This window comes from Raphanus sativus, chromosome 4 (assembly GCF_000801105.2).
Source record: "Raphanus sativus cultivar WK10039 chromosome 4, ASM80110v3, whole genome shotgun sequence".
NCBI classification, from domain to species: domain Eukaryota; kingdom Viridiplantae; phylum Streptophyta; class Magnoliopsida; order Brassicales; family Brassicaceae; genus Raphanus; species Raphanus sativus.
The window spans coordinates 28,340,088-28,412,176 of record NC_079514.1 but is presented as its reverse complement, the minus strand read 5'-3'; the positions used below and the strand labels follow the sequence as shown (position 1 = coordinate 28,412,176).

The following is a 72,089-nucleotide window of genomic DNA, read 5'->3' as shown; positions in this document are numbered from 1 at the left end:
ACCCCAAGTTTCACAACAGCTTGCAAACCCAAGCTCCAATCATCGACTCAGTCTTGATAAGGAACAAGCAACACCTTCTCTGCTTTCTCCACAACCATCCCTCCACAGTTGTATATGAACCTCTCGTACATTGGAGGCAAGTCCGCGAAGACGTGCAAAGCCTTTAGAGGGTCGTGACACGATACCTCGTAGATACATTCGCTGAGCTCGTCCGATCCGCCGTTGAGTATCATAACGTCGTAAGCGATGAAAGAAACGATCCGCCTGAAGATTCTGATATCGGGTTCTTGCATCCTCAAGCAAGAAATCACAAGAGGTTTGATTTCGTTGAGAGCAACGAGAGATAGTTCGAACCTGCGGTTCTTGTAGTGGTGGAGGGTTTCGACGAGGAGATTCATCAAGTGATATCTGTGGAGGCCGATGGAAGAGGATAGGTACATGATTAGAAGGTTTAGGGTTAAGCAGTTGGCGAAGTTACGGATGAGGAAGTTGAAGAGAGCATTCGCCGTTTGATATTCGGCGGTTTCTTGATCTATAAAGAGATGGCTGACGACGCTCTCTAAACCTTGGTGGCTTGGAGTCGCAAGAACGTCTCTCGCTTTCAAAAACATGAGAATTGGTGGTGGTGGTTCCGCCATTACACGCCCCATCGCACCTTGCGCGGATTCTCTAGTTTTCTCGAGAAAATGGTTTGCCTCCTTCTCCGGTGATCTACGTTACGTCCACTAGCATATATACTCTAGGGGAATAAAGTCAGCTTAAAGCATGCAACCATAAAATACTTTTTTGATATTCTTAAAAAAAAAAATATAAGTTGTTCTTCTATTTCACTTGGTATTAGACTATTAGTTATTTTATGGTTAAAAATTTTAGAAAATTTCAAGTAATTTAGAGATTATACAATGATTTTACCTAAATTTGGATATTTTAGTGAATTACAAATGAAAACTAAATAGGTTTTGATAAACTTTAATTTAAAATTAACTTTATAAATTGTTAGGTAGAAATTAATTTACGAGTAATCTTGATGGATTAGAGTAGGACTAGCGTCCGAATCTCCATCATCTGACAGCTGAATCAAATTTTTTTTAATCTCTAGCTTTGATTTTAAATTAAGGCTAGCATTAATTATGAAAAGCTTTGAGCAATATAAAATTTTGCGAGTCAAGTGAAAACACTTTTCAGAATTTTTCTTTATCTTTTTACTGTTTAACCGAAGGTAATAAATCGTTTTATTCTCTCACTGTGTTAGAAGAGAAAATAAGTTATGATTACATTCTTTTTTTGCTATTTTATTTATTTTATCATTTTTCTCTAGAGGATTTTCCAAATATGACTTACAACTTGAGTTTAAATGCAAAACTATACAGTATACTTAAAGAGAGATTCATAAGTCTTATTCATGTAAGTGATACATCTTCATCAACTTTGAAATCTGCTATTGATTCTTTGTTTGCTAAGCATGGATTAAGCATTACAAAAGTGAGAGGACAACGTTATGATGGGGCAAGTAACATGAAGGATGAATTCAATGGGTTAAGGTCACTAATCTCAAAGGAAAGCTCATCAGAATATCATGTCCATTGCTTTGCTCATCAGCTTCAATTGGTTGTTGTGGCAGTTTCAAAAACATTTTGATGTTGGAGACTTTTTTGATATGATTTCTCTATTGCTAAATGTGGTGGGAGCTTCATGCAAAAGGAAAGATTTGCTCCGAGAAAGTCACAAAGAAACGATTGAGAAAGAAGTTGATAATGGTGAACGTAAGACCGGAAAAGGGTTAAACCAAGATGTTTCTGTTCAGAGACCAGGGAGGACTCGTTGGGGTTCTCACTATAGAACTTTACTGCACGTGGTTGAGTGTTTCTCTTCAATCGTAAAGGTGCTTGAATGTGTTCAAAATGATGGTCAAGATGACTCAAAAAGGCGTCAAACATATGATCTCCTAAGATACGTCAACAAATTTGATTTTGTGTTCTATTTGCAAGTAATGGTGCACCTTTTAGGAGTCACAAATAGCTTGTCCTTGTCCCTGCAAAACAGAGATCAAGATATCTTGAATGCAATGTCATTGGTGAAATCAACTAGAAAACAGTTGCAGAAATTTAGATATGATGGATGAAGTTCTCTTATGATTAAGGTTTCTTCTTTCTGTAAGAAACATATCATTGAAGAGTTTGAAATGGAGGATGTTTTCATTGACTCAAAGAATCCAAGGAGAAAAACAGGAGTCACACATGTACATCACTACAAGGCCAATTGCTTATATTGCAATTTTGGATCTGCAACTTCAAGAATTTAATGATCGTTTTAACGAGATTAACACTGAACTGCTTATTTGTGCTGCTTCTTTGTCTCCCATTGATTCGTTCTCTCAGTTTAACAATTCAAGATTGATGAGGTTAGCGACGTTCTATCCATATGACTTTAGCCATGGAGAATGCATATCTCTTGAACAACAGTTAGATACCTATACTAATAACATTCGAAGTGACGACATATTTATTCATTTAGAAGTTCTTAGAGAACTTGCTCGTACTTTGGTGGAAACTCGAAAGCATATTTCATTTCTTCTGGTTTATAGACTGCTGAAGTTGATATTGATTTTGCCTGTTGCTACTGCAACTGTGGAGAGAATTTTTTCGGCCATGAAGATCGTGAAGACGGGATCGACGAAATCGGATTGGAAATCAGTTTTTAAATGATTGTTTGATTTGTTTTATCGAAAAGGATGTATTCGAAAAAATCACAATTAGGTTTTGATAAACTTTAATTTACAATTAACTTTATGAATTTTTAGGTATATATTAATTTATGAGTAATCTTGTGGATTAGAGTAGGACTGGTGTCCGAATCTCCATCTTCTGATAGCTGAATCAAAAGTTTTTTTTATCTATAGGTTTGATTTTAAATTAGGGCTAGCATTAATAGCAAAAAACTTTAAGAAATATAAAAATTTACTCTCAGCTAACCGAAAGTTTGCGAGTCTGGTGAAATCACTTTTCACAGTTTTTTAAATCTTTTCTTACAGTTTAATTAAAGGTAATATATCATTTTATTCTCTCACTGTGTTAGGAGAGAAAAATAAGTTATGATTATATTTTTTTGCTATTTTATTTATTTAATCTTTTTTTTCTTAACTATCCTTTTTAATTTATTCTTATTTACTCTGGTTAATGACAACTCCTCCATGGCTCCATGATTCACCAAACATATTTTTGAACCTACCAAAATTTGACTAGCATAAACGTTTTTGCAGTTTCTTTGCCATTTTTGCTGCTCCTCAATTACATGCACCCCCTGGTTGGAATTGGAGAACAGAGGTAGTAGCTGCAAATAATGAAGGACGCTGAGAACTTGACTTCTTGAATGGCATCAACCTTATTTCTCAAGTTATGATTTCCAACTCCTTTCTTAATTCTAACGTAATTTTTTCCTCTTTAATTTGAGATATACCATGCTGAGTGGCAGTTGTTGAAAAGTAAACTTAATTTGGGTCAAATGTTATTGGGCTAATCATGTATTGATCCAAAACATAACTCAAGTTCTAGAGAAATATTCCACCTCCTTAACATAAAAATCTAGATAACTAAGATAAAATAATATAAGATATTATGCTAGAATTCTCAAGATTCATGATTAAAATATAAGAGTTATTTTGTATTTTGGAGGCTATAAATACCTCTCATCTCTTCTCATTTTCATCATTAAAAAACAATCCAAGTTTGTAACAATTATCCAAGTAATAAAAATTCTCTTCTAAGTTATAAAAGGCTTTCTTCTTCACAAAGTTTCTTTCTCTTCAGACACTTATAACACTTTCTCAATTTCTATGAAGTTTTTCATTCCAACAAAGTGGTATCAGAGCTACAAGTTCCTTTTGAAAATAGCAAATAATGGTATTCCCTTCCAAGCTCCATTGCTCACTAAGAGCAACTATGAAAATTGGAGTCTTAGGATGATGGCTATCTTAGGAGCACATAATGTATGTGAGATAGTTGAGAAAGGCTTCAATGAACCGGAAAATGATGGTGGTTTATCTCAAACTCAAAAGGATAGTTTGAGAGATTCAAGGAAGAGAGACAAGAAGGTTCTCTGTCTAATCTATCAAGGATTAGATGAAGATACATTTGAGAAGATTGCTGGTTTAAGGACGTCAAAAGAAGCATGCGAGAAGCTTCAGAATTCTTACAAGGGAGCAGGACAAGTTAAGAAAGTACGACTTCAAACTCTAAGAGGAGAATTTAAAACATTACAAATAAAGGAAAGATAACTCATCTCAGATTACTTCTCAAGAGTCTTGACGGTTACTAATAACCTAAAAAGAAATGGTGAGAAGTTAATGAGGTGAGAATCATGGATAAAGTTCTCAGATCGTTGGATTCAAAACTCGAGTACATTGTTACCGTGATTGAAGAGACGAAAGACTTGGAGACTATGATGGTGGAGCAACTTCTTGGATCACTACAAGCTTATGAAAAAAAGAAGAAGAAGAAAGAAGATATTTTGGAGCAAGTTCTTAATATGAGAATTGATCAAAAGGAAGAAGCTTGTCGAAATCATCTGAGACGTGTGGTGATCAATTCCGAGGACGAGGTGGTGGTGTAAATGGACGAGGTTGGAGACCATATGTAGAGAACTTCAAACAATGAGGAGAGAACTCAACAAGAGATCGTGGAAGAGGAAATCCAAAATCAAAGTATGATAAATCAAGCATCAAATGCTATAGTTGCGGAGGGTTTGGACGTTATGCTTCTAAATGAAAAACTCCAAACAACAATAGATTTAAAGAAAAGTCCAACTATGTTGAAGAAAGGAGTAAATAAGAAGATATGTTATTGATGGCTTACAAGAACGATGAACCAAACGAGGTTCACAAGTGGTACTTTGATAGTGGTGCAAGCAACCACATGTGTGGGAATAAAAGCATGTTTGTGGAGCTTGATGAATCGGTGAAAACCATTGTGACTTTGGGAGATGAATCGAAGATGGAGGTACAAGGTAAATGAAATATTCTCATACGCTTGAAGAATGAAGATCATTAGTTCATTTTCAATGTTTACTACATTCCAAGCATCACTACAAAAAATAGTAGTTTAACATCATTTATTTTATATTTTTGCATTACTTATAACTGATGTAAAATAGTTTTACATCACTTAATTAAATGACTCTGAAAGTGGTGATGCAAATAATTTGTATCAATTCTTTAAAAAAATGATGTGAAAATGTTAAATGTTTACATCAATTATGATAAGTGATGTCAATATGTATCAGTTGCAATAAAATGATGTCAACATTTACATCAGTTTTTAAATGATATTAGTTTGGTATCAATTTAAATAACCGATTCTAGTTATTTATATCATTTCCTAATAACTGAAGCCAAATTAATATTAATTTATAAAATTTATTTTAATAATGATTTAATTTACAATCATCGAAAATATCTTTTTATCATTTGTGAATTTGATATTAAATTAATTTCAGTAGGTAAATTACTTGAAATGTTTTCCTTAAAACTGTTTTTTTCCATTATCGAAAATTGAAGACAAGAAAAATAAAAAATATACATAGACTCTACAAAAAAAAAGAAACACAGAAATAAAAAGATGAATTCACATAGGAAAAATTGTTAAACAATTAGAAAAGACATCTTCTTCTTCTTCATTTTCATCTTCGACCTCCATTAGCATGAAGGTGAATCAGTCCACTACTTAAACTATCATTTAAGAATTTTCCATCTTCTGCTTTTCCCAAAGACTTGACTTCTTTAGTTTACAAGAGATTCTTCATCTGCCAAAGAAAAGAATGAATTGCACCCATTTTTTTTTAAAACATAAACAGAAGGAAATAGACTAGAAGAAGAACAACAAAAGAAAAATAATACCTTTTCAGAACTTTTCTATCTGATTCGTCCAATTAGCAGACCCTATTTTCTTTCAAATCATGTATAAGAAAAATTGTTTGACCACTTGAGAAGTAATTCATCGCAGGTAAGATATGTAGATGCTATCTCTTTCCTTCCTTCCTTACATCACTATATTGAATTCTCACTGTATTATCTGATTTTCGTTGATTTTTATTTGTAAATCAATCAGCCCAGAAAATTTTGGAACTGATAAAAAGGTTAAGGAAATTGAGAGGAAGAGAAATCGATGAGTGGGGATATAGAATGCTTTTCGAGATCATTAAGAAGTTATAGAAGATTATGGGTCAATTAAACTAAAACCACAATAAAAATAAGAGAAAATTGAAAAATAAAGACACTTTTCTTGGAGGTTTGTCCAAATAAGATTTGTTGAAGAATTTTTAGGTAAGTAGGATTTATCTTTTCTTTAATACCATATTGCCCTTAAATTTTCGATTTTCTACTTTTTTACTGAGTTAAAAAAATAAAAACAATAAAACATAAAAAAACAAAACAGTTAAAACAGAAAGTAAAAAAAAAAAAAAAAAAAAGAAACAAAAACTCGATTAGGGTAAAGAGAGTAAATCGACCTTTACTCTCCTCCTCTTCTCCGCCGAAATGAAAAGCTCTCCCATGGCGATTTCAATGGCGATTTCTGGTAAGAACAAAGCCAAATCGTTTCTTCACTCTTTCACTTTTATTTTTCGTCTTTAATCTCGTAATTGTGTTCTTTGTCTTTGTTATCAGTTACAGATTGAAGAATTGGAGATTTGTTCTTACTCAACGAAAACCTCGGTGGCTCTTCTTCCTCTTCTACCATCAATTTCATCACCATCTCACGTTTCTAAACACTAGGTTTGTGATTACTTGTTCTGATTCTCTTAAACTTTGATTTTTGGTTGTGGGTTTGTCTTACCAGATTTCGTAGTTGTTGTTTTGGTTGTCGATGTTTGATGAAGAGACCACAATAATTTCCACAGCATTATTCTTTGGGTCTTTTTGATTTTACTTAATTTCTTTTGAAATGTGAGATGTTTTTGTAAGATCAATAACATCGATTTTACTCTTTGATAGACATTCTAACTTGTCGTATATGGTGATGAAATTGTTCTTTGTTTGCTTGTGCTCTGATTACAATTGTTTCTTTGATTGTAGGTATGTCTCAAGAGTTACCAAAACGCCTTTTTAAGCCGGGTGAGGAGACTCAAGTCAGTCAGATCAATAACAACTGTAGGATGGTACTGTATCTCAAAAGGTTGGAGGAATGGCTGCCAAAGGAGTTGAACGAAGTGAAGAAAGATCGGGTTTTTGCTCCGATTTTCAAGTTGCACGAGAATGGTTTGGGTTACTCGGCGAGGGTGATACACAGTTTCTTGTGTAGGGAGCTCGTGACTTACAAAACGCATGAGCTTTGGTTTGTCTTTGCGAGGAGAGCACTCCGGTTTTCGTTGATGGAGTACCATGCAGTTACCGGGCTTGAGTGTGATGCTAGTCTCTCCCTTAAGGAGCCGGTTGACTGGGAAGATGATGGTGGTTTCTGGAGCTTAGTCATTAAGAGTAATAAGGGAATTTCTATGTTGGAGCTGTGGAAGAAACACAGGTTAGCTGTTAAGAAGTGGAGTAATGCTGATCGAATTAGGCTGGTGTATCTTTGCATCATTGTGTGTATGGTTTGCGCGAGAGATCAGAAGGCAAATATCCCCATCAAGTACATCAAGTTGGTCATGGATCTTGAGAAGGTCCGAAAGTACCCTTGGGGAGTTGCTTCTTTCGACCTTCTATGCGAGTCAATAGGTAAAACACGTGACAACCTGAAGGAGAAGACTACGAGTTACGTGTTAGATGGCTTCTCCTACGCTCTTCAGATTTGGGCAATGGAAGCAATTCCAAAAATTGGAAAGCTCTGTGGAAGAAAACTGAACAAAAGTTTTAAGAACGGTCCTAGATGCGTAAACTGGATGGGAGCTGGAAAGATTTCATACCAGGAGCTCATTCAGTTGGAGAACATCTTCACACCCATGGTAATTATGTTTTTTTTTTACTTCATCCGGTTTGACTCTCATTATTGTTAATTCAATCTTCTTTACCTTTCTTGTGTAGGATGAGCTCTATCCATACATCTCGTGGACAGGCAATTGTGATGAAGTTGATAGTATAACTTTTCTGAGAGAAGATGAGGTGGAGGATGATAGAATCAAGGTTCTCAAGAGGATGATAATGGCTAACCATGACTTCAGTGATCATACTTGGGAGTATGAAGAGACAATAGTCTTTTCATTTGGGCTTGATGACAAGGAAGGTGGGAATGATGAAGTACCCAAGATTGATGGAGAAGTTGGGAGCGATGAAGCAGGTGGGAGCGATGATGGTGAAGCTGGGAGCGATGAATCAGGTGGGAGCGATGATGACTTTCGAACTCCAAAAGGATCAGCAAACATAGGCTCCAGAGCTACAAAGGGAAAGAAGAGGCTTCCGGATCGTGGAATGGAAAAAAGGAAGCAGAAGGTTCTACATACTAGAGCACAACAGGCTCCATTTGATGAAGATATGAAGGAGTTTGTGGCAAACTTGTTTCAGCAGAATTTTGCTGCGATGGAGCAGAGGCTAGAGAAACAGATGGGTGAAAGGTTTGAGGAAATAAAGTCTGAGCTTAAAGTTCTACGTAGGGATTCAAGCGTGGAAGTTGAGCCATCTACGAGCAAGCCATCGCCTAGCAACCCATCGCCTAGCAAACCAGCGTCTAGCAACCCACAGCCTAGCAAGCCAGCGTCTAGCAACCCACCGAGGAGGTCCAACCGCTTGGTAAAGAACCACTAGCCTCCATAACTCTCTCAAATGTCTCTTAACTTGTTTTATTGTTATTTTTTCTGTTTTTCGGCCTTGTGATGTGTTTTGCATTGTCTCGTTTTGAAAGTGTGTTTGGTTTGTAAGTGTTAATTATGTATCGGCATTATGATGTGTATTTTGTTATGTGAACTGTGTGTGAGATAATTATGATGTGTATTTGAATCATGTTTTTTATGAATAGCTTGTGTATATAGAATCTGTTTTCCTTATTAATTGGTTGTTCATTGCTTGAATTAACAGGATGAGAATTTCAGTCAAGCGGATGATATGGACGAACCAATAGGTACGCAAGGCCTTGATGGGCTTTCTCAAGCCTCGTTCGTACCCGATATTGATCCATCACAGACCAATAACGACAAGGATGCAAGTGATTGGTGGACTCCAATGACTACTGTCCGGAAACTACCAAAAGGGGGATCAAAGCAAGAAAATGCAGCTCCAACATCGGTAAAGTGGGATAGATGGTGTAGAGAACCAAGCAGGAAGCTTCAGCTTAGTGACTCACCAATGGCAGATGATGGTTCTCCACAGGCGTCACTTTATTATTTCACCGAAGAATCGTGGGATCGATTCACCCAATGGTCTATGAACCCAACAGCTTTGAGGATTGGTCCCTTTGTCTTTAATTTGACCGTCGCTCAGAGAATAGTTTGTGCTGGCAAATGGCTTGGAAACGAGGTATTATTTTGTTATACATGTTGGAATGGTTGTATATTTGTAACATATATTTGATTGTGCATTGGTTAATTGTCCTTATGCATTGGTTAATTGTCTAGGAAATGGATGCGATGATGTATATATGGCGAGAGAAGACATCTTTGAGGCGCTGGAATATAGACCGGGTTGCTTTCATGAACGCCATGTTCTGCCTCCAGGTCGAGAATGAATACCAGAAGTGTAGAGACGACAAAAGAGGCTACGTAGTACCCAATCTTCTTCTTGCTTACGGGAGAGGAGAGCTTCCATCTCATGGGCGGACTAATAAAGTCTGGGGTGTCGATGTCGATCGTCTCTACTTTCCTCTGTTTGTAAATGGTAATTATCCATGTTTCCTCTACACGTCTCAGTTATGCAAGGATTTTTTTAACATAATAAGTTCTGTGCGTTGCAGGTAATCATTGGGTCTCTGTATGCGTCAACATGATTGAGAAGAAAGTGGAAGTCTATGATTGCGGTCAGGGAAGGAATAGGCAATACGTAGAGAAGTTTGCTACTATGATTCCTAGAATTGTGAAGGCCGTGGGTCCATCTAAGAGCAAGCTACTCCTGTCATCATATTCGATTGTAGATATGCCTATGCAGACAAGGTTGAACAAGTCTTGTGCTGATTGCGGGGCATACGCACTCAAACACTTGGAGTGCATCCTTCTTGGTCTCGACATCAGTTTAGTGGAGGACGGAATAATGCCTGGTTGCCGACAGAAGATTGCTTATGATATATGGGAGGCTGCCTATGATCCCATTTTAATCCGGCTTATGGCACAACATATTCCTTCGGAGTTTGAGACTTCTGCTTCTTATGACCTTGAAGAAGACTGATTATGTGTGTTTGTTTTGGTTTTACTAGGAATGTTGTGACATAACTCTATTTTAGAGTTTTCTAGGAATTATGTGACATGAAACTATTTAAGTTGGCTATTTATTTCTGACAATACTCTATTTTAGGGTTTTCTAGGAATTATGTTGAGAGTTCTCCAAATACCCTAAACCACTAAAGTCTATTATAGTACATACTAAACCTCAAATCTTTACCCTAAACCCTAAACAAACCCTAAACCACGAAACTTATAAACGAACCCCTAAACCGTAAACATATTAGCTTTTAGTCTAAACTCTTATAATTTGTGTTGAGAATGACATGTATTTGTTTGATAATTCCATTTGTAGTTCTTATAGCCACTAATAAAATATTATTTTAATTCAGGTATAAACACTGCTTTAGTGGATATATGGTGAAAGTACATACCCTAACTAATCCCTAAACGAACCCCTAAATCGTTTTTCATGATATTTAATAGATCTGCCTCAGGTATAAAACATGTATTCTACCTATTAAAACGATGTCGTTTTTTATTATTTTTTGACCTAATCCCTTTTCTTCCTCATTCTTTCACGACAGAAAGAAACCAAGGGGAGAAAACTTGGGCGATCAACTCAATCATGTCTTCGGTCGGTTCTTCTTTGAATTCAAGCAATCGACAAACCAACCAAAGAGGAATTCCGAGAAGATGCAATTGCGGCAAGGCAGTGGATCATTTCACTTCAAACACTGTCAAAAATCCGGGAAGATTGTTCCATTGTTGTCCGATGGGATCTGAGAAGGTTAGTCTCTATTCATATAACCGTGTCCTTGCTCCAATCTTACTGTTTGTTGTTGTTAATCATGAAGGACAAAACAACTTGTTCAAATGGACTGATATATCAGTTGTTGAAGAAATTGAAGATTTTCGGGATCTGTTTGACGTGCTGCTCGTGGACAATTCCGAGTTTCATAAATCAATGACAGCTTCTGAGACCATCCTGAAACGCCATACGAGTAGAGTTGAAGAAATGGAAGAAGCAATTGCTCGTTGTGAAGAAAAGTCCATGGAATGCATTAGAGAGTTAAGGGTCATCAAAGCTGTGTTTGTGTGTTGTTTTGTTATGGTCTTCATGTACCTTACATTTGCATGATGCTCAGTTTGTTAATCTGTTTTTCCAAATAAATGTAAAACTATGTTCTTTGGTGTTTCTTGGTGATTTGCATTTTTTCTTACAAAAAAAGTTGCAAATATCAAACTGTCAATAGGAAGATCGATTTGTCTCAACAATGTTTTAAAACAAAACTAGATTAGGACCCGCCCTAAAGGGCGGAAATTGATTTGTCAAATTTCAATTAATAATATATGGTATATATAATATGTGTATATAATATTATATATATTTTGTGTAACATTTATATAATATATATATATATATATATATACATATTAGACATATATATAATATTTTATTAAATATATATAGAATTTAATAGTGTTATAATTTATGTTGTATTTGTTATTAGTTTGTATTTAATCTTTTTCATTTTTGGTATAATAATTTGCCTTGTCACACCTTTTACTTTTTAACTTATACACAGATTTATGCCCTTTTCAAAAAAAAACTTATACAAAAGTCTCGTAAAATGTAATATATAAAAAAACATATTTAATAAATTTACAGACCATATGCCACCATTATTTGGTTATTTGAACAAAAAAAAATCATGTTCTTGCATAACTGTGTATATGTTGTGATATGATGTAGATGAAGAGTAAATATATGGAAGTAAAGTTAGTGATACGAACATGAGCCTATGTTGGTCTATGCCACAATTATTTGGTTTTTGAAAGATCAATGAGCATAAGCATACACGGTCTTTGTATGCTTACGTTGTAAATGAGTCGGATATTTTTTCTCTTATGTCTGGAATGATATAGAACTCGTTGATTTAAGAGTGGTTCAGTTTTATATGATCTAATTATATTAAGAGATTAACCAAAAATATTATAAAAGTGTTACTGGTTAGGTTTAACTAATCTATGTTGGTTAAGATTTGGTTTAATTTAAGTTGGTAGGTTGCATTGTATAGGAGACATGATATATTCTAGCAACAATTATGAAAGAGTCCAAAATTTAAATGAGAACTTCAAATAGTAGATAATCCCTAAATTAATATATTAGAAGCAAATAACAGAGAACTCTTTCTTGTTCCTCAGAACTTCTCGGAAATTTTAAAATCACATGTTCCTCTCTTGTGTCCTTCCATACCACACCGGCTGCACTTATGCTTTTTCTTCTTTGTCGATCCTTGAGAAGATCTAATCTTGTCTTCTACAGTTTCATACCTTCTCTTTACTGGTCTACCAGAACTCTTTCTTGTGTCTGGTGGTAAGATCTTCGCAAGTTTAACCACATCAGGGACATTCCATTCAGCCTCTGGAACTGGTATGGGATTAATGGATTCCGCATAGGCATCTTGTAAGACCCGAACCCGGCCGGCTAGGCCGCGGTCGATGCCTCACGTCGCTCAGTCCATACCCTGACCGAACCACTCAATTTTTTTTTGCGCTTTATATATACTTTCGCCTAAAGGCGAAGTCTATCTTGGACCTTAGCTTAAGACTACCTTAGTCATTCCCTAGCTTAGATCCTTTCAACTTATGCACAGCGGAATATTCTCTACTTATCCATTAGTCTAAAACCAATCTAACACTGGTCAGATCGAATCACCTTAGCCATGGTCAGTATACACAACTACTACCAGCTCCAAGGTTGATCCTGAACCTAATCCAGGTCATACAATAACTGAGGTTCCATTCCCCTAACCATTCTATCTAGATCTATGCAGTATTGCTAGATCATACCTTTGCCACATCCACGGAGCTTGATAGCTCTTTGTCTCAGCTGCCTTAGCTGTCTAGCTAGCTCATCCAGCTAGCTGAACTGAACCACTTCACTTGAGGTTCCCAACTCTCTTCCAGCTGATTGAGCTGCGAGGTAGCTTTGCCTAGCTCCCCGTCCACTCGTCCAACTCCCTATTATACCTGTATAAACTCTCCCCTTAGGTACTTAGTCATTCAACCAACCATCCCCACAGACCAAGTACCTTTGGGAAGTCTTCAGCTGCAAAACCAACCACAAGCAAACATGCTCCAAAAACTAATTAAAATTCATGATAATTCATAACTAAGAGAATAGTCAAATTAGATTTCTCAGAACCGGTCTCGATCATACTGATCTCGCCCATGAACAGCCCATATGGCCATAACTGACCACCTCTAAATCAATGAGATAAAACTAATCTTTCACCATGATAATTCATGATAAATACCCATTAAGAGATATTTGAAGTCGGATCCTGACAATTCCTTCAGGAACTATCAGATCTCCACTTACCTGCCCAACCAAGGCCATGGAGAGATTTCTCTGAACTGGCCACTCCATGGTTCAGTACCTCCACGTCTGATCAACATAGAATAGGATTAATAATTCCCACCAGTTCCTGAGTCAATCAACCAACCACCCCATATGACTCAGAACTGATGAGTCTTCACACATACCTAACCGGCCATGGAACCATGTCCCAATGAACCTGGTTACTCTTGCTCTTCTTCATGGCTCTCAGCCAATCCTGTACCAACCCAAGGTTGATACCTATCATACCATATGATTCCATTACCTCATTGCTACGGCCTGAAGCCATTGGTAATGCAAAACCATAGATCAGGTTCACTCATGAACCACCATGAATAACTAGTTGCTGTATAGCATCTAATTACCATCCCATATAGATGAATTAGTTCAACTATGATTCGCCCCTTTCTCCAGGGTCCTGTATCCCTACAATACATCACAATATATGGTCTCCAAGGGCGTGCCTCACTTGGCCTCATATGCACCTCAAGAGACACCAACATAAACCACAAAGTAATCATATGTACATGTTACCTTAGACTTGATCTTACTAGATCTTGTGCTTCCTGTATCATGTCTGGCCATGCTCCTCCATTGCACGCCTCTATCAAGTCTTATCATACACTTCCAGTATTGATAAGAACCAATCATGGGTCGCACCCATCATCCATTCCATGGAACTTCCATGAAAACAGTTTCTGCACTGCATCCACCTTCAAGGCTGTACATGCCTTTGGGAGTGGAGTCCGGCCTTCTCCATTCTCTTCTGGCCATTTGCGTGTGTTACCATGATGTAGAGGAAGCCTAGGGTGTGTTCATCCATGATCAAACACCACCCAAGGGTCGTGCATCACTTCCCACTTCAGTACCCATGAAACTGCCTTTCTACACACCACTGCCTTTAAGGCTGCTCTTGGACTTTGAGAGTGAATCCGGTCATCTCCCTTCTTCCCTGGCTATTTGGATGTGTAGTAAGGATGTAGAGGAAGCCTGGGACGTGTTCATCAATGGTGAAAACCCATCACAGGGTCGTTCATAACTTCCCACTTGATTGCCCACAAAACTGCCTCTTTGCTGCCTTCATCCCACTCTTGGGGTTGGATGTTGCCATCCGACTTTCTCTCTGTTTTTCTCTGTTTTTCTTTGTGTTTCAGGAAGAAGAATGAAGCCCTGACGTGCCTGCAAAGGCACGGACTTGCCTGATATATATAGAAGAATGGGCAGTTACCTTTCTAAAGGTTGCACCTTTTCGGTATTAATTCTGTCCATTGATTTAATCAATGGTACAGATTGCACCCATTCGCCTATGGCAGTTACCAGACGTCCTTGACATGTCTAACTGCTCCTAGACATGTCACACACAAGCCTTGGCTGGTTGCCCAAGCCCCTGGTTCAACCACAAGTGCCCACCGGCTCACCGGCACACCCGGGTGGTCCACATGGTCCGACCACTGTCCGGACCTGGCCCAACTGCCCAAGACTTGAACACTCAGTCTAGCTGAGTTGAGCTGATCCCCAGCTGACCCAGCTGAGTGAGCTAGTTCATCCAGCTCAGGGAGCTGACACACTCTTCAGTGAGCTACACTGAGCTGCACTACACTTCATCTAGCTGGTCGAGCTTGCTCACTGCATCGCCCAGCTGCCATAACTTTGTACAGCTCCTTTATACTTGTCTCCTTCTTGGTTTAGCTATATCTTAGCTTCCTGATGCCCTTAACCTTACTTCCAGGCCATGATACCCTTGTGTTTAGGTCACATGAGCTGACTGGTGCGTCTCCTTGCACCATGGTCGATCCTAAGGATCATATCCAGGATCAGGGACATGACAAGTCTCCCCCACTTAGAATGGATTCGTCCTCGAATCCAGTGGTGCTGTCATCTTGCTTGATGCCAAAGGTTCCACCGAACTCTTTTGCATCATCATCCTTGTTCCTTTTCACTGATCACCTTTTTGATCAATGTATGAACAAGTCTCCCCCACTTGGACGGAACTCACTTGATTCCGAACAAAGTGGTCTTCTCCTTTTTCATATCACACCATAACATACTTGTGTCACTGAACTCAACTTTCCAAGTTGCAGTCTAGTATACACCAAGTCAATTATTCTCTGAGCCTAGTCCATGACTAGATCATTTTCAGTCCTTAAGAACTTACTGCATACTCGAGTCTTAGTAGATTTACCCAATCTCCAAGACACTCGATGTATCAGTCAAGTCTTTAAAGAACTCGATCACATTCTGGTCCTGTCCACTCCGGGACTCCACCGTCTCAATCCAACCATAGGTCAATCTCCGACTTGGTTGTGCTGCGACCCTCGTCCCTCACTGGACTTAGTCGACCTCATCTCAGCCATCTCGGCTGGTGCCAAACGATACGGACTTTTGGACATTGGGACCGTTCCCGGTTCTAGTTCGATCATGCTCGGGTCAGCCCCTGCAGGAGGCACACCCTGCAGCGCCCGAAACACATCCTTGAACTCTTGAACCAACCGAATCCTCGTCCGGGCTACCACCCCCTACAACCTCCTTAGTGTTAATGGTCGCCAACCAGGCCTCATGACCACCTCTCAGCATATTTTCCACCTGGACCGCTGAGATCACTAAGCATCCAGAGGTTGGTCGGATCCTTGGAATCTGATCGGGGGTCCACACCCACTCTCAAACAGCACCCTTCCCCGGTGACAGTCTAAGGTGGCCCGATTCTTTCCAAGACCAATCCATCCCTAAGATCACTTTATGATTCTTAAGGCTAACCACAATCAGATCCACGGGCATCGCCCTTCCTTGGATCATCACTGGGATGTCCCTAACAAGGCCTAGTGAATGCATCCTTTGGCCTCCGGCCGCACTCACAATCCCGGGATCATCCCCTATACCAATACAAACAACCCCTTTCCGATCATATCTGGACTCACAAACGGTGTGTAGCTCCAGTATCGAAAGGTATGTTGTTTCCACACCCCGATCATTAAGTACCTAGATGAGTAAGATATCGGTTTGATCACACATTTGGAAAACGTCCCATACCATTCTCCAAAGTGTCACACTTCTGTGAATGTCCCATACCATTCACAAGAGTGTTTATAATATACCTCAATCCCCATCATACTAAGCCACTTAACATCGTATTCCCAATCCATTCAAATTGATCTAAGGAATCCTACCTTGCCTTATACCGAGTCCCAGCTGATCCATCTGATCCCAAGCCACTCGTATACTAGCCATGTAGTGTCTCCCTTAAACCAACTTGAACCTCGCAAATGCTCACTTGTTTTGAATGGCCACCAAGGATAACACTTACCCCCAAAGAGTGCTGCACGTTTCTTTCAACCTAAGCCACTCTCAGGTTCATGTTACTTCTCTGGTCCAGGTCATCCATAAAAGATCTTGCATTGCATAGATCCGTCCAATCCGTCTATTATTTCCAGATAACTAGATCAACCAACCTTCTGTTTCAGGATCTTGCCCTTGGAGAATGCATCTTGGCCAAGCCGGTTCACCTTGGAACTTTCCCGTTCACAAGCATGATACCCTATCTTGCCTCAGCTCCCTTTTGGCTCACCTAGTAAGGTTCCATGGTCGTCTCAGTTTCCAGAAATAATTTTGGTTTGGAACATTCTACCTTTGAGCAGTGAGTTGAGCTGAAGTTACAACCCAATCAGAACCTCCACTCATCTGCCTCAAAGGATCCACACTACCTGAGAAATACTTAGTTCTCATCTGAGCTATGTGCTCCAGCAACCTCAGGTAGTCCACTAACCAAGCTGCCCTAGCTGGTGGATCAATCTAGACCACCTCAGCTACTGGCCCAGCTTGATCATTAGCTGCCAAAACAGCTGCCCAATCAACCGGTTAGTCCTCTCATTGTTTGCAACAATTGTTTGGATCAGCCCGGTTCACATCACAAGAGGATTCAACTTCCCCTTCCAGCTGCAGCTCAGCTCTCCCCCACTAGAACCTCAGTAGGGTTGAGCTGACTTACAGTCAATCCAGCTTCATTGTTAACTTCCTCCAGCTGAGTCAACAATAAAACTGGTGGATTAATCACATCAGCATCCACTTGTCTGGATGTGTGGGTGACAACCACAACCCAACAATCCTAGAATCAAGCATGCTCTGATACCAACTTGTAAGACCCGAACCCGGCCGGCTAGGCCGCGGTCGATGCCTCACGTCGCTCAGTCCATACCCTGACCGAACCACTCAATTTTTTTTGCGCTTTATATATACTTTCGCCTAAAGGCGAAGTCTATCTTGGACCTTAGCTTAAGACTACCTTAGTCATTCCCTAGCTTAGATCCTTTCAACTTATGCACAGCGGAATATTCTCTACTTATCCATTAGTCTAAAACCAATCTAACACTGGTCAGATCGAATCACCTTAGCCATGGTCAGTATACACAACTACTACTAGCTCCAAGGTTGATCCTGAACCTAATCCAGGTCATACAATAACTGAGGTTCCATTCCCCTAACCATTCTATCTAGATCTATGCAGTATTGCTAGATCATACCTTTGCCACATCCACGGAGCTTGATAGCTCTTTGTCTCAGCTGCCTTAGCTGTCTAGCTAGCTCATCCAGCTAGCTGAACTGAACCACTTCACTTGAGGTTCCCAACTCTCTTCCAGCTGATTGAGCTGCGAGGTAGCTTTGCCTAGCTCCCCGTCCACTCGTCCAACTCCCCATTATACCTGTATAAACTCTCCCCTTAGGTACTTAGTCATTCAACCAACCATCCCCACAGACCAAGTACCTTTGGGAAGTCTTCAGCTGCAAAACCAACCACAAGCAAACATGCTCCAAAAACTAATTAAAATTCATGATAATTCATAACTAAGAGAATAGTCAAATTAGATTTCTCAGAACCGGTCTCGATCATACTGATCTCGCCCATGAACAGCCCATATGGCCATAACTGACCACCTCTAAATCAATGAGATAAAACTAATCTTTCACCATGATAATTCATGATAAATACCCATTAAAAGATATTTGAAGTCGGATCCTGACAATTCCTTCAGGAACTATCAGATCTCCACTTACCTGCCCAACCAAGGCCATGGAGAGATTTCTCTGAACCGGCCACTCCATGGTTCAGTACCTCCACGTCTGATCAACATAGAATAGGATTAATAATTCCCACCAGTTCCTGAGTCAATCAACCAACCACCCCACATGACTCAGAACTGATGAGTCTTCACACATACCTAACCGGCCATGGAACCATGTCCCAATGAACCTGGTTACTCTTGCTCTTCTTCATGGCTCTCAGCCAATCCTGTACCAACCCAAGGTTGATACCTATCATACCATATGATTCCATTACCTCATTGCCACGGCCTGAAGCCATTGGTAATGCAAAACCATAGATCAGGTTCACTCATGAACCACCATGAATAACTAGTTGCTGTATAGCATCTAATTACCATCCCATATAGATGAATTAGTTCAACTATGATCCGCCCCTTTCTCCAGGGTCCTGTATCCCTACAATACATCACAATATATGGTCTCCAAGGGCGTGCCTCACTTGGCCTCATATGCACCTCAAGAGACACCAACATAAACCACAAAGTAATCATATGTACATGTTACCTTAGACTTGATCTTACTAGATCTTGTGCTTCCTGTATCATGTCTGGCCATGCTCCTCCATTGCACGCCTCTATCAAGTCTTATCATACACTTCCAGTATTGATAAGAACCAATCATGGGTCGCACCCATCATCCATTCCATGGAACTTCCATGAAAACAGTTTCTGCACTGCATCCACCTTCAAGGCTGTACATGCCTTTGGGAGTGGAGTCCGGCCTTCTCCATTCTCTTCTGGCCATTTGCGTGTGTTACCATGATGTAGAGGAAGCCTAGGGTGTGTTCATCCATGATCAAACACCACCCAAGGGTCGTGCGTCACTTCCCACTTCAGTACCCATGAAACTGCCTTTCTACACACCACTGCCTTTAAGGCTGCTCTTGGACTTTGAGAGTGAATCCGGTCATCTCCCTTCTTCCTTGGCTATTTGGATGTGTAGTAAGGATGTAGAGGAAGCCTGGGACGTGTTCATCAATGGTGAAAACCCATCACAGGGTCGTTCATAACTTCCCACTTGATTGCCCACAAAACTGCCTCTTTGCTGCCTTCATCCCACTCTTGGGGTTGGATGTTGCCATCCGACTTTCTCTCTGTTTTTCTCTGTTTTTCTTTGTGTTTCAGGAAGAAGAATGAAGCCCTGACGTGCCTGCAAAGGCACGGACTTGCCTGATATATATAGAAGAATGGGCAGTTACCTTTCTAAAGGTTGCACCTTTTCGGTATTAATTCTGTCCATTGATTTAATCAATGGTACAGATTGCACCCATTCGCCTATGGCAGTTACCAGACGTCCTTGACATGTCTAACTGCTCCTAGACATGTCACACACAAGCCTTGGCTGGTTGCCCAAGCCCCTGGTTCAACCACAAGTGCCCACCGGCTCACCGGCACACCCGGGTGGTCCACATGGTCCGACCACTGTCCGGACCTGGCCCAACTGCCCAAGACTTGAACACTCAGTCTAGCTGAGTTGAGCTGATCCCCAGCTGACCCAGCTGAGTGAGCTAGTTCATCCAGCTCAGGGAGCTGACACACTCTTCAGTGAGCTACACTGAGCTGCACTACACTTCATCTAGCTGGTCGAGCTTGCTCACTGCATCGCCCAGCTGCCATAAACTTTGTACAGCTCCTTTATACTTGTCTCCTTCTTGGTTTAGCTATATCTTAGCTTCCTGATGCCCTTAACCTTACTTCCAGGCCATGATACCCTTGTGTTTAGGTCACATGAGCTGACTGGTGCATCTCCTTGCACCATGGTCGATCCTAAGGATCATATCCAGGATCAGGGACATGACACATCTCTCCACGTTGCAGTGCTATAGACGCTATCAGTAAACCGGTGTACTTCCATACCTGTGTCAAAAAAGAGACCGAGCAATGTCTAAATGCAGCAAAATACCAGAAATTTATAGGCTTAATTATAATGTTTATATACTTCCATACCTCGAGAATATATTGCAGGAATGGCGTGTCTGCATGGAATTTTTCCTATATCAAACTTCCCACATGTGCATGTTCTGGCTTCCAGATCAACATGACAATCATATATGTCTCCTTTAACAAGTGATCTGAAGTTGTCAACCTTGAGAACCTGAAACCCTCGAGCCTTGACAATTCTCCTATCAATCTTTTTCTCCACCTTAACGGTTAAAGGATCAATATGTTTGGAGCTTAACATGCGATGCTCGTAGAACCATCGGGTCAACAATTCTCTTATACTATCTAGCAAAGGAATTACTGGAAATTGTCTAGGTGATCTCAGAACTGAATTAATCGACTCGGCAGGGTTATTGGTCCTGATGTCATACCTGGATCCAGGGAAAAAAGAACGAGCTCATTTTCTCACATCAGCCTCCTGTAGATATCTTCCAAGCGCCGGACTGATATCAACAATTTCGGTGAAACGTTCCTGAAATTCACAATGCCTATACGCCTTTGATGCCTTTTCGACCAAGGCAGTGAACCCCTTTGTACTGAAGAATTTAACCACATTGGTCAGCAAGTGATGAATGCAAATTCCGTGTTTTGATCGTGGGTAGACAGTTCCAATCGATTTAGCAATTGACGCATTTCTATCTGACACAAAAGCTAAGTCTTTACTATCAGCAATAACCACATTCAACTGTCGGAAGAACCACTCCCAGGATTCGTTATTCTCTGAATCAACAACTCCAAATGCAACTGGATACAAGTTGGAGTTACCATCTACAGCTGTAGCAACAAGTAGAACTCCTTTGTATTTATTTTTCAGAAAAGTTCCATCAACAACAATCACCTTGCGCATTGAACTCTGAAATCCTCTAACCGATTGCCCAAACGAGATAAATAGATACATGAATCTACCATCCTTTTTAGTTTCATAGTCAGTGTGTGTACCAGGATTAGCTTCTTTAATCATATGCAAATATGATGGTATCTTTGCATAGCTTTCGTCTGGTATACCTCTAACAGCTGCAATTGCATACTCACGAGCTTCCCAAGCGTGCCAATAAGTAATCTCGCAGCTGTGCTCCATCCTCATAAACTGCATGATGTCCTTTGCTTTGGGGCCATCACTAGCATCATCAAATCGATGTTGTATCAGCTTCCCAATTGTTCTTGCCGACGCCATTTTTCTGAATTTGCTTTTCTTTGAAGGAGCACATGAGTGTATACCCACACATTTATTGATCATGAAATATGTAGAACCATCAACACATTCCGCACGCACAGTCCAGTTGCACGTGTTATCCTTACATCGTATAGACCACCATTTTTTCGTTGATTTGGTAACAATGAAATCATAATTATTCTTCATCGCCCAAATTTCCATTGTTGCCTTTAGAACACGTTTACTTCGGAAAAGTTGATCTTTCTTCACGAAATCTGGGTTCCCAGCTTCGGATTTCTCCTTCTTTTCACTATCTCCATAGTTTTCACTCTTTAAACCAGCATCGCCGGAACCATCTACACCGACATGATTCTTCCTTTTATCACGACACTCTCTTGATGCTTCTGCAAAATCTCCCAGATTTATGTCAGGAACTTCACCTTCCTCAACATTACTTGAATCACACAGCTCCTTATTCAAATCGATATTGACTCGTTCCTTTTCCTTTACACCAGTACCAGTACCAGAGAACGTGACACACAAGGTTGTAGAGGAATCCTTCTTTGCGTAGCCCACAAAGTTACTCACTTGTCGATCATTGCTCATACTAATGGGCGGATTTCCTCTTTGATTCACCATCTCATAACTGAACTCGACAGTAACCAAATTAGGGTCAACCCCATAATCTTCACACACCATGATCTTGAGTTCCTCCAATGAAGTAGTTGTTTCTAATGTCACCGTTCGACCACGCCTTTGCTTGTCTGGCAAGAAACTCCACTCGTCACTCAAATTTGACATCCATACACCAGATTTTACATAGATTAGAACCATCTTGTGTTGGTTGATAGAAGAGATGTTTCTCGATGAAGATGAGAGAGGAACGAGAGAGATAGAGATCGTGTGAAGAGAGGAGAAAATCGTGGGGAGAATATACTTAGAGATATTTAGGATAGATTTAGGAAACATATGACCACGAAATTTGGAAGTTTCCATTTTTACTATATTTGGCTAGAATAGACATCCTACCTAAGGCAGAAAGGTGTAGAGAGAGTGGAAACTACATTATGCCTTAGGCTATTATAAAGTAAAAGGCATAACAAGGTATGACGTGAAAAAAACAAAAGGTATTTCACTGAGTCATGGGTAGAACTTGTAAAAAAGCCGTCTGTAGATTGAAGACATCTAGCTAGAATAATACGACACAAAATCTATCTTGGGTAGATTATTAAAGAAACTATAGTTTATATTTTCTATCCGAGGTAAACCTATGTATAATACTTTGTATTCGATTTGTACACTACGTAGATGGCTAGAATAAGTATTCTATCCTAGCTTTGACATTAAATAAAACATAGTTCCATATTTTTTAAAAAAAATATTTAAACAGAAATGTATGTATATTTTGGTTTCTAATGATTTCTATATTTTTTATATTTTTTAACTTTAGTTTACTATTTTTTCACAATACAAGGGCAAAAACTGTCCAAAATGACCAAAAGTTTCAAAAATCTTATTTGGACAAACAAACAGGAAAAGTGTCTTGTTTTTCCAATTCCTAAAAATAATGACTAAAACCACATGAATCGCAGTGTTAGTTACACAGGCTGATTTTGTAAAATATCTTTATACTAGAAAAATATTTTAAATAATGCAAATTAAAATTAGTACTAAAAATAAAGTGCGTAATTTTGTTTGAATCAATTTATTATTGATGTTAAGGGTGTGATTGGTAGTGGCTGTGGGTGCTTTCCGCAGCCCCATTTATTTCTAAAGCACCAAAATCAAAATAATCAAGCTTTAATTTATTTTTTTAAACTACACTTCTTTAAATAATTTACATCTGTAGAAGTGCTATTCAGAGCCAAATATCTAAAGCAATTTTTAGTGCTTTCCATAAAATTCTACAGCAATAAAATCTAAAGGTACAGCAAAAAGTCTATAAATTTTTTTCTACAGCAATAATTTCGATGATACACCCGTTACCGATCGGACCCTAAGTTTTGTAACATTTTAACAAGTGATGTTAAAAATAGATAAATGTATCAATTATCTAAGCGATATATTTTTTTTTTAAAATAGTATCACTTTTGTTAAAATGATACAAATTAATAGATCTTATATCATTTTACAGAATTGATGTTAAATTGGTTCTTAATAACATCAGTTGTTATAATTGATTTTAAATAATGTATATTTGCTTCATTTGTAGATAAGTAATTTAAAATAGTAATTTAATTGATACAATTTAAGTGATACAACTTGCACTTTTTTGTAGTGCATGAAGACCAACATCTTGAGCGTAAGACAATTCTTAGAGAAAGGTTATGACATTCGTCTAAAGGATAATAGCCTTTTTTAAGAGATAAAGAAAATAATCTCATCACAAAAGTACCCTATTTCAAGAAATGGAATGTTTTTCCTAAACATTCAAAATGACATTGCACAATGTCTCACAAGGAGGAATCTTGGCTTTGGTATCTTCGATTTGGGCATCTCAAATTTGGAGGGTTAGAGATATTTTCCAAGAAGGCTTTCCCACAGTAGTAGAGAAAAATTGTAGTTCAGCTTATTGTCCAGAACATGAAAATCTACTGGAACTAGGGCATTACCAATCTGCACTTCAAGGTTTATGATGATTCCTCCTGAGTTTCTCCTGGAACAATCCACAAAAGTGAACGAATCCTCTGAAGCCTCTATCTTCAGACCTAACTTGTCTGTCATCACCTTTGGTAGAATGCTGACGGAAGAACTTGTGTCGCAGAGCGCACATGGAAATTCAATGCCTTTTAACAAGCATGGTACTACTAATTTACCTGGATCACTGTTCTTCTTCAGTGTAATCCTCTTGTTCATCGTCTCTCTGACCTGATGGAACATTCTCTTATGTCCTGTCCAGTCTCTTTTGTTTCTCCGAAGAACATCCACATTATGTTGGTAAAGTAAGCCTCCTCATGGCTTATCCATTGTGATCCTGAGAACCCTTTTAGTGAAGATATCCATCTCCTTAACATTAGCTCCTCTCTTAAGATTTTTATGAACCTTTTCCTTTCGTTTCCTCAAAGATATGGTTTCAGTAGCCTGATCAACTTGCATTTTCTCTGGTACATCTTCAGATTGCTGACTGTGTTTTGTCTGCTGGTGGTTCTTAAGGTTGATATGGGTATCTAAGTGCATCCAATCTATCTACGTCAATTTTAGGTAGACACAATCGGTACATGAGAGGTGGTCGTCAAACGATGCTAGGTGCTCCTATCGATCGTTGTTTCTCTGTGTATGTCGATCGATGTCTGGATCATTATATCGATTGATGTTTCTCCTTAAGAATTTATGGGGTTTAGGTGGATATGGGTGTCCTGCTGCGAATTCCTCGTGAGTTTTAATCCTTACAACCTCTCATGATGCAACTGATTTCGTCAATCAATGCTGTTCTGTGTTTATCGGTCGATGTTCCTCTTACTCTATCGGTCGATGTTCATAACTTGGCGTCGGTTGACACCAGTGTGAACTGCCAAAGCTCATGCAGCTCTCAACTTCAAAATCTCCCTCCTGAAGCTTTTCTTCCTTGATTATTTTCCATAAATCTTCTATGATGGCATTCACGTGATGCTTCAGTGATTCATCTCCTTTACCCTTGATGAAGGTCTCTTTCATTTTAACAGCTTCTCCTGTCTGAACTACTTGAACCTTTACTTTCTTCAATCGTACATTCATAGGTTCAAGTTTCGAGTTTAGGTTGTTGTTGTATACAACATCTATCTTACCATTAAAATCCAGTGTCAGCTTGAGCTGTCCTTCCATAATTCTATCAACCATTGCTTCGATCCTCCTCTCCTATGTTGGCAATGGTGGTTTTTGGTAAGATGAATTGCTGAATGTTCCGATGCAATTTACATGGTTCCTATTGTATGTGGGAACCGGTATTCATACCGTCAAGATTTCGTATAATTTAGGAAACTAGGAAAACCCTAATTTTCCAGAGGTCCCGGATATCTGAGAAACCACACGCCAAGCAATCAGAACACGAAAATAACAAGAATTAAAATAAGAAATCGTAAAGAAAGTGCGAAAGAAGGATTTATTCCGAATCTGCGTATGAGCGTTACAACAAGGTAAGAGCACTTCGGCTACGAGGGCTGTCGGCGAGATCCCTAGTCTAATACCCAAAGGCGTCTAAACCCTAATTGAGTCGCAGCTCGAGATAACAAAAAACAGAAAAATTCCTAAAATCGCTCTAAGTGCTAGTTTTCTCTAAAAAACGTCTCTCTATGCCTCTCGCTCTTGAACTCCTTATATACTCTCTACTAGGTCGGTTTATGCTTCCCTCTTTTGCTCTTAAGCCGTCATAGTCCGAAAAATGGAAATAATCCATTTTCCGATCTTCATGATTATCTGCGGAAAGTTTCCATTTATCCGCGGATACTGATGTTTATCCTCCAAGCATAAACCGTCATAAGATTTATGGGATTTAAAGAAATCGTAAGTGGGCCTCGAATCAAGTTTAGGACCCTTTGGGCCGTCTTTTGATTTGGGATGTTTGTTACGATTTCTCCGATAAAATTAAGTTTCTGTGGTTTCATCATAAACCGAACGGACGATCCCATTTGATCGAGAGATCAAGAAATGGTTAGCCGCGGCTTGCGGAGGATTGTTATATGGATAGTCGAGAGTGCATAGTTTTACGTCGTATCGTCGTTTTGGAAGACTTTGGACGTTTCGGAAAATGATCGATGTACGAATGCTCGTGGCTCGGTCGCTATAGCGACTAGCGACCGAACGTGATTCCGTGATCCGATCGCTATAGCAATCGAGCTCTTGTTCGTGACCCGATCGCCATCGCGACCGGGTTTGTGCCGTGGACTGAAATCTATTGTCCAAGCGTCTGAAACCATTGCGATGTTACGATGCTTTTAGGATGTTTGTTTGCGGATTTTTGGACCCTCGATAATATCGTATCGTTGATTTCTTAAATCGTTGATTTCTTAAGTCGTTGATTAAGAAATCGTTGATTTCCTAAGTCGTTGATTAAGAAATCGTTGATTTCCTAAGTTGTTAATTAAGAAATCGTTGTTTTAAGAAATCGTTGTCTTAAACAAGATTTTCCCGCGAGTTTTTTCGTATAAGTTTTTCGTATAAGTTTTTTTTTCTCGAAAACGTAGAAATTTTTAAGTTAATAATTTTTTTACGGATATTTGGATGCCAACTTTGCCTTGTCCGATTCCGACCCCAACATTGTATTTGTTTCCTTTGGCATCTGCAATCTCCAAGTCCTCTGAGAGGTTCACCTGATTTTAACATCATCTATTTGTTCTTTCCAAAGGGTAGCAGCATAGTCTCTCCTCCCAAAATCAGATTATTTGGTGCTTGTGTAGGATTCTAGGTTTTAAATAATTCTAGCAGACTCTTTTAGATTCCTAGTGTTGAAGTTTCCTTCATTATATTTGTCGAGAGCAATATGATATGTCAGTGTGATGCCTCTAAAGAAAGTGTTGAACAACTGCACTTCATTAAATCCATAGTGTGGATGATCTCTTTTATAGGACTTGAATTTGTTCCATGCGCTTCTGAATAATTCTGTGGGTTGCTGAGTGAATGTAGCAATCTTACTCCTTAAGTTCTCGGCGCGTGCCTCATCAAAGAAGTTACGCAGGAATTCGTTCTTGATGTCGGCCCAATATGTAAGAGATCATGGTGGCAGCTGCTTAAGCCAATGCGAAGCTTCTCCAGCAAGTGAGTACTTGAAGAACTTATAGAATAGATAGTCCTCAGGGACTCCATCGGTTTAATGGCAGTAACTAGATCCTCGAATCTTTCCATATGGTCCATTGGATTCTCGTGTGTTAATCCATAGTAGGGTGTCTATCCCACGAGTGTAAAGTATTGGAGATTTAGCTCGAAATCATTCCTCAGAAAAGCTACAGGACGAATAACAGATATGTTGGTGTGGTATTGATATGGATGGTTGTAATCAGCCAAAGTTCTGGGTCCAGCACCCCCGTCTAGAGCTTCAGCAGCAGCTGCAGCGATGCTATCATCAGGATCATGTGGTGGAAGCCTCAATTTTCAAGTTTCTTTAATCTGACAAGAAGCCAGTGGAAAATGAGTATTATGTCAATGATCCAAAAGGATATAAAATGCAAGAAACAGTAAACTCCATAATTATTTGGAATGCTAGAAGCAGTAAGTGCTAGTTTTCGATAATATTACCGCGTAAGTATATTGAGCATATGAAGAAAATAATTATTGGTCATGAAGTACCATGATATTAGAAATTTACTAAGCTCTTTCATGATTGAAAAATGTTATTTTGTATGATAAGAAAAATGGTCATACTAGTAAATTTTATATGAAAAGGAATAAGTCGTATGTAATTGAAGGCTTAGAAGATTGTCTATAAAAGAAAATTCGGATATGGAGTCCTAATAGACTAAGATATGAACTTTTGTGTGAAAGGGATGATATGGACTATATGCCTAATGGTCTAAGAGATTATCTAACAATCAAACGATTTTATCACTAAGGATATGCTTATACCAATTCTTAAAAGAAAAATATATATGAAGACAATACATCTCCCAAAGATGATGTTTTCAGGGGGAGAAATATGATAATGCTCGTAGTTGTACTCTTTTTTATTATCATGGGTTTTGTCCCATTGGGTTTTTCTATGTCAAGGTTTTAACGAAACAACAAAAAACACGCAAATTATAGATACCTAAAGAGGAATGTTATCACTTAAGTTTGGAAGATCTACCACTTTTCCAATGCATTTTGACATTGAGAGAAGCAGAATACAATGATCAAGATCAATCATATTTGAAGAAAAAGGATGAAAGTTTGCCAATCGAAAAAGACCTTCTAGATGGAATTGGCATCCAGAGAAAGAGCTTTGAGTCTACTTTCATCTCAAATTTGAATCAAGTCATTCTAGATTATAGAATTCGAGATGTGGCTGTTTTCGTGGGACATGTAAAAGTTATCTCAAAAGACCAATTTTTTACCAATATCCCAAACACCGCTCGATATTCCCATCTTACCATAGTTAGACTGGTGCCTAAATACATGGATGTTAGCTTTTATTTCTAAGTTGTTTGAAGTCATTTAGTCCTACGGTCATCAAGTTGTTCAAGTTTTAGTGAAGAGTGTCAAATCTGTCAAGAGAATTGAACCGGTCCAAACCAAGACTGAAGAGTTAATTCATCACATTAGATTGTAATGTTCTCATCAGGGGGAATAAATACACGCTGCATTCTTCTTCCCTTAACCATGGTTTTTCCCACTGTGATTTTCTGGTAAGCTTTTTAATGAGGCAGCATCTTATGCGATTTAGGAATATTTATGTATAATAAACATCTAAGCGGGAGTGTTATGAATAATTGTATGGATGTCCATCATAGACCCAAACGTCAATGTTATAGAAAGTTTTATACCCTAGATTGGTGTACCTATATGTATGTATTGTTTTCTATGGAATAAGAATATGAACAATACAACCAATTCACTATTTCTCTTAATTCACTACAACTTTTACTTATTTCTTAAGTTTTTTTAATTATGTTATAAGAATCTGTTTTGTATTCTAACCTGGCGAACTTGATTATAACTAATTATTGAACATTATTGATGAATATCCCAAAAAATGAAGATAAATACATAAAATGTTGAGAGTAATTTTATTTATTATTAATTTTTAGTTATTTTATTTTATTAATACTTTAGAAAATAATTTTAAAAATATTTATTTAATTTTCTAAAATTTTAATTTTTTTTTTAATTTTTTAATTTTTGTAAATTTTATTAAATGTTTCGATTTTTATTTATTTTTGGATTTTTATTTATTTATTTTGTTTATTTTATTAATTAAATAATTATTTTTGAAAAATTACCTGCTGAACCGGTCAACTTTTTGATTTGGAGGTTTTTTATGATACAAATGTCACTTTGAAGGTTAAAAGTGTTAGTGAAAAAACTTCAGGGTTTAAGTGTTTAAAGTGCTAGTAAGTGACACTTTGAGGGTTTTTATGCGATTTTCCCATTTTTATTATATGTAATACCGAATAATTTTTTTTAATTTGTGATTTTTTAAGATTTGGATGAAGATTTCACAATGCCTACCTCAAGAAAATGAATTGAACAATGATAGGGAGAATAAAAATTAGTTGATATGATTTAGTAAGAGTTAGGAACTTTGGATATCAATTATAATTCAAACTAACCAAAATATAATTACTATCCAAAAATATTTGATGTTAATTAAATTTAATAATTATTTTATATAACTTAATATAATAATATATACTATTAAAACAAAATGCCTTTTTGAGGTTCATTCTGTTTTACAAGTATTTACAGAGATATGACATTGCCATATTTAAAACCTATACTTTTAATTATCTTTATTATTCTAAGAAATATTTTATTCCAACAAACTTTCATTATCTAATTATCTTTAACTCTTAACAACATTAGAACTATCGAATCATTTATATGTTTTCAGAATTATAATTAATGAAATTTTAACAAAAAAATGTCATTGCATTATAGTAAACGTTGACTTTTCATATTATTGGTATTCTACAAAGTGAAATAAACCCAACTGATTTTCATTGCTTATAAACTATATGACATTGTTTTTTATATATATTTTCTCAAACGCCATCAGAATCCATCAACATTTGAGAAACAATAGATGCACCAGAAGTTTTAAATAATTACCAATTGTGACATTGAACATACTCGAAAAACAAAGTTCATGAAAGAAAAAGATTACATGATGATCCACGTTGCACATACTATTACATCAGTACAAGTATTAATATATTTTACATGCGGCGCTAATCTAAATTCCAAAATTCTAACATATATGAAGATAATATTAATTTTAATTTGAAGCTTTACATATTTAGATGTATCATATGAAAGAGATCATATTATTAATGTATGAAAAACTATTACATCACTATAGTTTTTCATGAGCGGTCATCTATACTATTATAGCACAAAATCATTATCATAAATCAATAAAATCTGCATTTTATATATTAAAAATAACTTTTAAATGTCAGTGATGTATTCCATTTGATGCAGCCACGATCCTTTTCTCGAGTATGTCATTAAGTGTATCAAATATTTGAAACCAAGAAGCAAAGATAAGAGAGCAAAAATCATCGACGAAAGAATTGGGATACCATTTTTTTTTTTATGTCTAACAGAGATAAACTTTATACACTCGATTTTGTTGTGGTATCTTAAAATCTTTATGATAGTCGATTAATTTTTTTGCTGAACGAAGTTTTGGAGAAAAGAACTGTTTTGGCAGAGATTTTTATCATTTTAATTATCCTTTCTGATTTTTTTAACAATATTGAACGATCAGTTTTTTTTGGAATCATTTTATTAGAACACAAGGAAGATATTTAAGATTCTTTTGGACCAGTTAATAAAAAGAGAATATTCCTTTGGACCATATAATAGCCTCGAGCATGGCATGAAGCGTATCAAACGTTTGAGATCAAGAAGCAAAAGATAAGAGAGTAAAAATCATTGAAGATGGAATTGAGATACTTATTTCTTTTTATGTCTAACAGAAATTGACATTTTTACGAATTGCAAAGAAGTTTATATAATAACAGTATTGATAAATAAAATCCATTATTAAAAGTAAGTTTATATCAATTATTAATTAAATACAACACAAATTTCACAAACAGATTTAAGTCTTGTTCCTTATTTTTATTTATACATTAAGAAAAAGTTGACATTTCATAGCATTGCAGAAATCACACAGGAGTTTTATCCTCCAAACAATCATATTTGCAATGACAATAATTATTGACTTTTATGTCGCAAAATACTCCTGAATCTGGTTCAGGAATATGATCACAATTTGGATATTGAAAGCATGGTCCAAGCAATAGGTCGCACATTTTGGATCCATATTCTGTTCACCTATATAAGAAAAATTATATTATATTTAGATAACAAAAAACTTAATAATACTTATGAAACTACAATATATGTTATATGAGGCAATGAATAGTGGGCTGAATCTAAAAATTATATCTAGAAAATAATAGATAATTTTTAATAATATTAGTATGGATCAGTTATAAATTGTAGATAAATGAATACAGAAGGCTATATGTGTTACAATGAAGTATACTGAAGACTACAAACATAATCAACAATAAAATATGGGGTATATACTTATGAAGAGAACCAGCACTATAAAGTAATTGTATTGTGAAAATGGTATGGAGTACAACTTTCATAAATAAATCTTAACAAAATATGTACCTAAGGAAAACAAAACAAGGAAAATTATGAGGATAGCAAGTGAAGAAGCTGCCTTGGCCATTTTGTTTTTGATATTTGTGTATATTGATTGTAGATAGATCAAACAAAATTGGAAACTAGTAAAAGCTTTATATACTATTACGAGGTGATAAATTATAGAAAAACAATCACTACTTTTTGAAGTATTTGACTACATCTGCTTGAACATTCATTTATAACTATACTGGTGCAGTATTTAAAGATGTCTTATCTTTTTAAAATATATAAAGTTTATCATTTTATGTAAATAAAGAAATTTTATCATCTATTGAAGATAGATTTTAATAAACTTTAATCTATTTTTTTTACAATTTAAAACACCTATATCTAAAACCAGGGTTCTAAAAATCCCCTTTAACCGAAACAATTTTCTTGAAATCTGATTTATATGAATCAAATCAGTTAAAGCTATTTAAATCAGTTCAAATCATTTTAAAATGGATTAATCGGTTTAAATCGGTCTAAACTAGTATAAATCTGTTAAATTAAGTACTAATGTAAGTAAAATTCAAAAAAACAATTATTGATAATTCATCAAAATAATTCTATTACTAAGCCCAAAAAAATCTTATATAAATATAAAATGCATATAAAATAATTAATGATTCTTAGTGCAAATGCCCCGCCTAGGTTCCGAAAAACTCGCCTCTGCGCTAGACTTCAGTCGAACGCCTAATATCCGCCTAGCGATTTCGTGAACACTTTTCTGATGTGCAAAATATTCTATACATATTTGCTAATAGTCTCTCTTTGTGATTTCGTGGAATAAAAAATCATCTTTCATATCTTTTTAAATTTAATATAAAAACTTAGTTTAATTTTTATTTGTTAATTTATTATTAGATTAACTCTCATTTTATTTTACTACTTAGTTTAAGATTCTTTTGGACCATATAATAGCCTCGAGCATGTCATTAAGCGTATCAAACGTATGAGATCAAAAAGCAAAAGATAAGAGAGTAAAAATCATCGAAGATGGAATTGGGATACTTATTTCTTTTTATGTCTAACAGAAATTAACATTTTACGAATTCGCAAAGAAGTTAATATAATAACAGTATTGATATATAAAATCTATTATTAAAAATAAGTTTATATCAATTATTTATCAAATACAACACAAATTGCACAAACATAATTAAGTCTTATTCCTTATTTTTACTTATACATTAAAAAAACAGTTGACATTTCATAGCATTGCAGAAATCACACAGGAGTTTTATCCTTCAAACAATCATATTTGCAATGACAATAATTAACGACTTTTTTGTCGCAAAAGCCTGTTGAACCTGGTCCAAGTTTATCTCTGCAAATATTATTACAATCTGGATATTGAAAGCATGGTCCAAGCAATAGGTCGCACCTTTTGGATCCCATATTCTGTTCACCTATATAAGAAAAACTATATTATATCTAGATAACAAAAAACTTAATAATACTTACGAAACTACAATATATGTTATACAAGGAAATGAATAGTGGGCTGAATCTAAAAATTATAGAAAATAATAGATAATTTTTTATAACATTAGTATGGATCAGTTATAAATTGTAGATAAATGAATATAGAAGGCTATATGTGTTACAATAAAGTATACTGAAGGCTACAAACACAATCAACAATAAAATATGTGGTATATACTTATGAAGATAACCAGCACTAAAAAGTAATTGTATTGTGAAAATGTTATGGAATACAACTTTCATGAATAAATTTTAACAAAATCTGTACCTAAGGAAAACAAAATAAGGAAGATTATGGGGATAGCAAGTGTAGAAGCTGCCTTGGCCATTTTGTTTTTGATATCTGTGTATATTGACTGTAGATAGATCTATCAAAATTAGAGACTTGTAAAAGCTTTATATACTATTATGAGGTGATAAATTATAGAAAAAAAATCACTACTTTTTGAAGTATTTGACTACATCTGCTTGACCATATATTTACAACTATACTGGTGCAGTATTTAAAGATATCTTACCTTTTTAAAATATATAAAATTTATCATTTTATGTAAATAGAGAAATTTTATATAGATTTTGATATACTTTAATCTAATTTTTTTACAATTTAAAACACCTATAACTAAAACCAGGGTTCTAAAAATCCCCTTTAACTGAAACAATTTTCTTGAAATCTGATTTATATGAATCAAATCAGTTAAAGCTATTTTAAATCAGTTCAAATCATTTTAAAATGGATTAATTGGTTTAAATTGATATAAAGTAGTATAAATCTGTTAAACTAAGTACTAATGTTAGTAAAAGTTTAAAAAATAAATAAATATTGACAATTCTTCAAAATAATGCTATAACTAAGCCCAACAAAAAAATCTTATATAAATGTAAAATGTATATAAAATAAATTAATGATTCATTAGTGCATATGCCCTGCCTAGGCTCCGAATAACTCGCCTATGCGGTAGTCTTCAGTCGAACGCCTAATAGCCGCCTAGCAATTTGTTGAACACTTTTTTGATGTGCAAAATATTCTATACATGTTTGTTAATAGTCTCTGTTTGTGGTTTCGTGGACAAACCTCATCTTTCATATCCTATTAAATTTAATAGAAGAACCTATTTTAATTTTTATTTGTTAATTTATTATTAGATTAACTCTAACTTATTTCACTACTAGTTATATTTTTAAACCTATTTTTAAAAATTCATTTGTGATAAAAAGAATAATTACTATATTTTTATTAAAAAATAAAATCACTAATATTTTTCCATTAAAAATATTTTATTAATATTCTATGTATTCATAAAGTTATTTGAGAAATTGCCAAAAATACCATTTTCATAGTACCACTTTTCATGTTTACACTAACCATTTTTACCACTACTTTTAATGAAGGGTTTAGAATTGAAGGTTTAGGATTTAGGGTTTAGATTTAATGTTTTAGGGTTTAAAGTATATAGTTTAGGGTTTAGAGTTGAGGATTTAGGGTTTAGAGTTGAGGATTTAGGGTTTATAGTTTAGACTTTAGGGCTTAGGGTTTAGGATATTGAATTTAGGGTATATAGTTTAGGGTTTAGGGTTTAGAGTTGAAGATTTTGGGTTTAGAGTTTAGAATTGGAGGTTTAGTATTTAGAATTTGGGATTAGAATTTTGAAAAGCATATAAATACAAAGATATAAGAGTTTTTACCATTTTAATAAATAATGTATTTTTGAAAATGTGTCTTTAGTGGTGGTAAAGATGAATAATGGTACCTTGAAAATGGTATTTTTGAAAATTCCCCAAGTTATTTTGACATATTTATGTATGTTCAGTCATAAATCTACTTAAACTGGAAAATTTTATTTATTATTTTTTATTTCGATTTCTAACCTTATATTTATTCAGTTTTGATACAGAAATTTATTTTTCTCTTGTTACAGATTATTTAATATGACAGATTTAATTAAAATTTAACAAATTTAATTATTAATTTAAAACATATTTAAAAAATTGTGACAGATTTAATCAAAATTGGTTTTTTATTTATTTTAGTCGCATATTTAGTTATGTTTTTTTTTTTGGTTTAGTTTTTATCACATACTTACTAAGTGACCCCAAACAAAAAAAAGTTATAGAAAACCGTAATAAAATGGATTTTTAATGCTAAAACCCCTCAATTATGTTTCATTCGGATATAAATCTCTCAATTATTTATTCAACATATAAACCCATTAAGTCACTTATCTTAATGTAATAGCTCTCCGTTAGTTGTACCGTTTAAAAAAAATATTGTACTTTGATTATTTTGTAAACTACATGATTTCTTAATAAAAACAACACAGCATTTGTTTAAAACATCATGTAGTTGTGCTAGGAAACAACCGTCCTTCGTTGTGCACATGAATGCATAGTTACCAGTTTGCTTTACAGAGTCTACATGAGTCTGTACTAGTCGATGACAAAGAAAAAACATCATGTAGTTTAAGCTTATGACTTATGATTTATGCTTTCTCTAATCCCTGACCGTTTCTCAAATTATCGAGAGAAAGATGACGACTCTTATTTTTTCAAATTCTGGGGTTTTCGAATTTCAGTTGTTTTTGTAGTTGAGTTTTTCATTTAATTTGGCCATTTTCTTTAAAATAAAATTAAAGTAAGAAAAAGGTTGCACCCAAAAAGAACATATTTATCAAATTCATAATATACATGTTTAAAATATCAATCAAGTATAAATAAGTTTAACAAATATATGCAAATTGTTTTATAAAATCATTATAAAATGTACTAATACAAAAAGCGTTAAAATATTTACTGCATTTCAATTTGATAAGATTTTAATTATAAATTAATATAATACATTTTAAATTTAGACAATTTACTAAAATTAAAATGTTAGAATTTTTTTTCAAATCTTACGTCTTAAAACTTGTTAGAATATGAAAATAATCAATAAAGCTTAGCAGTATATGCTCCAAATATTTTTCAAAAACAGTAATTATATTATACATCAGAAAATAAATTTTCACCAGCTATTTACAAATTAGAATCGAAAACTAATACATATTTATAAAAAATGAATACTATAATTTTAATATTTTTTTTTCATCTAAATTTCAATTATTTTAATTGCACACTTTAAAAACAAATAAAGCTAATAACTTCACAAAATACATAAATTACATTTGGAATTATAATTTTCATTTGGAAAATTTTCAAACAAAAAATAATCCCGCGTTTTCAAAGCGCGGATCAAAATCTAATAACTAATTAATGCGTGAGGATAGTCTTTTGATCACTTAACACATTTTCTGATTTTTCAATGTTTATAGTGGAATTTGTGAAATCAAAAAGCTGTTGCAATCTATTCCCTATATGTTTTCTTTATTGACTATTCTCTTTGTTTCATAAAGAACTAGGGTAGGCCCATCCTACGGGCGGCTAAACAAATAAACAAATAATATAAATTACTTAAAATGTTTAACTTATTCTTAACTGAAATAAAAATTAATTTTTATGCTTTTTATTAAAAAAATTTATCTATTTATTTTAAATATCATAATCATAATAATATTAAAAGTTTTATAGGAGATTGGTATTTTGTTTTCTTTTAATGTTTGTTTTAGTTTAACTATAGTAGTAGTTAGAATTGTTTTTTAAAAATTGTTCGAAGAGTTTAATGAGGTTATAACTTATAAGTAATAAGTAGTGCGGAGTTTGATCCACTAGGGGCGGAGCGCCGCGCAAGCACGGGGACCTTAAAGATAGATGTTCGTTATATGTGAAAATGTTGCAGGAGGTGGAATAAGTGTTTGGTTAGTATACTTGTAGTGATTATCAGAACAGATGTATAAGAAGAAGAGTAGAGATGTGTAAATTCATAGTTATGCACATGTATAATGTTGGAAGTTCTATTTATCAAAGAGTAAAACTCTTTTGTTCTTGAATTGGTGTTGTTGCGTTCCACATTTTTTCATTCGTATAGTGTTATAGGTGGAGGCATCAGCTGATAGGTGCAGTGGAGGCATCAGCTGATAGGTGCAGTGGTGAATAGGTAAAGTAGTTTTGGAGGCGTTGTTAAAAGACGACCAGTGCACTTAGAGCATCTCCATTGGTGAACCCCCTCTTGGGGTTCATCTTTTCAATTTTTAAATATTAAATTTTTTTATTTATTAAATTTTTTTATTTTTCTTTTTGATTTCTTTTTCTTAAAAAAAAAAAATAGACCAATCGTCGGCCGCCACGACATGTGGGACCCACGCTACAGTGATGAACCTCAGGAGAGAGGGATTCACCGGGAAGAACTTTGCAAGTGAGAAGTTCACAAGATTTGTTTATTTTAATATATTTTTTTTTGGGAAATGTGTGAACCTCCTTAAGAGTTCTCGATGGAGATGCTCTTAGGAAAAAGTAACTTACTCCCCCACGGAGGAATATACAGTATTATATGTTTTTGCGTCAATGTTTATGGAGATTTTATTTGTTGTAATTAGCATGTAGTTTACCTTTGTTATAAACTACCTTTGTTATTGGGTGGTATTAAATTGTATGTTATTAATAAACGGTCTAATGGGCCACAAGAGCCTGCAGAATGTACTTCGAAAAGAATAATGCAGAACTAAAATTTGAAATGGCAGATATGGGATTGCATTGGGTCATAAACCCGGTTCGGAGGAGACTGTACTGTAACGGTTTCAGCCATTGGTTCCATTAATAAATACTTCGGCCTAATGTTACTTTCCAAGTAAAACATAGCATTCCTATTTTAGAAAAAGACACGGACAACAGTATGAGATTCTAGCTTTCTTAGTTGTATGAAGTCCATGCATGTCCATTGACGTACTATCTCAACCTATCCATGCTTTGAGCTACAACAGACAATTGTTTGCAAAGACTTAAGTAGCCAGCTTCCCTTTAGTAAAATCGAAATAACACTGCCCCTAGTTGGAGTTTGTTTGCAGAAAATTTTAAAAAGCCAAAACATGTAAAACGAAAAACAGAGGAAATTGATATGGCTTAAAGTTTCTAACGAAAGAAATCTCAAGTGGGAATGACGGCTCGCTACGCCTCCAACTTTCTATTTGTCTCCGATACTGGGTGGTGTTGGTTGATCCACAACCATCACTTTTGTAGCCATATCCTCTGGGTTGCTGCCAGAACAGGTGGTTGCTCATTTTGGCCTACAGCTTGTGGAGCTGTTCTGCTGCATTCACCTTAAAAGTAATAGAACTAAGTGTTATTTCAGATCACCCCGTCGAGATTGTTAACCGAGCAAAGCTTAGCTTATTCTCTGTTAGTCTTCACAACCACATATTCAATAATTACAAACAGTGAAGGTGCGGTGGTTGGGAGTGAAATTGTAGGTGTCACCTGAATCTGAAAGAGGCATCGCTTGCCAACAAGTTCTTCTAGACAGTATGGGAGCTGCGAGACTCCACCGTTAGTAGCCTGTTATACATGTACTTATATTTTGTTAAAAAAAATATCGATAATACTCACAAAAACGCAAGATGAATGGAATGTATGTGTGTGGAAGCAGACCTCCTCGAGACAGTGAGGCTGCATCTTTTTTTGGTCAGTTCCATTATCTCCGTGTCAAAAACAAAAAAATGTTGCACCGTCCTTGAGATCTTCGACAGCTAGCTCAACACAGTACCTGAAAAGAAGTGCGATGCGTTGGAGCTCAACTTGGATATGGTTATAGCTGAGATTAAGTACAAAATTTTCTCCGTCTAGAATCATGCTAGCATGTGTCAACTTCTATTGTTACGACAAAAGGATATACTAATTCTAAAATTTAAATTAAGAAAAAAATACAAAGCTTTTACCTCTTGGAGAATCATATATATAATGAGGAAAATACAAAATATCAGAATTTCATAACTCTTCATAACATAAGAAAGAGAGATTTATGTATATACCTGATGCAGAAAACAATACCTGTTTTCTCATCTTTCAACTTGAGTTCATTGTGCTTCCACTGACCGTGAACACTGGCGTACTTAAACTTTTACGTCTACAACACAACAAACATATTCAATTAAACTAAGTAACACACAATCAAACACATCAATGCGGATCGAAGTAAAGAAACTCTAACCATGTACTCGGTGGTGATGAAGGGATCGTCAACAGCGACGAGCTCAGCATCATTACGCTGAAGGATCATTCTAGCCACCATTCTTCCGAAACCTTAACCAAATACCATAAACACTCAGATTCCACAGATTATTAGCTAAACAAAGTTTATGAAAGAAACGGTTCAAAATAGAAACACTCACCGTTGATTCCAATCTTAATCTTCTTGTCAGCTACACACAAAAAAAAACACGATCAGATTAGAAACCATAACAAAAAAAAAGCATCAACGACGAAGATAGAGATCGAAGAAACGTAGATCAAAAACGAAGAATCTCACCCATCTTTGAGATGACGATAAAATATTAAAAGAGATACAGTTTCTTTCAACGCAGGAACCTTTGCAACCAAAAAAAAAGCAGGAACCTAGACCCCCTGGTTCTGAAGATCCATCCTAATCTCAACCCGCTCATATTTATAGATTTGAGATGAAGGAAACAGAGTCGTCGACATTGTGAATGGGTTTAATGTGAATAATAATTATTCACGAATTAAAAAGAATACATTGAACAAAAGGGGAAGTGAAGAGAAACGAAAGAGGAGGTGAAGAGATGAGAAGAGATAATTATTTTTGCAGATCATGAAAAGCGAAACCGGGCGGATTGAGTTTTGTAAGGAAGGAAGACAACGATGAAACCCTAATCGAATGAAGAAATCACATTACACAACGTTTTACAGATTTAGGAAACCTAACGCGAGAGACACAAAATCCTATTCCTACACACTAAACCGAACCAAACTACTAACCTATACGACCAAATTAAACCAGACACTAAATGGGTCCCACAGCCATTAAAATAATCTGACGTGGCTGCTCTTAGAAGAGAGAAAACTCAGGCATTATATATACTAGACTCTTTCTCCGTGCTACGCGCGGAAAAGTATGTTGATAAATGTGTTGGTAGTTTATTTATCGATCATATGTTTCAATGTTTTTGTTTGTAATGGGAGCTTTGTATTTTCAAAACAATAGGAAAGTTGGTGAACATCAATTGTTTAAAAACAAAAAGAGTAGTTTGGGTAATAAACTTGATTTTTTAATTGTATGTGCTACTGAAATTATTTAGAGGTGTTTTATTCTGGTAAAATCAACCCACTAAAATTAAACCAAACCGAGCTAGAGAAAGTGGATTATATTTGGCGATACCAAATATACCGAACAGATGTCCTTTTTTGGAAATTAGGATATATAGATATGCTTTGGTATTTAAACCGTTTAAACTGAGTAAACCGAATAAACCAATCATTTAAAATATAATAGCATAAGTACATGTAAATTATATAATATAATTAATAGTATATACTTGATTTATTTTGTTGATATGAACCTCATATTTAAATGTTTATTTCATTAATTTTATATTTTATTTTAAATAGTTTAGTAGTTTATCTAAAGCAAATTAAATTATTGTATAATAAAAGTGTCCAGGGATAAGCATAAACCGAGTCACTAAAACAAATTATATTATGGTTTATTTTTGATTGTATTTTCCAATATCTTAGACAAAAAGAATCGGAGACACATTTATCTAATAGAAATAAATTTGGATGCATCAAATATATTCTTCTTTTTGTAGGAAATAGTGCAGAAATTACATATTTACCTGCGCGTTCTATGGTAAATGTATTAACTTTTCAAAATGTTGAGTTATGAATGTATTTAGCTTACACAGTTTGTGGAGGATAGCCTTGCAAAAATGGCAGATAATGTTCGTTAGCTACGCGCGGATTTATGTTAACTACATAGTTATATTTTATAATCATAGGAAATTACTAAATTATCTAAAAATAATTGTTTATAAAATACTTAGGGAATTGTAATTTTGCTTAATTTTTAATATTTAGTATCATCATTCATGTTTACCTGATTTTAATAGACATTTTCATAAATACCTGAAATATGAAGTTTCAAAAAAAAACCTTTGATCTTTACTTTATAATATGTTAACACAAATAATTATTTAAATAAATAAAAAATCTAAAAATATATTTTTAAAATTTTCGAATTATATGTCTCCAAACTCAAATTTTTTATTATTTTTTATTTTTTTAAAAATAATTTTTTGAAATTCAAAAATTCTTTTTAAAACTATTTTTAAAAATATTATTTTAAATGTTAAGTATTTATATATTTATTTATGAAAATAATATACTCCATCCCTCATCTAAGCACTAAGTCTAAATTAGTTAACTCTAGAATTATAAATATTTATTTAACTCTTTTAAACTGAAGATAAATAAAATTAAGATAAACATGAAAAGTACTACTAAGTATGTGGTGGTTTAAGTAATTGTTCAAAATGTTTCCTTTAAATTAAAAAAATTCTATTTTGTATTTATAAATGTATAAAAAAATCTAAAAATATATTTGCTGAGTTTGAAACATGCTCATAACTACAGGACGGCATACACAGTCACGTGGATTGAATTGAAGACGCAAAAGATGCTGATTCGAATAAACTCGATTTAATATTAAAAACAAACAAAAGATCAAAACCAAACTTGGTGTCTGTCCATTATTAACTCACTGATGCAATGTTACCAAAACCACAAATAAATTAAAAAACAGATCTTTTCCAATCATCATCATCATCATAGGACGGAGCACGCCTCTGCGCTTTGCTCTTCTTCTTCTTTTGCTTCGGAGGTTGCAAGACCACTCGTATGGCTGCGTCAAACACCAGTTTCACATTCTGTATTCAAACTTAATGATTTGACAGTCAGTCACATTAACATTAAGAAACCGGTTGTAATAGTAACACAAATCAGTGTTTGTCATGTGTACCTCTTGAGATTTGGAACTGCATTCGACGTAACATCTATTAGCTTCCTCAGCTCCTCTCCCTGAGCAGTAGTAATCGGGACAGCACCAGGATGGTCGATGAAGAACTGCTTATCATCTCGAAGATCTAGAGAGCAGCAGCAACAACATTCTGACTCAGAACTAATCAGTGAACAGTGAGAGATGAAGCAAAGAACGAAAATCTCACCGAGCTTTGAGCCAAAGAGAATGATGGGGACACCAGGAGCGTAATGTTTCAACTCAGGGATCCACTGCAACCACACAAATGTGAACTTTGTGTGTGACAATGAGTGAGAGAGAGAGTGTGTGTTAACAACACTAACACCAAAAAAAGAATTTTGAATGTTTTTTTTTTTACCTTTTTGGAGACATTTTCATAACTGGCTTTACTGATAAGAGAGAAGGCCAATATGAAAAAATCTGCTCCACAATAACTAAGTGGTCTTAATCTATTGTAATCCTCTTGCCCTGTTTTTCAAAATACGCAAAATTCAAAAATCTCATATCCAAAAGAACACAAACTCAAAACTTCAAAAAAAAAGTTATAAATGAAGAACCTGCAGTATTCCACAATCCAAGATTAACGGTGGCTCCGTTAACCACCACATTTGCACTGAAATTATTGAAAACTGTAGGCACAGTCCTGTATGATTAGAAACCAAGAACATTACAGAATGAGGTATTGTTAATACATATATTAAAAGAACATGAACATGAGAGAAAAGGACAGAACCATAGTGGATTGCAACAAAACCGTAGTGTATACCCATCCTTCTCCATTGCTCCCATCTTAATCACCCTGAGGAAGTATGCTTCGCAAGCATGATTTTCTCTGATTGATATCTGCAGATAATTAAGAAAAGAGAAGTAAGAAGGCTGTCTCTTAGACTCTTAGTCAACACTTAAGGATGGAGGAAATGGTCAAAGAGCAATGCGCAGATGATAAGCATCAATTTTATTGGTAAGCTTCTTGTGGTCTCCAAGCTGTTGATACAAAGCTCTCTATCGTCTCAACCATGCATGGTATAATACTGATTGAACTAAATAGAATAACGCTTACAGTATAATATGTAGATACTTTCAGTTATAAATTTATATAAGTAAGCATGTTCCACTTTGTAGACCAATATATGTATAGGCCACAAAATTTATATGAGATGCTGCCGGAATGAAAAAGCTTACAAAACACCAATATGCGTTCGTCAATGATGAACATCTCTAACCCAATAAGCATCCGACCTTTGGTTGCGTATCTGACCTCCCATCTAACGGACCCGTAGTTCCGACTCGGATAGAACTGGTGAGATGTCGTTTTAGGTACACAATGGAACATGAGACTTTCTGGATTGTTGACCCGATTTCATGGCGATCGACTGATGCTGTTGGAATATAAGAATGTCTAATATAGTTCCATGAAAGCTTCCACATAGAGGTTTATATCTATATCTATCTATAATAATAAAGTAGACTTGAGTCTCTCTACAGTGCGCCACGTCATCAGGAAGAAGGGTGCTTTTGCGGACACGTGTCTCCAATTCTACTAAGTGAAGACGCGCAGTTGAAGAGAAAAGAAGCAAATTCGGGTGGGTCATTCAAGTTAAACCTGAAATAGAAAAAGCCCAATGTTAACCCATTAAATTGATAGGCCACTCAGCGTTGCTGGCTTCCTCTCCTCGCATTCCTTGTATTCCACAGAGTACTTTTGTAACAGTTCCGTTACGTTTTGCTTCATCATTGAAACCGCCTCTTTACTTTGTTTCCATTAACTCTCTCCTTCAAGCTCTCCTACTACTATTAATTTAGTTAAATCTTTACACACCTCCACATGAAATCCCTAATTTTTGATACTATAAACAGGGTTGCAGAATTCTCCAAATCTCACAGCTTCTTAACCTTGGAGCCTATGCTTTCTTAAAACACATACTTCAACTATGGTATCGTCCCAAATCATCTCTCTGATGTATAGTCCGATTGTTTTCTCATGGGAAGCGTGGAACATGAAAGAGCTAGCGGTGTCAAACTTTATCATCCTCATCATTGACAAACAGGTATGAGTGCTTTTCCTCAATTTTCCTTCCATAGAGTCTAAAGCAATCGTCCTAATCACTGACTGATTGAGAAGATATCAGGTAGATCTGCAATGCCTCAAAGATGTACTCTGGTTTCTATGGAGGAGATGCGTATTGAAGGGGGTGGCGACTTTCCTCATGTAAAGAAAGGTTACCTACTAATTCTGACTTTTATGTTATTAGTCCCATTCGGTTTTAACTACAAGCTGTGATGGTGCAATAGTTTTAGTGCCTTTCAATCTAAACATTGTTACCGAATAACTATTCTGCAAAGAAAGATGGCCAATACCGGATTGATTTTGAGGCCACACCAACAATGTTGAGATGCCTTATGTACAATCTCTGCTACCACAAATACTGAGCTTTCCTGTAACTGCAAACCTTGAATTCTGTTTCCATGCTCAGTGTTTATGTTTTTGGCTCCAGATATCTAAAGAAAAAAACAGTGAAGGCTATGATCATGTCAGGTGGACCAAAACATTTCAAGCTCACAGTTCGAAGAGGTACGATTTCATTCCCTTATAAAAAAACAGTGACGCATTGTTGTTAAAGTTGTTTCGGACCTCATGTCTAATACTAATTGTGTCTTGAGTTTAACAGTTCAACTATGCTGTGTTACTTTGTTTATATTAGTTTGAGGGAGAAGGAGAACATGAACCTAATGTGTTGCACATATCCAGAATTCTAGGATTCACAACAGGGTTGTCTACATATTCTGAGTCTGACGAAGAGTGAAAAACATAAAAGAAAAGTGCAACGTCAAAAAATGGAGATGTATTAAGGACTCACTTGGTTTCTGTTGGTTCTCTTCATTGTCTCTTTCTACCGGGGAAATATGTTAATACAATCAGTGGTTTTACATTCGTTGGTATGCCAAGTGAGTGTGGTGTACGAATATAGCTGTAAACTGGGCGAGTCCACGTCCATTAGCCCGTATCCATTTGTCCATTTATTGTTTGTGGACAAAGAGTGACCATGTCCATTAGAATCATGTCCATTAAGAACCATGTCCACTAAAACCCATATTTTTATGGGTTACCATAGAGTCCATAATAGACCATATAAGAAAATTTTAGATTTTAATTTATAAGCCTATAATTATATATACAAGTTCATAAAATTAAAATTAATCCATAAATACAACAATTTTGGTTTTGGCAAGAAAACTTGATTTAGCGGTTTTAACGGAAAAATTCGATTTTACGATTTTGGCGGGAAAACCTGATTTTCTGGTTATGGCGGGAAATCCCGATTTTGCGGTTTTGGTAGGAAAACTCGATTTGCAGTTTTGACGGGAAAATCGATTTTGCGGTTTTGGCCGGAAAACCCGATTTTATGGTTTTGGCGGGAAAACCTGATTTTACGGTTTTGGCGGGAAAATCCGATTTTACGGTTTTGGCGGGAAAACCCGATTTTTTGGTTTTGGCGGGAAATCCCGATTTTATGGTTTTGGCGGGATAACCCGATTTTACGGTTTTGGCGGGAAAACTCGATTTTCCGGTTTTGGCGGGAAAACCCGATTTTCCGGTTTTGGCGGGAAAACCCGATTTCTCAGTTTTGGCAAGAAAACTTGATTTTACGGTTTTGGCGATTTTACGGTTTTAGCGGAAAACTCGATTTTCCGATTTGGCGGGAAAACTAGATTTCCCGGTTTTGGCGGAAAAATCCAATTTCTCTGTTTTGGCGGGAAAACTCGATTTCTCGGTTTCGGCGGGAAAATCCGATTTTACGGTTTTAGCGGAAAACTCAATTTCTCGATTTTGGCAGGAAAACTCGATTTTTTCCGGTTTTGACGGAAAAATCCGATTTCTCGGTTTTGGCGGGAAAATCCAATTTCTCAATTTTCGCGGAAAACCCCGATTTTACAGTTTGTGCGATTTTACGATTTTGACAGAGAAAATTCAATTTCCCGATTTTGGCGAGAAAACCCGATTTCTCGGTTTTGGTAGAAAACTCAAATTTTTTTAAACCCTAGATTTTTTTTGTCCATTGGACAACTCATGTCCATGAAACCCAAAACCCATAAAAACCATTTTTAAATGGTCATCCATATTTTGTCCATTAATAACCCATGGAAAAAATGGGTGTGTCCATATTAAGTCCATTTAAATATGGACGTGGACGACCAATGGACGACCCGCCCATTTGACACCTATATGTACGAAGATTCCCGATAAGAAAATCTCTCATTTATTTATCCATTGTTCTGACCGTGTAAACTACTCTTATCTTATTCGAGAAGTAATTAACTTAAATATTATAAATAATTACTTATTACCGAAATAAATTTTATAAACAGTTACCAAAAATAAATTCAATAAATTACTGGATTTAATTTAGAAATGATAAATTAGTTAACATATCATGAAATTATTTGACGTCAAAATATTGCAATGAAGTGTTCTCGCATACTGCAATGAGGATTCTCCTCCATCACTTGCGCTTTATGTAATGAGGAAAACACAATTTTGGTTTTAAGGTAATGTTTTATCAGCACAAAATCCTTCCAGCTTTGTTGATAGTGAACTCTTATAGACATTATAGGTCACATTCTGAAATTGTTAATGTGACCGTCTCCGATGCATCTGACTCAGCTGAGTTTGTAGCTTTTGATACTATAATAAGTTAGTTGACAAATACTAGAGCTGCAGAGGTCTCCCAACAAATGGTCACACTTACAACTTACGCACATTTCTCTGTCTGTATGTAAACTGCATATTCAAGTAACTGAAATATTATCCCTCACCAGATAACCCAGTGATTACATGCCTGGTGGTGGAGCTATGAAAAGAAGTCATCCATGTGAGAACATGAGGGACTCGGCGTCTCGGACATTAGAGGAAGCACTGCTGATGGGAGTGGTGATGGGTAAATAGCTGCTCCAAGTGAGCCAAATCAGTCACCTGTAGCTGTCAAAAAATACAAGAGTCGAAGATGCAGCATTAAAATACTATTATTATTTATAGATTGGAAAATATTATTCTCTTTTAACATATTTTCAATTTCATATTTTTAACATATTTTATTTACTAAAATCATAAAATAAATTATATATTCACATAAAAATAAAAAACACGAACCCGGCGCGTAGCGCCGGAATACTACTAGTATAATAAGAAAGAGAAATATGTGAAAAGTTATCATAGATAGTGAAGATGGTAATTAAAAACATAAATGAATGAATTATAATGGGTAGATTAATGCTCAGAAACGGAGAGAAACGGGAAAAACATGGAGTTGGAACGATGAAGTCGAAATTGAAGGCGAGATTATTTTTGAAAATTAGGGCATGTGTCTGATATGGGCCATGTATATTATTTTAAGTAAGTTAAGGGCCATAGACAAAAGGATCTTGTGGGTTTTAAAGTTGTAACTATATCCAACAGAAATATTTGGCCCGAATTATTTGTGCGATAAAACTCAGCAGCTAGGCTGACATGGCGAATTAAAAGCTTCTCAGTGGTTGATTTGTTTTGCAAACGTGGACACCCTCTCCATCTATCTTATTCTCCATAAAACTCATTATGGGGCCCATGTGTAGCATCCTTGAAGGTAATCGTAGACGAAGCAAACGAAAAATATCTATACAGATCAGATGGAGTAACCGAAGAGGCTCCATTAACTCGAGGATTAAAGAGCAGTAAGGTGTGGGGAGAGGATTGATGCTAGATTCTTGTATGAATCCTGCCTTTTCCGAGTCCAAGAAAACCCGATGAAGGAAAAAGAGTACAACACATACTACTTACTTTGGTGGTTGGCTATATCTCTGAACCGGAAGCAATGTGGTCGGTTGGATTGGAGATTGATTCTGAACCAAGGTTGAATGTGGAGATGATGAAACCGGCTTGGTTCTGGCTGAGTGATCTGAATTGGATTGGACCGGCTGAGTCTTGAACTTCAATTGAACCGGCTTGGTCTTGTATGTTCAATTGGATCATCTCTTCAATCAGTAGCTGGTTCTGGCCGGTTTGTCCATCTTGATCTAGGATTTGTTGGACTGCCTTGGAGAACCTTTCTCTTATGGCCTTGGTTCCACTCCTAGTGGTCGGTCCGCGCCTAATTATGGGAACCTCTACTTGGATGGCCTCATCATTCCCTCCCCCTTGAAAAGGTTCTGGCCTCAGAACTTCATCATCTGCAAGAAAAGGGGACAAGTCAGATATATTGAACGTATGGGAAATCTTAAACTCACCTGGTAGATCAAGCTTATAAGCATTGTCATTGATCTTTTCAAGAACCCGGAAGGGTCCAGTCCCTCGAGGTGATAGCTTGGACTTCCTTGCTTCAGGAAATCTTTCTGGCCGCATGTGCAACCACACCAAGTCTCCTGGTTCGAACAAAACTTCCTTCCTCTTCTGGTCGACCCGCGCCTTGACTTTGGCCGCCTTTGCTTCTAGCTTCTCCTTGACCCTTTGGTGCAAGGTCTTAACAAATTCCGCCTTGTGGGCTCCATCTCGACTGTGGTACATAGGACTGGGCAGTGGAGAAAGGTCCACGGGAGTCTCCGGCTGAAAACCATAGACAACTTCAAAAGGAGAAAGATTAGTAGTAGAGTGTCTAGCATGGTTATAAGCAAACTCAATAAAAGGCAGACAAGTTAACCAGTTCCTTAAGTTCTTACCGACCGTAGCTCTCAATAACTGAGAGAGTGTACGGTTTACTACCTCGGTTTGGCCATCAGTCTGTGGATGGCAAGTGGTCGAGAACAACAGCTTGGTACCAAGTTTACCCCATAAAGTCTTCCAGAAATGGCTTAAGAACTTGGTGTCTCGGTCAGAAACAATGGTCCTAGGCATGCCATGTAGACGAACCACCTCTTTGAAGAACAGGTTGGCGATTTGGGTGGCATCATTGGTTGTGTTACAAGCAATGAAATGAGCCATCTTGGAGAACCTGTCCACAACAACAAAAATGGAATCCTTGTGGTCTATCTTGGGCAAGCCCAGCACAAAGTCCATAGAAAGATCTACCCAAGGGTGGTCAGGAATAGGTAAAGGCATGTATAAACCGTAAGGATGTGACCTGGATTTTGTCTTAAGGTAGACAATGCACTTGGTGCACAAGTTCTCAACGTCCTTCCTCATGTTTGGCCAAAATAAATGGTCGGTTAGGACACTTAGAGTTTTATCTCTACCAAAATGTCCCATGAGGCCGCCACCATGGGCCTCCCGAACCAGCAATTCCCGCATGGTTCCTTGGGGAATGCACAATTTCTTTTCCTTGAACAAGAAGCCATCTTGTTGGTAATAGGGGCCGGCTGCCATCTTGGTAGTCTTCCTGAAAACTTCTTGAAAATCAGGGTCAGTGATATAAGAATCCTTAATATACTCAAAACCCATGATCTTAGCTTCCATGGTGGAGATAAGAGTGTGTCTCCGGGACAGTGCATCGGCCACCACATTGTCTTTGTCCTTCTTGTACTTAATCACATAAGGGAAAGTCTCCACAAACTCTAACCATCTGGCGTGCCTCTTCTTGAGTGTGGTCTGACCTCTCAAGTGCTTAAGAGTCTCATGATCTGTATGAATAACAAACTCTTTAGACAAAAGATAATGTTGCCAAGTTTCAAGAAATCTCACTAGAGCATAAAGCTCTTTGTCGTAGGTGGGATAATTGAGGGCAGCTCCACTCAATTTCTCACTGAAGAAGGCTACTGGTCGGCCTCCTTGAGTAAGCACAGCTCCTATGCCTGTACCTGATGCATCACATTCAATCTCAAAGGTTTTATCGAAGTTAGGCAGAGTAAGGACTGGTGCATGAGTCAAACTATATTTAAGCCTGTTAAAAGACTCTTCTTGGGCAGGACCCCAAGTAAAGGATACATTCTTCTTGATCACAGACGTCATTGGGGCAGCAATGGTACTGAAATCCCTGACGAACCGTCGATAGAAGCTGGCCAGACCATGAAAACTGCGGACATGGCCTATGGTGGTCGGAGTGGGCCAGTCTTGGATCGCCTTGATCTTTTCTTCATCGACCTTCAGTCCCTGTGAACTCACAACAAAACCTAAGAAAACCAATTCATCAGTACAAAACACACATTTCTTTAGGTTAGCATAAAGTCCCTCTTGCCTCAATGCCTTCAGCACCTGCTCTACATGATAAACATGGTCGGATAAGCTCTGACTATAGATCAGTATATCATCAAAGTACACGACCACAAACTTACTGATGTATGGCCTTAGAACCTCGTTCATAAGCCTCATGAATGTGCTGGGGGCGTTGGTAAGGCCAAATGGCATCACAAGCCACTCATACAAACCTTGTTTCGTCTTGAAGGCGGTTTTCCACTCATCACCTTCCTTCATACGAACTTGGTGATATCCACTCCTGAGATCAATCTTAGAAAACACAGTAGAACCACTTAGTTCATCCAACATATCATCTAATCTAGGTATAGGGTACCGATATTTGATGGTTATGTTGTTGATGGCTCGGCAGTCCACACACATGCGCCATGTTCCGTCCTTCTTAGGCACCAATAGGACCGGGACCGCACAAGGACTTAGGCTCTCACGGATATAGCCTTTGTCCATGAGGTCTTGGACCTGCCTCTCCAACTCCTTGGCCTCTTCAGGGTTAACACGGTAAGCGGCTCGGTTGGGTAGTGGTGCGCCTGGTACAAGGTCGATCTGATGTTCAATGCCGCGGATGGGGGGCAATCCGGCGGGTATATCATCAGGGAAGACGTCCTTGTACTTTTCCATGAGGTCTTGCATCTCGCCAGGTAGCTCTTGTGCCTCAAAACCTGCAAAACAACCTTCCTTAAAGACCATTAGTAGCACATGCGTCTCACGAGATAAAGATATAAGAACTTGGCCTGAAGACATATAAAGGTTGGTTTTACTTACCTTTCCAGCCTGGTCCATTGATTTCTGCATATCATGGACTTCTTGTGGACTAAGGGGAGCTAAGCTGTGCTTCTTGTTGTTATGGCAGAAGCTGTAGACATTGGTCCGACCATGGTGGATGGTTTCCTTGTCAAATTGCCACGGCCTGCCAAGAAGTATGTGGCCGGCTTGCATAGGAACAACATCACACTTCACCTGGTCATGGTACCTGCCAATACTAAAAGACACAACAACTTGCTCGGCTATCTTGAGCTCAGTCTCATCATTGAGCCACTTGAGTCGGTATGGTCTCGGGTGTGGAGTCTTGATCAAACCTAGCTTATCAACAAGATACTTGCTAGCCACATTAGTACAAGAACCACCATCTATGATCAAGCTACATACCTTTTGTTCCACACTACATCTTGTATGGAAGATGTTTTCTCTTTGGACGGTTTCAGGATCAAAGAGTGCACTGAGGGATCGTCTGGTCACTAGTAACTCACCAGTCTCAGCATAATCGACCAATTCCTCATCAGATGCGTCTGTCTCCAACTCGGCCTCATCTTGGGACTCATACTCCCCATCGGCCTTAAGGACCATCACTCTCTTGTTCGGACAATCTCTAGCATAGTGTCCTTTTCCCTGACATTTAAAACAAGTAATATCACGAGTTCTCTGATTTTGAACTTGACCCTTACCTTGGTCAGATGAACTGGCTCTAGTTGTGTCAGCTTGGTTCTTCTTGAACCGGTTCTCCACTTCTATGGATTTGTTCTTTTCAGCACCTTTGGAACCTGGTTGAGACCACGCAGGTTTGCTCCGGCTAGTGGCCGCATTCTTCCTCTTGATGTGGACCTCAGCCTGGACGGCATAGTGCAAGAGATCATTGAAGTCCTCATACGGCTGGCGCTCCACCTTCCGTGCAATCCGATCGTTCAGCCCCTCCAAGAACTGGGACATCATGGACGCCTCGGACTCGTCCACTTCCAATCGGTTCCTTAGAGCCTCAAACTCTTCAAAGTACTCTTCCACGGACTTAGTTCCCTGAGACAACTTACGAAAACGTTTTAGTAAATCTCTAGGATAATGTGATGGAATGTACCTCGCTCGAAGTTTGGTTCGCATCTCAATCCAGTTTTGGGCTCTCCATACTGGACCGGACTTAGCAACATCTCGATCCCACCAGGATAGAGCATTATCAGTAAGCTGGGCTGCGGCTAGAGCTATCTTCTTTGCCTCGGAGTACTTGTAGTACTCAAAGATATATTCCATGCGCTTCTCCCATGTGATGTAAGCGTCCGGATCAACCTTTCCCGCGAACGTAGGTGGCTTCAGTTTGATGTCCTTGCCTCTTTGAAAGGCCGCATCATCGTTCCGGTCTCGATCTCGCCTCCGGTCAGGGCTTTCGTCCCGCCTTTGGTAAGGACTTACATCTCTACCACGTCTCCCACCTCGAGCGGCCTGGTTAGCACCTCCGCGATCTGGTGGCTCATACTCAGACTCATCTCCCTCCAACTCGGACTGCGGCTGATTGAGGTAAGGGCCGAACCTTCTTGCAGCCGGTTGGCCATTGGGTTGGTTCCTGTTTCCCTGACCCATGAGATTCATTTGTGCAGTCAAGGCATTAAGGGCTTCCGTGAGCTGAGCTTGTCCGGCCTGCAAGGCTTGGAGTTGGATGTTGATCTCAGCTGCACCATTCAAGTCTCCCATATCTCCTGGAAAATAAGAAAGACAAGAAGATCAAGTGCAAAGGGAATTGGCAAAGAAAGAAAGAAGAAAGGAAGAAGAAAGAACTTAAGAAAGAAAAGAAAAGAAATATAAAACTTGAATGCAAATGAATGAATGAAAGCAAATCCTTTTTTTTATTTATGAAAATTAATTTCGAAATTCTTTTAATAAGGAAAGTTGAAATCTTTTTTTTTTTAAACTTGGAAAAGAATTAAAATCGAAAAGTTAAAAAAAGAAAGAGGATTTAAGATTAAATGCAAATCAAGAATTTAAAGATGATTGAAATCTTTTTTTTTTTTAAATATGATTGACAAAATTAAATGAATGCAAATCAATCAGGTATGAATGCAAGCAATCAATCCTATATGATTTATGCAAATGCAATCAGAATAAATGCAAAAATGATCAATTATTTCTAAACTAGGAAATAAAAATCGATCAAGCAAGAAAAACAAGTTGCAAAAATGATGCAAGCCACGAAAATGATCTAGCAATTCTATGATGAACAAAATGATGAACAGCAAGAACAACAAGAATAAACAAGAACAACAAAGAACAATTTTTTTTTTATAAGGATGCAAATGCAGAAACTGAAAAGATGAACTAAAGGATAGAAATAACCAAATCTTTTGGAGCCTTTGGCTCTGATACCAAATGTTACAGGCTGGGAACCAGGCTGCAAACTAATGGCTTGGAGAATGAGATTCTGGTCGATTTTGGTACTGGTTTTGAAAGGACTTGATGCTTGGATCAAAACCGTCCAAAACTGTACCTGAAACAAAAGAAACTTTTTATGAGTTTTATGGATTTATAAAAATGAAGAAAAGAAGCAAACTATGAAAATAAAACAAGAACAGAAACAAAGATGATTTTTATGGATTTTAGATTTATAAAAAAATGAATCAAACAAAAGATGCAAACAGAAATAAAAATAAGAGAAATAAAAAGGATAGAGATGGTGATGGAATCTGTTGCTGGATGTGTGTCTCTCTCAACAGATCAGTGGATGGATGATGAGTAGAAGATGGGATTGGCCTTGCTGGATGTGTATCACTCTCAAGGCAAATCGTTGGAGGGATTGATGGAATGAAGAATCGCCACAAGCTTGATGGTTGGAGCTTGATAAGATTCAGGCTGCTCTCTCTTGCTTCTCACACTAGAAAGACTTAGGGTTTTCTTTGCAAAGGCAAAACAAATTTTATTCAAGACTAAAGTGCCAAATTTCGTCAGCCACAAGGGGTTATAAAGCCATCCCTTTGTGGACTCAACAAAGTCTTAAAAGGCCTAGACAAAGGGCCAACTTTCACAAAAGATAAAAGGCTGACAATTGCCCAAAGTCTTAACCAAAATAAAATTAAAATTAAAACAGTAAACCGGTTGCTGATTGAGATGCCTAAACCAAAGCTCATAGTATGCTTGCATGTTGCCTCATTAAAACCTTATCGGGAAAACCCAGTGGGACAAAACCCGATGAAGGAAAAAGAGTACAACACATACTACTTACTTTGATGGTTGGCTATATCTCTGAACCGGAAGCAATGTGGTCGGTTGGATTGGAGATTGATTCTGAACCAAGGTTGAATGTGGAGATGATGAAACCGGCTTGGTTCTGGCCGAGTGATCTGAATTGGATTGGACCGGCTGAGTCTTGAACTTCAATTGAACCGGCTTGGTCTTGTATCTTCAATTGGATCATCTCTTCAATCAGTAGCTGGTTCTGGCCGGTTTGTCCATCTTGATCTAGGATTTGTTGGACCGCCTTGGAGAACCCTTCTCTTATGGCCTTGGTTCCACTCCTAGTGGTCGGTCCGCGCCTAATTATGGGAACCTCTACTTGGATGGCCTCATCATTAATGATGCGGCCATGAAATCCACAGCTCCTAAAGTAGACAAAACTTTCCATGTTTGGACTCGGATGAACCTAGCCACCATCAAGCCTATGGTTCGTTTGACTCAGCTGGCTGTTCCCAAACAAAGGCCACCACTTAAGCCTCCTTATCAGCTAATAAATATGTGGGTCAATGGTATTAAAGGCGTGGTCATCATCTTCTTAATAAGCAAATCTCAATCCCTTGAGATCAGCCCTTTTGACCAGCATTTTGATTGTCTTTTTAATTATGATTTTGTCCTAGAAATCCGTCTTTCATTTATGTCTTTGATTCTGTCCAAGAGCTATATATAAAGCTCCTCTCCTTTCATTGTAAAATCAGATTTGAGTATTGAATAAAAAGTGAGATTTTCTCTTGAGAGCTTTTATGCTTGTTCTTGTTATTTTTAAGTTATGTGAGAAGCTTTCTTAGGATACAAGTGTGGAACCTTTATCTTTGTGTGAGATTCACTTAGGTGCTGGTTCTTGATCTTATCTCAAAGCCTTTCACATCTTTGAGTGGCGATCTTCATTTCATTTAAACCGTAAGTTTTGATTTCTTGTGAGAAAAGCTAGAGTGAGATTCTCAGCCTGTATCAACTTTTAAATGTGTAGATTGAAAGAAAAGAAAAGAAGAGTGCGAATTTGGCCCTCTTCTTTTAAATGGTTTTTAACATATAACTTCCCTTACACTTTTTAATCTCGGCCCTAATTGTTTTCCAAAATCAGGCCAATTACTAATCACCCTATCCACATATTCCCTAACTATATTACTAACTAGTGGTATTCCGGCGCTACGCGCCGGATTTGCATTTTTTTAATGAGTTCAAAATTATTTTTTGATCCATTTGATAGTGGTTAGTGACAATTGTATATTACTTTGTTTTGAAGTTTTTTAAATCAAAAAGGAATATCATCCCGCTGATAGTTGCACCAAAACAAATATAGTTGAATTTAAAACATAAAATAAAGTTGATGTTCCAAAAAGAAAACATATAAATGCATATGTTTGTTTTGTGACTATCTTGTTTGAATGGAGATAACAAATTCGTTCATCCTCTTAAGGTAGTAAATTGAGTGACTGATGATTTGTAAGAGTAGTATATAATAACTTTGATGGTTTAAAAGTATATTTGTGCGTGGATGGTTTATAAATGTTAAGATTGTTTAAGTTAGATTTTGATGGTTGTGTTAATATTGAGAGTTTGCTGCATATACAGTACTATATAATTTGTAGAGTGAAATTGCAATGGTTGGGTTGTTATTTTTAATTAGTTGTGACTGAGCTGATAGGGAAGCAGTGTATTGTTTTTTTTTTTTTTTTGTCAAAGAAGCAGCGTCTTGTTTTGGTTTTGTTTTTGTTTGTAACTTCTCTGTAGGTGTACATTTGGTGGGTTTTTGATGTGTAGGTGTTATTTGTGTTTGGTGAAGTTATATATTTAGAATTTTTTATTTTTATATAGCATGTGTTTTTTATTACGTGTGGCTTTTTGTGTGTGTGGACAAATATTTGTAATGGTTATTTTAAAAGCTACAGTTTGTCGTCGTTGTAGTCTTGTACTATCCCTTTCTTATTAATAGAGAAACAATTTAGGAGAATAACCTTAAAAATGTAAGTTATTTACAACTAAATCAGCTGACGTGTCGCGTGTCAGAGCTTCTCAGCCTCTTTTACAAAATATCCTTAATGCACTAGATTAATTACAATTCATTGCCACTTAAAATATTGGACAGTCATAATATTATATCACGCTCGAATATTTCACGGCCCTTCTTTAATACAACTTTTACTATTCGTATTTTCCACCGTAAGATTTCCTATATGTACAGAAATATGATTTATTATATAAAAATAACAAATGAAATCTTTTGCAACTGAGTCATAAACGAACCAATGATTGATATGATTATTTGCGCATTATATACGAAAATTCATTTGTTTGTCTACTCGACCTATCTATTGACAAATTCACCATGAACTATACAAATTCATTCAACTCAGGCCTAAATTTTATTTACATTTTAACGAAGGAATAATGATTTTAGTCTATGTTATACAATATCATTTGTTTAGCAGACTGCATTCGTATTAACATAGCATGTGACAGATGATCTTAAATATTAGTCTTTATTATAACTAGAACTTTTCCCGGGCTACGCCCGGGTTTATTTTGATAAAAAAATAATTTATTTTAAAATATTGTTATTATATTTAAATCTATAGTATATATTGGAAACAATAAAGAAAATAAATTTGCGAATTGCATAGGCCTTTTTGAAACTATTTTAACAGTAAGACAAAAATGAAGTTAGCAAACATGAAAAATTAAACGGTGAACAGAAATAAATCAAACGTTCTGGAGTTATTATCAAAATGAAGTTCGAATGCAGAGGAAAATTATTATCATTACTAAAAGCAGAAACTAAGGTCTTAAAACAGAAAAGTGGATTTCATAAAAAGGATGCTGGACTTTTTGCAGAAGAAGCGTCTAGATCTGTTGGGATTTTTTTGATGTGGAGTGCCTGAAATTTTTTAGAAAAAAATCAGTGATCATAACTTAGTAATATAAATCAATCTACTTAATTCATAGTATAGATAGACGTACTTGAAAGTAGTGGAATATTCTTCTCTAGCTCCAGGCGTCACGTTGGCTTCTTCATTCTAATCGCATCTTCTCTCTTCGTCCTCCTCAATTGGTATATCAGTGATGCCCATACTTTCTCATTTGTCTCTGTGTCTAGCTTATAAACCCTTTAACTTGTCCCAAAGTGAAAAAACTTTTGCAGATAATAAGTCTTGTCCCAGCTAAAATCATAACTTTGTCTCATATGGCCTTAGATTCTCAACCGTATATTCTGCACTTTTTTCATTTGTGTACAGAGGGCGAGAAAGGCTCTGTTTGAACACCTCAGGCTTATTGGTTCGAACGAAAGCAAAATGTTTATTTAAAATCTCGATATTATTTTCTTCGCTGCTAATATGTCAAAAAAGTATTCGTAACATTAGAAGCATTCTCAGAAACAGTGCAATGATAACTAAAACCATACCGGAGGAACAGAAACATAAAAAAAAATTGAGAAAGAAACATAAATAACTTTGAACTTGAACATAATTCATAAAACTGTCTGAATAACAGAGTTGGATAGTTTGAATTCAAACCACATTTATGTGTAAGCATTATTATAAAAGCAACTAATATGTCAAGATACTGCAAACTTTGCACCTAAGCAGCTCATGGCTTCTTAGTCAGCTTGGTAGACGCTGGGTCCCGAGGTTTTATGTGTTGATGACGCCACTCGAAGTCGTTTCTGAACCTGGTGAGTTCTCCTTTTCATTATTACCAACGATCACCTTGGTTGGGAGAGAGCTGTAACCATGCATGTCATCTTCAGGTCCATTGCTACCCTCCTAAAACCAAGAAATTTGTTAACTTGCGAAAATAAAAGCACAGAATAAAATGAACTTATTAACTTACATCAGTAACACAATCAGGAACTGGCGCACGTTCACGCTCATCCAGGATGCGTGAGACGGTGAAGGTTTGATGCTTTGCACTGAAATGTGGAAGTGAAAGTATTGCCAGCAAGGTTAGCAATAAAATGTGTAGCTAGATATCTTCTGGGTTCTCTCCTTCTCCTGCCTATTAGACCAATGGTTTTAATGAGAAACAATAAACCATAATTTTCGTAACATGGTTAATGTTGTTGTGTGGTTAGAAAGAGACATACCAGAAGATGAACAGCATCAGCAGCCAGGATATTGGTAAGCTTTGTTATTTCACCATCGAAACTTACAAAAGCTGCTTCGCCAGTGTCATCGGCAACAGTCATCTCGACACGTTACCTAATAAACAGGGTGCAATGCGGTAGTTACATGCATATATATTTATAAGAAAACGATGGAGTGGCTGTGTACCTGAGAACACCAACGGCATTAGTCCGATTGCAGAACATGCATGCAAAAGATGAGGCACTCCTCTGTAATTTCCTTCAACACTTGAAGAAAGATATGTTGCATCATCCATTTTCTGTCTTGACAGATGTGACTTTCCTACTGCAGGTAAATTCTATTATCTGCAATTATAAACGTTGCAACCATAAACAGAGCTTAGAATGATGGTGGAGACAAACATATTAAGGTCGCCAAGTGAACTTCAGGCTCGACTATGATGATAAACTGGTTCATCTCAGCTATTGTCAGTCGTTCAACCTTAGCATAGCCTCTCAACAATGAAGCTGCTGATGTATTTCCAGTGTCGTCATTTGTGACCAACCTGCATTGATGAGAGTAACCCCTGAAATATAATGATGGAATAAAATATGAACGTTAGTACATACTCGTAAAAGTAGCTCTCGCCTGCTTCAGTCTCCTTGTCAAAATAGAAATGAGATCCAGACGTGGCATTGAGGAACATACGACCTGCAAATTGAATCTCGGTTAGTTTCCATAAATAGCATTAGAATGAAACTCATAATTAACAAAACAGATGTGAAGTGATACCTCCTATAAGCTCCGGATTAATGAATTTTGCCACAGCCACACGTGGATCAACCTTGTAGCCTTCAAGTTACTTGTGAATGATACAGCCTGAGAGTCGAACACACTCACAGTGAAGGACACACACCTGTCAAGTACTCCTAGTTGAGAGTGAATAATTGAAGTGTTTAGTAGAAAAGGCTGTTGCGTCAATTAAGTTGCATCATCATCAATTCTCAGCGAACTGTATCAATGTATTAGTGTTAATTAACGGAGTGAAGTTTAAAAGATCATCAGTATCAACGCTACCAAACAGGAAATAAAAAAAAATACTAAGCAACGCGATACAGTTTGCTGAAAATAATAAACCAGACCAACTAAGGTATTATAAATAATTAATTATTTGTTAAAAAAACCAAATAAATCAGATCAACTAAGGTATTTGAAAGATTAAGAATTTTTTTTTTAAAAAACCCAAATAACATATTCAGGTTCACCGGAAACAATATCAATACCCAGAAACAGGTTAAAGTTCCCAGGAAATACCAACAAAACTATGAACTCAGAACAATGGATCTCTAGAAGAACAGGGAAAAAAATCACTCACGTTAATGTCAACCATGAGCAGATCCAGATACCATGGATTTTCCGTTGGAACTCATTGCAGTGTGGTAGAGAGAATTGTAGAATCAGAAGGACAAAACATAAAACCCATAAATGAGAGTAAAGGGTAAAACGAAGTGGAGGTTGTATTGAATGATCGACGTTCAGATCGCGAAACGGAACAGAGAAAAGGAAGAGGAAAGGTTTCATGATCGATGTAGGAAGAACAGAGAAAAGGAAGAGCAAACGTTTGATGATCGATGTTAGGAGATTAGGGATTGAAGAAAGGGGAAAGGGAGAGATCGCGTCTGTGAGACCTCAGCGGAGTTTCTGAATTTGATAGGCTTACTGGGCCACAAAATTAACACAGACAGACCCAAACAAAATTAAAAGCCCAGACGCAAACAATGGGATCTGACGTGGAAAAAGGTTGATTACCATTGGTGGATTTAATTGTCCGAGGTGGACATGCTCTCTGCTGCTCTTATTCCCCTTTTAATAGTGTTTGATGATTTTAATATATGTACTAAACTAATATTATAATATACCCATTTTGTACACATTAATGTACATCGCGTCTTATATATTAAGTAAAAGTCGTGTGGAATGATGAGGCAAAACCATAATGTTATACTGTTATCTATCTTATTAAAACTGAAGTACAATTTCGGTGTGTTTGGATACTTAGATAAGAGTATTAAAAAAATTTGGTGTGTTTGGAAACATGGATTGTAGTCTTTTTAAAAAAATTAATTTTGTTTGGAAACAAATATAGTAGTATTAAACAGAAAAAGTAATGGGCTTAAGTTATTAAGTCCATTATAAAAGAATGTTGTCAATATATATATAAAAAAAATACAAAGCCCAATTTGAAATAACAACTTGGTTTTTATATTTCATATTAAATTTTTAAAATATAATATATATAATTATTTATATGATGATACATATTAAATATTATTAATTATATGATTACTTATATGATGGTACATATAAAATACGATTAATTATATGATGAAATTATACGATATATAATAATGACTAAGGATGGATTTTCAGACATCTATACGGGTTTGGTTCTGATCGGTTTGCGTTTCGGGTTTTCGAGGTCAAAGATTTAAGTCCTATTAGGATGTTTCTAAATTTTTGTTTGAGTTTGATTCGGATCTTTGCGGGTTTGGTTTGGGTTTGGATAATCTATTTAAATAACATATATCAGAATACCTAAGCTTAACATATCAATTGGTTTGATTTAAAATTTTGGATACGAAATCAATAATTATTTTAAGTATTTTTGTTGATTTGAGTATACTTTAACTATTTCAGATATTTGTTTTTGACTATCTATATATATTTTCAAGTATTTTAAACCAATTAAAAAGTATCATTCTTGATGTTTTATATACGTTAATATAAAATAATTAATATATAAGTATATAAATCTATTTTTAGATAAATTCAGGTACACGAATACTTCGGTTCCGATCCGATTCGGTTCTCTAACTAACAAAATTTTGAATAATTCGAATATTTAATCAATTTATGTTCAGGTTTGGTACTATATTTACGGATTGGTATCAGTTCTGCTCCTCGGATTCATTTTGCCAAACCCTAATAATCATATGAAAAACAAATATCATCATATTTTTTAAAATATACATCCGCAGAGGTGCAGAGATCAAAGTCTATAATCATTTATTTTAACAACAAGCCAAATAAATATGTTGATTGAATAGCGAATAAAACAAAACTAGAGAAATACATAGTTTACCAGAGACACTCTATGTATCGAATTTATTATAAAGAAAATTTTATTAAAATAAATAAATTCAATAATTACAAACAAATAATATATTTTATAAAAGTGAAAAATAATACCCGTGCTTTCGAAGCGCGGGTCAAAATCTAGTCTATATTATTAAAGTTGGAGTACACATTGGAAATGTTTGGAAACAAAGATAGTAGAATAAATGAAATATGTTTGGCAACATGGATAGTAGAGATGTGTACTTTCTTTTATTTACACATTTAGCCATTGTATTTTCACTAAATTAATAACAAATGAGAATTGCTTAGAAACATAAATAACATATTTAATACTTCTTTTTATTTAAACATTTAGTCATTGTTTTCATAATAAATTAAACAACTTTCTTTCTATATTTTTTTATTTACAATTCTGTCACTATATTTACAATTCTTTTTATTTACAATTCTTTATAGTGAAAATAAAAACACAAACTGAAATATAAATAGTATATTATATAAAACAATTTAAAAAACAGTATTATTACCTTATTTAGTTTAGTCAAATATAAAAATTTCAAGAGTTCAATTTTAAAAAAAAAATCATAAAATTAATAATAATTCAAAGAAAACTAATGCAAAAAATGAAAACTTTGAAACATGGATAAAATTACGTCAAGAATAAAAAAATAATAGCTTATGTTATTAATAAAAATTGGAAATTCACTATATCAGTTTTAAAATATACAAAATGGACTAATCTAATTACCTAAAAAGATTGTTTTGTCTAAATAATCATAAAATAAAATTTAAATTTTATAATCCTATTTCAAATCAAAATAATAATTTAAAATTTATTTATATCAAAAATTAATTTTAAATATGCATATATTCAAATATTTATTTTTACTAAAATATTTTCCAATAACCATTATTTATAAGATGGTATATATAAAATACTATTACTTATATGATTATTTATATGATGGACCATTTTTTTTTGACGTCGAAAGGGTATTCTATTATTTATATGATGGCCAATACAATTAATTATATGATGACATATATATGATACATGTTTGAGTTTCGGATTTGTTTGAGTTTCGGATTTTCAGGATCAAAGATTTCAGCTCCATTCATATATTTCTAAATTTCAGTTCGAATTATGACTAGGGCTGGGCGTTCAGGTATCCATTCGGGTTCGTTTCAGATCTGCTTGGGTTTTGGGTTTCTGAGGTCAAAGATTTCAGCCCCATTTAGATATTTCTAAATTTCAGTTCGAATTATATTCAGATATATTATTTTTAAAATTCATTATATATTTTGAATTTCTTAAAATCTATAAATAAAATAATATATTGTATATAAATTTGAATAACATATGTTAGAATACCTAAACTTAACATATAAATTGGTTTGGTTTAAATTTTGGATCAAAAATCAATAATTATTTTAAATATTTTTGGTGTTTTGAGTGTACATCAACTATGTTAGATATTTATACTTGACTATTTTATATATTTCAAAATTTAAACCAACCTAAAAGTATCATATATATTTTGGATGTTTTTATATACATTAAAACTAAAAATATTGTTTAAACAAAACATCAATGTAAAAGTATTGTAAAGTTGCGTTCTAAAATTATTTATTTTAACAACAAGTCAAATAAATATGTTGATTGGATAGAGAATAAAAAAAAAGCCATAGAAACACAAAGTTTATCAGAGACACTTTATGTGTCGAATTTATTATAAAGAAAGTTTCACTAAGATAAATACATTCAATAACTACAAACATATAATATATTTCATAAAAGTGGAAATAGTACCCGCGCTTTCGAAGCGCGGGTCAAAATCTAGTTGCTCTTATATGTTAACCTACATGAAATATTTTGATAGTCATTCTTTCAATATGGCGCGATATAGTTATGCTTCTATATATGTCAATGATTAAAATGTAATATTTGAACAGTTTTTAGTTTATGCGTTAGATTTCATGTTGTTTTGACTTAACGACGACCACCACTTTCCTGGATGATACACAAGCTTTTTAAAACAGCAAATTGAAACAAAGTGATATTTTTGTCAGCAAAATTGTCTACGTAAAAGGAAATAGGAGAATTACCAATTGTGACTCAAAACTTGGAGTCAAACCCAAAAGAGTACCCCAACTTGGGTCAAAGGCAAAAGTAACTTAAAAGGCTATTGAAATTACAACTATCTCCTTGTGAACAAACAAAAAAACGGATTTTTTTTTACGTTTCTACCCCTCGCAAGTCGTCTGTAAACAGACGACTTGAAAATAAGTCGTCCAGACGACTTTAAGTTAAGTCGTCTGGACAGTTATTCTTAAACATAATTTAAAAATTTTGTAGAAAATATTTTGATAAGTGAAAAATTGGAATTATGTAATTAACATATGTCTTAAGAGATATAAATTAATATATAACAAATTTCAATTGTTTTCAGCCCAGATGAGTGAAAGTAGTGAGTCATGATATTCTTTAGTTTATGTTTCATCAACATATGTTGTAGTATTGTATGTGTTCTTAGGGTTAGATTTTGGAAAGCATTAAAACCGTTTTTGAAAATTTTTAAAATTACCTAGGCGTGTTCGTTTCTGTGTATAGTAAACACTATTGAAGTATAATTTGATTTTATAACGTGGTTAGTAAGTTAATTTAGTCATTTTAGTTTAGGGGTTCATTTTAGGGTATTGGACGACTTAATATTTAGTCTTCTGTTCCCAGACGACTAAATATTAGGTCGTCTGATGTACATTATCAGCCAGAATAAGTCGTCTAAACCGGACCAAACCTTAAAGTTTACCAATGTACTTTTAAAGCTAACCGGATTATTTACCCAATATATAAGGTGATTTTTTTTTTTTTTTTTTTCATTTTCCGCGAACAGAAACCCTAACAGTTCTCTCTCACCGGCGATATCAAAGGCGATTCGAATTCCCACTATTTCCGAACAACCATCGTTCTCAACGTCGGCTATCTATCTCACTTCATTCTCACCGTTGTCGCCGCAGCTTCTTCTAACCCTAGCGCCGCCGATTCCTCTAAACCCTAGCGCCCCCGCTTCCACTATTTCCGAACAAACCGTCGCCCTCGCCACCGTGCTCACCAACGTTCTCACCGCCGCTTACTCTAAACACTAGCTAGCACCGCCGTTTCTTCTAAACCCTAGCGCCGCCGCTTCTTCTAAACCCTAGCGCCGCCGCTTCTTCTCTGTAAACCGTAGCGCCGTTTCTCTGTAAACCCTAACGCCGGTAAGTCATCAAACTCGTGGAAAAGATGAACATAAAACGTTGTCTCTTTCAATTTACTCATTCTCACCGTTTCACGTTTATTTTTTCAGATCTATAACCACAATGACGAGTACTCGAACTCCTTCTGCGACTAATCAGGTCCGCTTGAAATTTTTCTACTGGAAGACTTGTAAGTAAGTCGTCTGGAAAGTCTTCAACCTGGACGACTTAGTACGTCCATTTGGAAGACTTTCCAGACGACTTAAATATAAGTCGTCAACTAAGTCGTCCAGTTGGACGACTTTCTAGACGACTTATATTTAAGTCGTCTACTAAGTCGTCTGGAGTAACAATTAAGGCGTGATTGATTTAGCTTGTGTTCTGACTTCTATTGTTGTCTTTGATTATTTTGCAGACAAAAAGGATGGATATTCCAGAACTCCCCCGTAGGTTATACACATTAGGGGAAGAGCCAGAACCCCACAATAGCATTTCGTATCATACGGATAACACGAAGTTGCATACTGCTCTTAGGGAAGCTCTCACTGATGCTGAATTTGAAGAGCTCAAGGAGTCGAGATTGGGAGTTTTCATCAAGTTCAAGGAGCAGGGATTTGGTTGGGCTTCAAGGCTGGTTCACCACTTGCTCGGTTTAAAGCTGGACATTAAGAAGAAGTACGAGATGTGGTGTCTCGTTGGTCCAGAACCTGCGAGGTTTTCACTGTTAGAGTTTGAAAACATCACTGGTCTAAACTGCGACTACATCGAGGACCTTGAGACACCAGAATGTGAAGTTACCCCACAGATGGTTTCTTTCTGGGAGATGATGGGAGTTCATCGGGAAGCTGGGCCAAGTACTGATCAGATAATAGCAGCACTGAAGAGATGCGGGGATTGGTCCAGGGAAGATCGCAAGCGACTCGCGTACCTTTCCATCTTCACTGGATTCATTGAAGGGAAAAAGTTCTCAAGCGCTACACGAGCTACTCTCGCAAGGCTAGTGATGGATTTAGAAAGGTTTGAGAATTATCCATGGGGGAGAGTCGCGTTTAAGGTGCTGATGGACTCTTTGTGGAACAAAGATATTACTGGCTGTTACACCGTGGATGGCTTTATACAAGTTCTTCAGGTCTGGGCGTACGAAGCTATTCCGGGATTGGGTGCTAGTATTGGTCTACCCAGAGCAAACAGTCCGTCTCCACCGATTCTGGCTTACGACGGCAGCAGAGGCCGCAGATTCATGAAAGCTGCTATCTTGAGTCAGGTACCTTTCCATCTTCACTTAATTAAGTCGTCCGGAAGGTCTTCCAGCTGGACGACTTAGTAGACGACTTATTATAAGTCGTCTGGAAGGTCTTCCAGCTGGACGACTTAGTAGACGACTTATTATAAGTCGTCTGGAAGGTCTTCCAGCTGGACGACTTAGTAGACGACTTATTATAAGTCGTCTGGAAGGTCTTCCAGCTGGACGACTTAGTAGACGACTTATTATAAGTCGTCTGGAAGGTCTTCCAGCTGGACGACTTAGTAGACGACTTATTATAAGTCGTCTGGAAGGTCGTCCAGCTGGACGACTTAGTAGACGACTTATAATAAGTCGTCTGGAAGGTCGTCCAGCTGGACGACTTAGTTGACGACTTATAATTAAGTCGTCTATTTAGTATTTTGTTTCAAATATCTAACTCGATTCTTCTTCTATTTACTGCAGACCCGCGTGATCAACTTTGTTGAGAAGGACATTAGTGAAATGTGGCCAAAATGGGACTCTGAGGTTGATGACGTGCCCGCGGAGAACATCATTAAAGTGATGTATGATCGGAGACCGTGGAAGTGGACCATGGATTGCTGGGAAGTCACTGGTACAAAACCCAAGTTTGTGACTCCATCGAAAAGAGCCAAAGAGATGGTTGTGGAGGAGGTGGAGGAAGACAATCAGAGACCTCGGAAGAAAGCTCGTAAAGAGGCTCCTAAAGAGGCTCCTAAAGAGGCTAGAGAAGAGGCTCCTACAGAGGCTACAGAAGAGGCTACAGAAGAGGCTAGAGAAGAGGCTAGTTGGGTGACCAGAGAGGAGTTAGAAAACATGTTCAAGGACTTAGGTGACATGATGAAAGAGGGGTTTAAGAAGTGCATCAGGGAGATTAGGAAGATCTCCGATAGATTGGAAGCTGTGGAGAAGAAGGTTGGTGTCACCAATCAGGCTACCCCTCAAGCCCCAGAAACCGGGGTTAGTAAAAAACACCCTACCCCACAAGCCCCAGAAACCGGGGCTAGTAACAAACAGACTACTCCTCAAAAGGATCAGCCTCCACTTCAAACCAATCATCCTACTCCTCCCACCAGACAGCCTGCTCCTCAAAAGGCAAAGCCTACTCCTCAAAAGGCGAAACAGCCTGCTCCTCAAACTAAACAGCCTGCTCCTCAAACTAAACAGCCTGCTCCTCAAACGAAACAGCCTGCTCCTCAAACTAAACAGCCTGCTCCTCAGACGAAACAGCCTGCTCCTCAAACGAAAAAGCCTTCTCCACAAAAGAAACAGCCTTCTCCTCTGCCCAAAGAGGTTAATATCAAATCTTTAAGTCGTCTGGTCTTTGTATAGATTTGTAAATATATAAGTCGTCTGGAAGGTTTTCCAGCTGGACGACTTACAAATAAGTCGTCTGGAAGGTTTTCCAGCTGGAAAACCTTCCAGACGACTTATTTGTAAGTCGTCCAGCTGGAAAACCTTCCAGAAGACTTACAAATAAGTCGTCTGAACTCCAGCTGGAACAAATCCTCTCCCAACTTTTATTTAAGTCGTCCAGGGTTAACTTGTTCTCTTTTATTGCAGAGATTGTTGCCGGAGGATACAGCAGATGAGGCGATCTCGGTATATAAGATCTTGCCGGAGGATAAAGCAGATGGTGTCACCTCCAAAGAGATTGTTCCTCTCACTTCCACTGACCAACCGAGCTTCGCTTCCAACGATCAACAACCGAGCTTCGCTTCCACCGATCCAGCTTCAGCTTCAGAACCGAGCCTGGTTGTATTGGACCAAACAGCTCCCACTGCTTCTGTGCGTGCAAGGAGTGAACGAACGAAGAAACCTGCTCCCACGCAGATATCTCCTTATACGGCAGAGAGAAGGAAACTCCTTAGAGTGGGAAAGTATAATCCATTTCCCACACTAAACAGACCTAAGATGAAGGAGCTCGCTGATTGGTTGAAAACTGATCCGTAAGTGATTGCTTTACCCATAATAGCTTGATTTAGTCTACCAAAACTGATTGCTTTTTTGTTTGCAGTGATTATTTCACTAAGGAAGAGGACAAACCACGTACATCACCAACTTGGTGGTATCAAAAACTCCGGACATCCAAAGCATGGCTGGAAGACGTAGTAAGTCTTCTGCTTATCTTTAAGTCGTCTGGTAACTTGTCTTTGTATAGATTTGTAAATATATAAGTCGTCTGGAAGGTTTTCCAGCTGGACGACTTATTTGTAAGTCGTCCAGCTGGAAAACCTTCCAGAAGACTTACAAATAAGTCGTCTGGTAACTTGTCTTTGTATAGATTTGTAAATATATAAGTCGTCTGGAAGGTTTTCCAGCTGGACGACTTACAAATAAGTCGTCTGGAAGGTTTTCGAGCTGGAAACCTTCCAGACGACTTATTTGTAAGTCGTCCAGCTGGAAAACCTTCCAGACGACTTATTTGTAAGTCGTCTGGAAGGTTCTAACTTGTATTATTTTATATGCAGCATATAGATGCTTGGATGAATGTGCTGAGGCAGAGGTATAAGGAGAACCCACAATGTTTCCGGAGCGAGCGAATGTGCTTCCTGGATCACAACTTTACCCAGTCTTGGAGAGAACAGTATCTGGTCTTCAAAACATCGTCGTCTGATCACAATGGTTTAGGAAAAATGCTACCTAGTGGGGCGGCGAGTTTGTATGACGGATCAATGCCTTCATTTTGCCAATCAAACAAGAAGTGGGGGGAGGACATTGATGATATCTATGCGCCACTGAACTTGGACAACAAACATTGGGTGGCTATTTGGATATCGATCCCTAAGAGGCACATAGTCGTCTGGGACAGCATACCTTCAACTACCATACCAGAAAGATGGGATGAGATAATGGAGCCTTTTCTCGAGATGGTCCCTTATCTGATTGTGGAGTGCGGAGACCAGATGCATGGGTTGGAGCGATACACTTATGAGAGACTCCTCAAAGATGTACCCACGGCCAACAATGGTGATTGTGGCGTGTACGCTGCAAAGTACATTGAATGTCATGCTCTTGGGGTCCCCTTTAGCCCTAAAGACTTTGCTAGGTCCAATGCGAAGACTATGAGGGATACTATGGCTTTGGCTATATGGACGGAGCTTGTTGATCAGCATCTGAAAGATAATGAGGATGGTGGTATGTTTGTAGGCATGTATGATTAGATACACAAATCAATTTGTATAGATTTTTTAACTTGTATAGATTTTTTAACTTGTATAGATTTTTTAACTTGTATAGATACACAAATCAATTTGTATATTTGAACTATTTGTATACACAAATCTATTTGTATATTTGAACTATTTGTTTACACAAATCTATTTGTATGTTTGTGGGCATGTATGATTTATTTGATTTTCTAACTTGTATAGATTTTCTAACTTACAAATAAGTCGTCTGGAAGGTTTTCCAGCTGGACGACTTACAAATAAGTCGTCTGGAAGGTTTTCCAGCTGGACGACTTACAAATAAGTCGTCTGGAAGGTTTTCCAGCTGGACGACTTACAAATAAGTCGTCTGGAAGGTTTTCCAGCTGGACGACTTACAAATAAGTCGTCTGGAAGGTTTTCCAGCTGGACGACTTACAAATAAGTCGTCTGGAAGGTTTTACAGCTGGACGACTTAAAAAATACACTTGAAGGGATAGTAGAAGGTAGTCTAAACACTGGACGACTTAAATACACTGGACGACTTAAATACACTGGACGACTTCGTAAAAGGTCGTCTAAAAAAATACACTTGAAGGGATAGTAGAAGGTAGTCTAATACACTGGACGACTTCGTAGAAGGTAGACGAAACACTGGACGACTTAGAAATTAGTCGTCTGGACGGGTAATCAAGACTGGACGACTTATATTTTAGGTCGTCTGGACAACTAGTCAACTGGTTGTGTACATTGTGGTTTCGTATGGCCAGTTTCCTTGCAGTTTGAGCATCTCCGTGCCCTGTGTTTCTTCCTGGGTTTGTGTCCCCTCATCCTAGATAGCTCCAACCAAGATTGCCATCTTGATTTCTTCTGTCTCCCCGGACCACGCTTTACGTTTGGAGGAAAGCATTCTCGTTCCTCAATATGTTGTGACACGATAGGATATATATTCTCTGAGTATCCTGCATACAGATGATTCTTTGAGTAAAGTGGACATACAAGTGTGTCGATATGCACACCAGCATGTGTTCCAGCTGCTATAGCATGAGAGCAAGGTATTTTCTCCACTCCATAGACACCACAACCACACTTTACATGTTCCAAATCAACCGCACAGTCCATTTTGCCACCTTTGACAAAGAAACGCCATCCATCAATTGGTTCGACCGTCATCGTATCCGCTATCTCTGATCGAACAGCAAGCAAGTATTCAACACCCCGGCTATGTACAGTTGGGAGACTCAAAGCATCTTGTCTCCTTTTCCAATACCATTTTCCTAACTTCTGCCTTATGAACTCCAGCAGGAACGGAATCGGAAATCCTCTTGCTCGCTTCAGTGCGGAATTAATAGATTCAGCGATGTTGCTTGTTTTTATGTTGAACCTGTTCCCTTACAATAAACCCTTGACCATAGCTTGGCGTCGGCCTTCTCCAAATACGTTGCAAGTTCCGGGTTTGCACTCCGTATCTCAGCCATGTACCGGTTAAAATCGTGAACCGTGTGCGCATAAGCAGCCCCTTTCACCAAGTACATGAGATGTTTCCCTTTAAACTTTTTGACAATGTTATCTTGAAGGTGATAATAACATATTCCTCGGGTTGCCCAAGGAAACACCTTCTCACACGCACTTTTAATGGCCGCGTGCCGGTCAGAGACTATCACCAGAGGCTTGTCATGAGATATACAACTAGCCAATTTTGTGAAAAACCATTCCCAAGAAGGTTCATCTTCAGCATCCACGATCCCAAAAGCCAATGGGAATATCTGAAAATTGCCATCTTGTGCGGCTGCAACTAACATAACACCTCCATACTTTCCACTTAGGTGAGTTCCATCCACCACAATGACCCTTCTCTGATACTTAAAACCTTTGATAGAAGCTCCAAAAGAGAGAAATAGATACTTAAATCTTTTCTCAGAATCAAGTTCTATAGCCGTGATAGAATCAGGATTTGCAATGGAGATTTGCTCGAGATATGAAGGCAGACGCGAATACCCTTCTTCTGCTGATCCTCTCACCAATTTCTGTGCATATAACAGTGCTCTGTATGAAGTGGTGTAATCAAGCGTCATGCCAAACATGTTCTTCATTGCATCAGTGATATGCTGTGGAGTTATCCCATCAATGATCCCAACACGATCAATGAAAAGACTACCAACATACTTTGGAGTACAGTGTCTCCGCTGAGCGATTCGGTCTCCAATTGAGCATAAATGTTTTTCCACATACTTTGTTACCCAAAACGTGTTTGACCCATGTTTCACACTCGCTCTGATCTTCCATCCACAACCGCTAACCCGACATATTGCCACAAGGAGAGTTTTTGTTGATTTGTATATTCTGAAAGAAAACCTACCCCTCACTGCTGTCAACCGCAGCTCTGAAAGCAGTGCATCCTTGCTAACAAAACTCTGGTTGACATAGATGCTGGTACAATCCGATTTTCCTCCTTCAATAGCATTTGTCTTAGCATATGTCTTTTCAATTTCTTCA

General features: G+C 36.7%; 2 protein-coding genes, 2 long non-coding RNA genes and 2 pseudogenes across 16 annotated transcripts; 3 read left to right on the top strand and 3 right to left on the bottom strand.

Annotated features, from left to right (window-relative positions):
• Positions 1–1,332: 1,332 nt before the first annotated feature.
• On the top strand, positions 1,333–2,705 carry LOC108850473 (uncharacterized; annotated as a pseudogene).
• A 35,834-nt stretch (positions 2,706–38,539) lies between these two features.
• LOC108851475 (uncharacterized) lies at positions 38,540–40,510 on the bottom strand. Of its 3 annotated transcripts, XR_001949314.2 has the most exons (7): positions 40,077–40,510; positions 39,940–39,969; positions 39,759–39,850; positions 39,580–39,674; positions 39,200–39,314; positions 39,029–39,106; positions 38,540–38,871 (listed from the first exon to the last, which is right to left on the bottom strand). It is a non-coding gene; the product is annotated as an uncharacterized LOC108851475 (long non-coding RNA). The 3 variants fall into 3 exon arrangements; XR_001949313.2 differs by having other exon boundaries at positions 38,540–39,106; XR_001949315.2 differs by having other exon boundaries at positions 38,540–39,106; positions 39,599–39,674.
• A 1,732-nt stretch (positions 40,511–42,242) lies between these two features.
• LOC108816332 (rac-like GTP-binding protein RHO1) lies at positions 42,243–44,042 on the bottom strand (annotated as a pseudogene).
• A 218-nt stretch (positions 44,043–44,260) lies between these two features.
• On the top strand, positions 44,261–45,751 carry LOC130510477 (dolichyl-diphosphooligosaccharide--protein glycosyltransferase subunit STT3A-like). Of its 6 annotated transcripts, XM_057006819.1 has the most exons (6): positions 44,261–44,309; positions 44,457–44,647; positions 44,722–44,818; positions 44,947–45,001; positions 45,095–45,171; positions 45,302–45,751. In XM_057006819.1, the coding sequence occupies exons 2-6, from the start codon at positions 44,531–44,533 to the stop codon at positions 45,304–45,306; spliced, it is 351 nt and encodes a 116-aa protein (XP_056862799.1). In that variant the 5' UTR covers positions 44,261–44,309; positions 44,457–44,530; the 3' UTR covers positions 45,307–45,751. The 6 variants fall into 6 exon arrangements, 2 of the variants coding, with proteins under 2 accessions (XP_056862799.1, XP_056862798.1); XR_008944141.1 differs by lacking the exon at positions 44,261–44,309 and having other exon boundaries at positions 44,316–44,647; positions 44,729–44,818; XM_057006818.1 differs by lacking the exon at positions 44,261–44,309 and having other exon boundaries at positions 44,316–44,647.
• An 11,731-nt stretch (positions 45,752–57,482) lies between these two features.
• On the bottom strand, positions 57,483–60,506 carry LOC130511908 (uncharacterized). 6 transcript variants are annotated; one of them, XR_008945430.1, is made up of 7 exons: positions 60,181–60,506; positions 59,598–59,817; positions 59,307–59,516; positions 58,826–59,170; positions 58,573–58,737; positions 57,703–58,505; positions 57,483–57,619 (listed from the first exon to the last, which is right to left on the bottom strand). It is a non-coding gene; the product is annotated as an uncharacterized LOC130511908 (long non-coding RNA). The 6 variants fall into 6 exon arrangements; XR_008945429.1 differs by having other exon boundaries at positions 58,826–59,391; positions 59,435–59,516; XR_008945426.1 differs by having other exon boundaries at positions 58,826–58,940; positions 59,013–59,516; positions 60,181–60,505.
• A 5,194-nt stretch (positions 60,507–65,700) lies between these two features.
• LOC130511508 (uncharacterized) lies at positions 65,701–66,423 on the top strand (the record flags this gene model as incomplete). Its single annotated transcript, XM_057008569.1, has 1 exon — positions 65,701–66,423. A coding segment is annotated over one exon (723 nt), but the record flags the coding sequence as incomplete, so codon positions are not given.
• Between the last annotated feature and the right edge of the window lie 5,666 nt (positions 66,424–72,089).

Coding starts and splice junctions, on each gene's coding strand:
- LOC130510477 (XM_057006819.1), top strand. CDS start 44,531: ATGGTATCGTCCCAAATCATCTCTCTGATGTATAGTCCGATTGTTTTC. Junction 44,819..44,946: donor CTTTCCTCATGTAAAGAAAG/GTTACCTACTAA, acceptor CTGCAAAGAAAG/ATGGCCAATACCGGATTGAT. Junction 45,002..45,094: donor ACAATGTTGAGATGCCTTAT/GTACAATCTCTG, acceptor TTTTGGCTCCAG/ATATCTAAAGAAAAAAACAG.